Source organism: Pyrgilauda ruficollis, unplaced genomic scaffold (assembly GCF_017590135.1).
Source record: "Pyrgilauda ruficollis isolate IOZ18807 unplaced genomic scaffold, ASM1759013v1 scaffold128, whole genome shotgun sequence".
Classification (NCBI taxonomy): domain Eukaryota; kingdom Metazoa; phylum Chordata; class Aves; order Passeriformes; family Passeridae; genus Pyrgilauda; species Pyrgilauda ruficollis.
Genome location: NW_024511210.1, coordinates 1,247,155 through 1,319,243, shown reverse-complemented (window position 1 = coordinate 1,319,243; position 72,089 = coordinate 1,247,155). Strand labels below are relative to the sequence as shown.

Here is a 72,089-nt window from a genome sequence, read left to right as displayed (position 1 = left end):
AAGTTGTGTCCTTGCACATGGGGTCCTGTGTCTTGCTGAAATCAAAGGAAGTTGAGAATGAATTCCTATGTTTCACAGACTTATTTTGTGGACTAATAAAATAACCAACCAAACAAACAAAACTGAAAAAACCCCAAAGATTTTATTTTGCTGAAACAGTGCACTCTGCTGGGCACACTGCTTGGCCATTGTCTTTGTCAGTTGCTATGACAAAGCCAGTAGTTACTGTTTTGAGCAATATTGTGAACCTAACATCTATTAGGGTTTTTTTTTTCTGAAGTTTCTGTTGCCACAATTTTCAGCATCTCAGGTAACAAGTAATGCTACTAGTCTTACAGGTAAAATATGTTTTAGGAAAAACAACTAGAGTCTATCTCAAGACAATGTTATGGAAAATTTAATGAGAATTTTGTAGGTAAGCAGGTCAACTTTGGAGACATTTTTTTAACACTACAAAAAGTGAATTTTATTCCTGCATCTCATATGGCTATGAGTGGGATCCTGAAAATAGACTGAATTCAAACTGAATTCAAACATATAAGCCATGTAATAATAACTATCACAAAACTTAAAACAGTTTATGGAAGTTTTTTTTAATTTTCAGAGTTAAAGGAAAAGAAAATAAAAACCTACTTATAGACAAAACAAAGATATTGGTCTATGACCATTATGCAAGTTATCCCTATCTGCTTACGGCAAAATTTGTAACACCTTCTGAAGTTCTGAGATGCTGTATTTAAAATGCAGTTCTTCCTGATAGCTTTTTTTTAGCACTGCTTACATCTTTGAATATTATTTTGACTCCACAGCACAGTGTTGTAGCTCATATGCTTCTCTGCACATTTAAACAGACAATCCAACAAAGGCAGCAGTCAGGACTGTTGAAAGAAGATTTGGCATTTAGACCAGATCTTTGGAAATAGTCAAGATATGGGGAATGCCACTCTGCTTCTCAGACTCAATTTCTACAAAGAGATGAGTATACTAGGGAATAAGCCCCTATGGTGACATCATCAGTACACCTCCAGATTTCACTCCTCTATTGCTTTACATTCTCTTTTGTAACTCTAGAGAGACTAAGAACTTCAACAAATCACAAATCACATGAGTATCCTATTTATCTTAAACAGCACTTTTAAATAATCTACTTTTTATATTTTTTATCAGTACTGTTTGATGCCCAAAAATATTTACCTAAAGTTAAAACATTATCAGATACCTACTGTCCCTCTGTAGTACCTCAGGGGGAATTCAAAACCAGACAGCTTAGATCTCTGCACTTCAAAGAATTTCTCTTGAAACCGTGTTTACAGCATAAGCTGAAAAACAAGGTCCCTTTCACCTTTTGTACTACCATTAAGCACATTAAAGCACAACACTCCACTGAATAATTCTTTCACAACACACAGACAAACACCACCATAGACTAAAATTCGTCGATTGCTTTCCTTTTGGCATGCTAATTTGCCACTGCAGAAACCTAATGCTGGAGTGACAAGAATGTTTTACAGTAATTTCTGCCCCATCCTCTGCTGCTACATTATTTCACAGCTTCACAGAACTCTAATGTAAGATACAGTGAGATCTATATTGCATTTAAAAAATTACTTCAAAATAGAAATTTTAATAATTTCCTCCCTTGGCCTCATGCCTTTACCATCTCACAGAGTTTTATAGCAGTTAATGAAACCCTTTATTGGTCACGTCTTTCTTTTAAGTTGCTCTTTGTTTTATTGTAGTAAAGGTTATGGCTGAATTAAACAGCACACCCTATTTATGCTCCAATATCTTTAACCAGAAAACGAGAGGTTCATGCATAAATATATACACTGTACCCTCCCATATGTGTGCAAACTCTCCAAAAGCCAGCTACAGCTGCAACTATTTGTAGAGGGCTGACTTCGGGTGGTTTTCAGATCTCCACCCAGGTTCTTTCTCTCTAACTCTCCTCAACACTAAAAGACACTAAGATGGCCAAGCTCATTGGTTGAGATAAAGGCAATTTAATAATGAAAACAAAAGCCACACGTGGAATTAAAGCAAACCCAGGACATTTAGTCTCAACTTCCCATCTCCAGGCAGATTTTCAGCCGCTTCCTGGGCAGCAGGGCCTCATCATGCACAGGAACTGCTTGGGGTGACCAACATTATAAACTTCCAATGCCTCCTCTCCTTCCTTTCTTCCTTCCAGCTTTTATTGTTGAGCATGGTGTTGTACGGCATGGGATTACCCTTGGTTATTTGAGTTTCCTCCCAGACTCTTGCCCAGCCCCAAGCCTTCTAGTGGGGCAATGAGGGGTGTTTGGTGCTCCAGCCTTGATGCTCTGTGAGCACTGTGCCACCACAGCTGAAACACCAACACTGCTCAGGCACCCACACAAAACACAGCACTACACGGGCCCCTACGAGGAAGATTAGCCATCTTCCAGCCAGACAGGCACGCTACTGAGCAGTGTCATAAGGTGTGATATATTTTAGCAGCAGCTTGAAACCTGATGCTTTTTGTCTAACAAAAATTTTGCAGCAATCCAAAATCACTCTGCTGGATAAATGAGATTTTTTACCAGTGTGTACAACTAAGGTAATTTATAGAGTAATGCAGCTTACATAGCTAGTTTATGAAAGCCTACTACAACCTTCTACAAGTTTCTAAAGACACGGGAAACAATTTTAAAAATATTGGCTTTTTTAAAAATTTGATTCACAAGGCTAAAAAGTGGAAACTCACATCCAAAAGATCTCAAATGCATTCAGAAATTTCCTTTCCTGCTTCCACTTTTTCAGCTATTTTCTTAGTTGTAAATACAAAGGTAATGTTAATGAACCACTTTGTTTTAGTAGTGCATGAAGTCTTCATATACTTCACTTCACTTAACTTTAAATGACACAAAACATTTTAAAACCCCATTACATTAAATATTTCTGATTTTCTTTTAAATTTTATAATTGATCCATTCCTACAGACAATTTTTCTTCTACCATGATGAGCATCTGTTGAATTTATTTGGTTTTTTTTTTGCAAGAATAATATTTTCACACCCACCAAACCAAATGGCCCTCTCAAGAATGAAAAACTTTATTGGAAGTTAGGATACATCTGTACTATTTCTCATTATCCAAAACATTTAAAAGCTAGTTTATACTCTTGTGTAAGAGTATGAAGAGAACTGTAAAGTGGAAATTAATGTATTCTATTAAGCAAAATAAAATGCACCATCAATGAAACACATTGTTCATTTATGGCATATACTTTAATCCTTTTCTTAATGTTTACAAATTCTTATGCAGGTCATTGCCAAGTAAATAATTTCATAAATAATCCCTCATAACTCTTCTAACAGAAAAAAAATTAAGAATCTGTCTCAATGTCAATGTTTTTGGCTTATACTTTTGTATCTATCTAATCTAATGTAATCAAGCGCTTTTGGTCAGTTATTTGTTTAGTAGTTCAGTTTTCCTAGAGGATTCTCATTTTAGAATGAGATAATCTAGCTCTCAAGTATATTATATAACATGATCTTCAAATTATATCTGAATCCAAACATATTTAAAAGTAACTTCTGTAGATGTCTGCTTTGAATACTCAGATTTTTTTCCTTTAACTATTCCATGAAAGATTCACTTTTAGACTTCCTTGAACAAATTTAATTCTCTGCCTCTGTTCTCTTGTTTTGTTGTAGTTCGTTTGAGATTTTGTTTTGGGCTTTCAGGGTTTTTTAGTGTTGTTTTGTTATTTGTTTGTGGAGTTTGTTTCCAGCCAAGAGGGTTGTCTTTATACCTTCATTTATATACTAGGGGAACTATCAATAGGAATAATGGTTTCTTTGTCTAATTTAAATCACAAAGGAGGAAAGAAAGAAAGAAAATAAAAAAAGATCTTTTCATTCTCAATTAATTCATGAGAAGACAGCAGGCTGTTCTTGTCAGTTAGGAAGATCATCCTCTCTAAAGAACAATATTAGTATTTAGTTTTGGTGAGGTGGAGGACACACCATGTGCTTCACTCTTGGTAAAATTAATTGAATGTCACATGCCACAGTTCAGGGTCTGTTGTCCCACAGCTTCTGAATTAATGACAATGGAAGATGTTTTGCACTTGGGAGAGCTGACACAAACTTGTAACTGAAGTTCTCACAAATGAGAAACAAACAGGGGTTAATGTCTTGACCTCATGCATTCAACTGTGCTCTCAAACCAGAGAGGGTTTTTCACCCACTTTGCAGCTATGAATTGCTGCTAATCTTTGATGAAACAGTGACATTTTACCAATCTCAATAACAACTGATAAGTGCCTCCTGTTGACAGTAGTACTGTGTTTTAATGAACAAATAAACAGCTTATGTACCATTCTTGGCAAGAAACCCCATTCACTGAGGCAGAGCACCAGCTCTCCCAGTGTTACTTGGGCTAATTGACTCATTGGATGAAGTTAAATCACACTATCCCCAGTGGGATGTATGTTTCCCAGTAATCAATAGCTCAACAAGATCCACTGGCAGGTAATTAAGTGGAAATTAATTAATACCAATCAAATGTTTCATTAAGTTTGCCATTCCTTCACTCAGAAGTCCCAGTGTACCGTAAATAAGGCTCTGAAGAAAAGAATAAATACACTGTGTTTCCTAACAAGCTAAATATTATTGCTAAATTCTTCACTGCTCTGTGCACCATTTTAAAGCAGCATCACATACACACAAATGTCCTGGTATTACATCCTAGAAGAGATTCTCAATTCACACTCTCTTAAAGATTTGCCTGCTGCCTGAAAGAAAAGGTGGTGTTTTCAAACCAAAATAATTACATTGATTGTGGAGAGCATTTGCAGTACTCCTTTTTGCAGTAGTATTTTACCTGTCATACAAGTGAGGCAAAAGGTGTAAGAAAATGTAAAATATTTCATGTTCACAAAGAGAGCTGGAATGAAACAGTCAAAACAATTACTCCCAGCTATATGAACAGGTGACCACCTCCCATTCCATGCACCTGGCATTTCTTTAGTGTTCCTTGAACACATTGGAAAAGGACTTTAAAAGGATTGATTATAATTTTCTATATAGAGTAAGAAAGGGATAGATTTCTGCTCCAGAAAATTTCCTGAGTGAATTCTCATCGTGTCCAATGGTCTGCAAACGTGGAAGCCACCACAGGAAAGGAATCTTTCCCTCATCACGATAAGCCTCATTTCTTTCTCTTTTACCAGCTTTTTTTTAGCTGCAGAGGTTAGGCTGTTATTAAAATAACAATTCAAGGACTATTCTGTCTCAGTGCTATATACAAATGAGTGGAAACAATAAATTAGGGGAAAACACTGAATAAAAACCCAGGTCAGCAATATGTGAAAAGAATGGTAAGTCTAACCTTTTGCCTCAGTGAATGGCTTTCTTGCCAAGAATAGGCTGTTTATTTGCTCATTAAAACACAGTACTTCAGTCAACAGGAGGCATTTATCAGTTGTTATTGAGATTACTGCAGACTCCTCTCTGGAACAATCAACTATTTATTGTGGGAGACAACTTCCAGTTTGGATAGATCTTAGCATCTGGAGAGATATCTCCTCTGCATAATAGCAATTTATGAGTAGCCTGCCCAACAGTGCCCTCAATTATGGAGCAAAATAGATGAAAATATAAAAAGAAGGCAAAAAAGCAGTTTCTTACTTTTGAAGTAAATAGATTTAGGAATATATATTCAGACAGCATTTATAAGTGCAAAAAAAAAAAAAAATCCATAAAGGAAGACACAAATATTCCAAGATTGCCTAGTGTTTTATTCCAATTTAAATTTTCTGCTTGTTCAAAATCCACACTTTTGGCACCATTTCAATCTGTTACAAGTGTTTTCTCTCTTGCAGGGAGAAAATTGGAAATACCAAAGCCCAGGTAGAATTTAATCTGGCTACTGCTGTAAAAGACCCAAATTTACGAATACATCAGCAGCAAAAGGAGACCTAAGTAGAATCTCCACCCTTCATTGCTTGTAGAGAGAAACAAAGTGACTAAGGATGAGGAGATGACTGAGATAGTTAGTGCCTTTGCCTCAGTCTTGAACAGCAAGACCAGTTGTCCTCAGGGTGCTTAGCCCCTAAGCTGGAAAACAAAGATAGGGAGAAAATGAAGCCCCCTTAATCCAGAGTCAACCATTTTTTCAGCGACATGGTATATCGTTTAGACATACACACGTCTACAGGGTCAGATGGCATCCACTCAATGGTGCTGATGGAGCTGATGGAACAATTCACCAAACCACTTTCCATTTTTTGCCAGCAGTCTTGGCTAACTGGAGAGGTTCGTGCTGCTGAAAATTATCATATGTGATGCCTATCTACAAGAGGGGCTGAAAGGAGGATCTGGGGAACTAGAGGCCGGTCAACCTGACCTCAGTGCCAGGGAAAGCCATGGAGCAGATGACATGGAATGCCATTACATGGCATCTGCAGGACAAACAGAGGAAGTCAGGCCCACACAGCACGGATTTAGGAAGGGCAGGTCTTGCTTGACCAAACTGATCTTCCACTATGGCAGGATGACCCATTTAGTAGATGAGAGAAGGATTGTAGATGTTGTTTCCTTAGATTTTGGTAAAGCCTTTGACACCATTTCCTACAGGATTCTCCTGGAGAAACTGGCTTCCCGTGTCTGTGACATGTGCACAGTCCACTGACAGAAATCCTGGCTGGTTGGCCAGGCCCAGAGAATGGAGCTGCATCCAACTGGCAGCCAGGCTCCAGTGGTGCTCCCCAGGGCTCAGTCCTGGGGCCAGTCCTGCCTAACAGCTGTGTTACAGATAAGGGGATAATTCACACTGGAAGTATAAGTTTAGTAATGTGATATAAAGTAAAACTGTAAGATCATGCCAGCGGAGGGGAGGGGGTGATTGCCGCACAGGACAGCTCGCAGCCAGGAAGGAGGTGCATCATTAACATACGAAGAAAACCTAGCCCGCACAGGAGATGGGCACTCCCTGATGGCACGACCACGAGGATGCCAGGTGATGATGGCCCGTGTAGATGTCCACCTCAGATAGACAGGACCATCAAGGACATACATCTGAATGAAGGATTCTGGGAACTGGGGTCTGATACACATCGATTCCCGGATGTGGCTTTGTCCAGTACAGGACAGTGAATAGCCACTACATGAATATGAAGAACACCAGGAGGGGACAAAGGGACTCTGCTGTGGGCAAGAAAAAGAGTATAAAAACCAAACTCTGCCGGGTCTTGATGGTGAACAGGGGGGTTCAGTGCAATAGAGGCTGGATCATCGTCCACCCACTCTGATCCTGGGGTCGGTGCTACTTTTTGATTGTTGGTGGTTGGGACTGTATATCGGTTGCGAATAAATTCTATTTATTTTTAATTTAAGTGTCTGGATCAATTTTTATCTATAACAGCTGTGTCGATGGCATGGACGAGGGCATGGAGTGCCCCTCAGTGAGTCTGCAGTGACACCAAGCAGGGCAGGAGTGCTGATCTGCTGGACTGCAGGAAGGATCTACAGAGGGCCCTGGACAAGCTGGATTGATGGGAGGAGGTTGGTGGTGGGAGATTCAACGGGGCCACGTGCCAGGTCCTGCCCTTGGGTCACAACTGTCCCTGCGGCATTGCAGACTGGGGGAAGCATGGCTGGAAATGTGCCGGTGGAAAAAGAGCTGGGGATTCTGGTCCACAAAACTCGGCTATGAGCCAGCGTGTGCCCAGGTGGCCAAGAAGGCCAAGGGCATCTTGACTTAGATCAGAAAGAATGTGGCAAACAGGACCCGAGCAGTGACTGAACCCCTGTACTGCTAAGGCCACACCTCTAATCCTGCGGTCAGTTTTAGGACCCTCACTTCAGTAAAGACATTGAGGTTCTGGAGAGAGTCCAGCACTCTCAAGGGGAATGGAGCTGAGAAAGGATCTGAAGACTAAGCCATATGAGGAGTGGCTGAGGTGCTGAGGGGGTTTAGCCTGGAGAAAAGGAATCTCAGGGAGGACCTTAACCCTCTCCACCTTAGAGAAAGTAGGCTAAAAACAGGTGGGGATCAGTCTCTTCTCCTGAGTAACAAGTAATAGGACAAGAGGAAATGGCCTCAAGTTCCACCAGGGGAATATCAGAAAATATTTCTTCTTCAAAAGGATGGTCGGACATTGTAGCAGGCTGTCCAAGAATGAGGTGCAATTACCATTCCTGGAAGTTGGATCTGGCACTTGGGGATACTGTTTAGCTATGAACAAGGCAGCAATGGGTTAATGGTTCGACTTAATGACCTTAAAGGTTTTTTCCAATCTTAAAGATTCTATGATCCTGTGAACTCACTCTTTGCCAAAATGATAAATTCTCTGTGTTCAGAAGATTGAACTGGAGAAAGCAGACACAAATATAAGGCTGAATCTCACAACTGAAATAAATGGTAAAAACACACCCTCTATTTTCTGCTAAAAAAATATAATTTATAATGTAGGTTAAGTATGTTGTGTATGCCTATTTTAAATCTATTTTCATGTGTATTGTATACATTTGTTAAGAATGCCCTAGTGCAATCAAATATACAGAGTAATATTAGCTGAATTTATGGGTGATATTACTATTCTGAACATTTCAGATTTTTTATAATTTCCAGATCTTCCTATACTAAGTACAAAGCATTTGGTTGAACAAAAAAATCTGCTCTGATACATACACACAGAGTTCCCATTGATTTCTGCAAGGCTGACTTCAATGGAACATGAATGTGTGTACTGGAGGGCAAAAGACAGCTATTTATAACCTATCATTCCCAGGAAAAAATGAGCAGACTGGCTGTCCATTATACTCTCATCTGCGGTATCTCTAACACTTTTTGTATCACCTTCTCTCACTTAATCCAATTCATTGCAAATGAGCTGTAGTAAAAGATACCTTCTAATGAAGCAATTTAGCAACAGAAAAATAGAAAATTATGTACTTATCAGCCAGGTTTGAAACATAAAATTACAAGTTTTTTCCCTTATTTCTAAATAATGTTGTCTAGTTTCACAGATCTTCTGTAATTTCTCTTTTTAGTACAGAAGAATGAGTAGACTTTAACAAAAAGCAAGGTTTCCTCAACTTTGTAAAAATAGCAAAAACGAAAAAAATCAAATCAAGAATTTTCATCTATGTGTCTTCATTTTTCTTTTTTTAGAAAGCAATGCAGCCACACAAATGGTCTGCTGCTTCATAATGCTTTTCAGTTATCTCTTTTAATTCAAAAAATACCAAAAAACCAATCATATTTTGGCTTTTAAAAATTTAAGAAGAAAGGGAAGATTCATTCTGGGTTCCAAAGTTCAAAATTAGAAGCCTTCTTTTCCCTGTGCGTAAAATTGTCCAACTTCATTTTCCAGCCAAGAGGACCTGATGCTTTCCAATTTGAAATCAGAAAGGATTTGTGGGGAAACACCTCTTTATTTTCTGTCTCAGTTTTGTGAACAGATTATGAGTCTGAACTAGGTTTGAGTCATATCAGGCATGTAGACCTCAAGGAAATGGGAAGAAGAAAATTTATCTTGGGCATAGGCATAAGAACATAGAGGTTCAGAAAAACATTGATATAAACAGTCTTGAAACAAAGCCAAAGTCCAGTTTGACCTCGTTGAATTTATCCTTTTCAACCTGATTCAGCTGCTTGTTCTCTTAACCAAAGAACACCTTCCCCTCTTCCCCATAATTGCTCTTGTAATAGTTGTGATTGTAATTGTAACACCTTACTGAAACAGAAAAGATCTCCATTAGGAACTAGGCCATAGTCTTTGAAAAATGCTATTTGTAAAATTCTGATTATCTGTGGGGAGTGGTACTACCAGAAACTTCATATTAAACATTCCTCAGATTTCAAAGCCATTTATTTTACTAGGCTGGATAGCATGATGAATAAAATTCTGGAGTTTGATGCTAGGACATGCCTTCTAAGAGCAGCAGGGCTGTGTTTGAAAACCCGCCTCCAGCAACTACAGCTGTGTGTGCCTTCTATAACCACACAGTAAGGGTTGCTAAGAAAATCATGATCACACCTTTAATGTGACAAATGGTCACTGGATAGCAGTAAAAGCAGGCGCAAGGGAAACAGAGGAAATGTAAAACACCCTAGGAAAAAAAGTGACCAAAACAAAAACCAAAATAACAAGTAAAGAAGTAACACTACTAAAAAATATGAATGAAAATTGCAGAAGAGGATTCTCCTTAAAATACTGCAATTTTATAGAAAGTGCTCATTTCAACCCTGATTCCTCCATGAATCCCTTGGCACAGGTAAAATAACAGGTATTTAAGGACTGACCCTTCTGCCAAATTCTCACCAAGGTGAAAAAAATCACTTATTTGCAGGCAGCTCAAGAACGAAATGCTTTTTTCGAGAACTAAATTTGTTTTCTCGTAAATAAATTGTCAATATCAGGTATTCCAGCTGTCACTGATGCTACACTGAAGGTTTAAATGACCTTTACAATGGCTAACCTCCACCAGAAGTGTCTTCATTTAATCAGTTTTAGGATTCCTAACAAGTGTATTTACATGGCAAATGTTTTCTAGCACCTCATTAAACACAACACTCTGTAAAAGTAATTTTAAATCCAGAAACTTTTTAATGAAGATTCAACTAATTTAATAAATACATATATCTACATATTACTGAAAATGTTATGTTCCAAGATCATATCCTGATTGAAAAAAAAAGAAAGATATACAAAACATTTCTGTCCAGTGACAGAACTAACATTTTAGGGTCACTAATGTTTACACCAGCAGAGCAAATCTTTGATAGCAGTCTGGAAAAATAAAACTTCCTATAAATTAAATGAAAAGTACAAACTGAAAAATGTGTGCTTTCACATTTTCACACAGGTCCCTTTCATCTTCTGTTTTAAATGTAAAGGAAGTGCTCTATATAAATTACCTATATGCACACCACAAGTGTACTTTGTTTTGATTGACTGTGTTTCCAAGGCAGTACTTCCAAATGAAGAAAATCCAACTTGCAAAAAATGAGGAAAACAAGCCACACACATGATTCTTTCTACCACACTGTTCAGGACGATGGAGCACAGGACATGCAAAGAGTGTCAAAAGCTAGATTTGTTTGGCCTCCAAAAAAAAAAAAAAAAAAAAGAAAAGGCAGGGAAAAGAATTGATGGCTGTCCACAGACAAAGCCGGGAACTTCATTAGAAAATGCTGGGTAAATCCTAAAAAAACCTTTTTCATCATGAGTGGGTTCAAGCAGTGGAAGGGATTGTTCAGAGAGGGTGTGAAATCACCTTCCTCACAGACTGTAAAAATCTAGCTGGGCATAGACATGAGCAAGGGTATATTAACTCAAGGTATATTGAGTAGGGTTTGGACTGAATATTCCCCTTGATCTCCCTTGGAAACTAAAATATTCTTTGCTTCCAAATATTTACATTCACTGTTCTCAGGCCTGAATAAAAGCTCCATTCCTAGTCCTCCCTAGGGAATCCCAGTATTGACTATCAGCATAAAACAGGAATTAACTTAGTCTCACATACATAGGATCTTGTTACAGCTTCTCAAGTCTTTTCTCTTTAAGAATGACACCTCCCAAGACAATACTATATCTTCCTCAAATTATTATAAGCCTACAATATTTTATAATTAAATTAGCAAAAAAATTAATTAAAATAGGAAAAATCTGTGCTTAATTTTAGTGGAATTTCCAAGCTGTAAAACAGAGAAATATTAAGAACGGTGATTGTGCAATATTCAGTGAAATGGAAGAATCTGAGGAAAAAAACCTCCCTTGTCTTCATAATGTGGGAGTATGAAAAGAATATCTCCTTGAGGACAATGCACCAAAGTCAAACTAAGAGATAGATTCTTTGCCCAGTTTCTTCATAGCTGTTTGAAGTAGCTCTTTTCAAGCCTCTTAAGTGAATCCTGGCGGGACGGGAGTGGGGGGTGGAAATCAACCATAAGATTTGCTGTGTTCTGTTATCATTTTGCAGAATGAACAGTGTTACCAGGTCACAATATCAACCCCAAAAGCAGGAAGGAGCAATAAATGTTCCATTAAATTTTGTCACAAAATGGAGAAGTGGACAGGCATTATGCTCTATGGTTTTGGCTGGAATTATTTACTGAGCTCTCATATTCTTCATTGTTATCCTCTGATTCCTTTAGCAGAGAAAACTAAACCCCACCAAAATCCACTCTCATGTATAGGCATGAATGTATGTAGCATTGTGGTACCTAAAGCTTGTCCTAAGTTTTGTATGGTTACAAATCTAGATCAATGGTCTTTGGTTTTCTGGGTTCATTGCTGAAACATGTATTTTCCTCTCCTTAGAATATAAAATATTAATATCCATCTGAATAAAGATAAAATAATGTGCTCATGTACACAGGCAAAAGTGTCTTCATGGTGAAAAAAAAATCCGTTTTTCTGTAGGTGTCAATGAAGTTCAGAAGACATTACAAAGAATATGTCAAAGTAAAAAAAAAAAAATTATTCTACTCTCTACTTTGAGTAGCATACAAGATGTTGTAAAGTTTTCCCCAAAATTACAAAGTTAGAATTTTTAATCAATTTGTGTTGAAACATAAGCAAGTCACTGATGTACATTTCGTGGACCAGAGGAAAACAGCATCTCTTTTAAGAGAAGGTCCTCTTGTAGCCAAGCTTAAGCCATTGTAAGCTGTTAGGAGATTTACAGAGATGTTTCTTAAAAGTAAGGAGACCTGAAGAAAAGCCTTTAAGAGATTCTTCCATGTTTCTCCACTGTCTCCTATACAGAAAGCAAAAATGATTTGCTAATGTTTCCCAGTGGGAAACTCTTATACAGTTGGAGACCTAAAGTCACATATCTTTTTTCTCCCCTTCCTTTTTCTTTTTCTTTTTCTTTTTCTTTTTCTTTTTCTTTTTCTTTTTCTTTTTCTTTTTCTTTTTTTTTCTTTTTCTTTTTCTTTTCCTTTTTCTTTGAGGGGTAAGGACAGCATTGCAATTTGGGTTTTCTCAGTAGCACGGAGTTCAACAGTAAGAGCAGCAGGAGGAAGCACAGTGGAATCAAATTCTATTTCAGCTTTTTTTCATGTTTTAGAAATCTGTGTGGGGTTTTACATGTTGGTTGTGGCCAATTTTCTCTTTCTCTGATTTTCTCTTAGGCTCCTTAGTTGTCTTCCTGCCTAGTCACTGAGCTTTGGTGTAGATCTAAAATCAAAAGTTCGTTTTCCTTCTGTTCTTGCCCTTGACTACTTTCAAATCAGATCAAAATATATACTGTCACACAGTAAAAAAATAGGAAAAGGTACAAAAGGACACAGAGAGAGAAAGAAAAAAAAAAAAAAAAGAAAGTACTTTCTCTTTCTTTTAGATAGTTTCAGAAAGAAAAAAGCTCCGGAAAATGTTATTTGGGGTTCCTCCCTTTATGAGAGTCTCTTACAGTAAGTGCTTTTTAATACTAAGAAAGCATAACATAGTGTTTCGCTAGGATATGTGGTCTGTGTTAGCTGCATGGTTTTGGCTATATTTTTCCGATTTTTTCTATTCATGAACAGAAAATAATTTTGCTTGGGGGTTCACCTGTCAGATTTGATTACATGCTGCAGTGGTACAATATAAGCCACAGCATGCAGAGTACAGGTAGTTATCAGTTCTCACTGATAGGGGGGAGAGAAAGAAGATGAGGATGAGAAAAAGTTCATTTGAGTTTTGGGATTTTTTTCAGGTGATTGGATTTTTTTGGGAGGGAATGTGTTGATTGCTTCTTACTATTTAAACAAAAAGTAGCTGGACTATTAAAATTGCATTGTAATGTAAAATTACACTGCAGAAAGATAAATATAAGACAAAGAACACTGCTAGAAAGATCTCTGACTCTTAATCACAATGTGAATATTTAAAGATGAACAAATGTAGAAAAACTGAGAGAGACCTCACAGGATCTCCACAGAGGAGTCTGGCTTGTGAAAAACTTACGGTGAGAGAAAGAGAGTAAATAAGGCTGATGCAATGAATTGCTTCAAACAATAAAATTAAAAAGACCAAGCCATAGTCTACAATTAAAATATCTAGCTCTCACAATGGTCAGCTCCCTCCATCATCAATACCTCTTTTCTGCATTCACAGCCCTCCATTTTTAACACAATAGACTCAAACTTTCAATGTCAAGAAAAATATCCTCCTGCTGAGATATTCTTACTCTTAACATTCTGTGTTATGTCACTAGTTTAGTTAATTGATTTTACTGTTAATGCACGTCTGGAATTATTATTTTAATTACTGCTATTACTATTATATTTTTAGCAAGCTTTCTGCATATACACTTTTTGTTGTGGAAAAGAATCCAATAGGCAAAAACTAATGGCTACACTTTAGGATCAAGTGAAAATTACCTTTTCTGTTATTGCATGATTTCTGTCTCCTCTTTAGTACCAACAGTAGTTGGAAATATCTCTGTTAACATCCATATTAAGGGTTCATAAAAAACCTTTTCTTTTTTTTTAAACCCTCATTTTCACACAGGATACTATAAAGTTTCTTTGGAAAAAACAAGGGGTTTTTATTATGAATTTTGCATTTTTTGTAATTTCTACTCTTTTCCTTTGCTTCCCAATAAAAACCAGTAGAAACGCACAACACTTTATTATTTTCCTTTAACCAACTGTAACTTCAGAAAAGAAAACCTAAGTTAAACATAATAAAAAATAAAACTGAAAATGTTGGGGTTTGGTTACATTTCTGCTTCCCCTACAGATATAATTTTTCTGTGAAGAAAAAGAGAATGAAGGACACAGGAGGAGAACAGGAAAAAAGAATTTGTGGGGAATTATGAAAAGAATTTTAAAATATGAAAATATTAAAATATGAAAGCCACTTCCTTTTGAAGAGACCCCTAATAAATGTAGACCTAGTCTTGAAGAGTTATAATGAAAACATGTTTTCTAATTTTGCAGACAGTTTTTTTTTTCTATTATAAGAAAGCTGCACATTTTTTTGTTGATTCTAGAAATGCTGTGGCCATCCCAACCCTCCACAACTGCAGACTGTTTAAATGAAAGCAGAAGCAACTAGAACAGAAATAGTCAGAAAATATATTTATGAGTTCTAGCAAGACCCGTTAAAATATATTACTAATTTTGTACATATTTGATACCAATTTTTTTTCATTATTTGCTTTTTTTCCCTCACATATCTAACAGATGAACCCATTATGGCTGAACCGTCTTCAGTTTCTCTTTATTTCTCTTCATCATGGTATATATTTTAATTTTTAAAAGACTAGTAGGTTTGAATAAAGTGATGGCCAAAAGTCAAAAACACACTTGGAAGCCACAACTGTAGATATTCAATAGGTTAAAAAGGTGTATTTGGGGCAGACTGGCAAATCATATTCTTCAAAAATTAGATTATTTTCAAACTTTATCTATTAAAAAAAAAAAAAAAGAAGAAGTGAAAAATCTTCTGTAGTAAATAGTGGTTTAATGACATTATAAACTTTAAGACTGGTTGCACCATCATACTCAGGAAAACATGCTGGTACCATTAAAACCAAATATTGTGTGCTAGGGACATTTGAAGGTAAAGGATTGTTTTACATGTTGTTCTAGCAGGGAAAGAAAAAGAAGAAAACATTGATAGAAGCAGGATATGAGGAAAGTCAAGAACAATATTTTTTTTAGATTGCTCTTTATTATTTTGTCTCAGCTGTCAAATAATGTAAAATTTCCACTGAAAAACCAGCATCCTGGAAGTGACCATACAAGTAGCAGCAATTTCTAAATGCTCCTTTTGTAATGATATGTTGTCTGGAGGTGAAAAGTGTCATTCTAGCACAGGCTTTGTTAAAAGTTATTTACATAACAGCAGGATACTCTTCTCCTAGGTTATGATAGGCTCCTACCATGAACAAACCAGCAACCCATGAAATGGTCCTCAGAATGAAACAGTACAAATCAAATAATTACTATAATAGCACAGCAAAAAACCTGATAAATGCAGAAATTTGGGGAAAAGTATGGTAAGAGAGGGCTTCCATCTAGTATTTAGGAAGGCCATGTGTTGCATTAGCTGCAACTCTTAATGATTATTTTTGTAAACCTAAGAGTCATACAGACTGTATCATACATATTTTGACAATTCCCATAATATAAAATGGCTCAAACTACCATTACAATCAATAGCTATTACAATCAACTGCAGGACATGGTAGGAAGTTGTTGAAATGTCTTTTCTGCCAAGCTGTCATTCACTGAGGCTGACCTCAGACAATTTTATTCCCTTGCTGATTAGACCATCTCTTACTGCAGCCAGAACTCCAATTTAATACGCAAGAATAAAACAGTAATTCTTTTTTTACAGGGATTTTTTTATTGTCTTGTCACTTTATGCCCAATTTTTAAAATTTTACCTATGTCAAGAATGCAGACAAAAGATGTTCAGGGTGTTACAATAGATTTTTGGGTGTTGACTGACTACCACTATCTTTGTTTATTTTATGTCACTGTAGTTACAAGCTGGAAAAAGAAAGGACAGCCTTGGCCCCAAAGAGATGGGAATAGAGTCTTTCTTTCATAAGCACCTGAAAGAAACTGCAACTTGCCCCCAGCCCCCACTGTCCCTCGTTGTCAGATTGCAACCTGATGCTCGCCTGGTTTGCAAATATTTCTGGTTTGCAAATAATTTTGCACAATATAGTTGAGGCAGGCTTACCTGTTATAGCCTGTTGCATTTTGGTACTAACAGCTTCTGCCCACTCTGGTATTTTGTTTGCTTACAAGTACTGGTGTCACCTTTATCCCTGTGAAAGCAGCAGTCCAGACACAACTCAGGACAACACAATACAGCATTTCCATAAGCACCCTTCAGAAGAGTAATAACCAGGTGATCTAAAACCCACAACAGACTAGAATGTGGAGTCCGGTGCTTTTTTAGTAGCAGCAGAGTTACACAAATGCAATTCTGTTGATGCAGTGAGCTCGGAAGAAGTGGGAACAGAACTGTGAATTTCAGCTTTAAAAACAGAGTTGGCTGTTTCACCTCTACAGACATTACATTGGAGAGTGGAGACTTCTTTTGTACTTATTCATTGCAAATTAATTGCCACTATGACTTTGCATTGGATTAGAAAAGCAGTTGGCTCGAAAAAGAGAATAATAATTTGAGATGATGAGAAAAGTCTGAGATCAGTATTTACTTTTTTAAATTTTCTTTCCAATCAATTGTCTGTCATTAAATATTCTACAGTTTGCAGGAGCATGTGCTTGTTTACCAATATGTTGTACACAGTGTCTGAATATGTATCTGATATATCTAACATCATCTGAAGTATGCTGGCTTTCTTACTTCTATACAAAATTAGAAAAAAAAAAAAAAGACAGATTAACCCAGAAAATACTTGAACATCTCTTTTGCGAGTAGGGAGACAGGGGAGTATTTCATATCCAGAACACAGCCAGACATACATTTCTCACAATGCCAGTAGGAATGTTAGATATGTGTTTTCTATGGATTTTATTGGCATCCATTTGTCTTAAGCTTTCCTTCAAGAATGCAGGAAAATTGAAAACTTAGGGATCCCTTCCAGCAGATTTTATCTCCATTAGGTAATTTTTAAATTATTGTTCATCTGAAAAGAAAAATAAAATTTCATGAGATACATTTCATAAGCAATATTCACTATCACAGTTTTGTTCATTTGCTGTTTCTGTTTCTAAAAGACCATAGAAACTAAGATTCTTGGCTAGAGGGACAAAATTAAATTAAAATTAATTTGAACCTTTGTCCCTATTCACTGGATCTGCTGAATGAGTTATGGAAGTAGTCACATTTCTTCAGTGCCAAAATATACAGTTTCATTAAAAAAAATTGACAGCTTTTGTCTTTGAAATGTACGTGTGCAACACAAATTAAGCTTTTAACTTTTCTGCAATTTCTAGAGGATGACATCCTGGAAGCATTGGGAATTCCAGAATAAAGGTGGAGCACTCTATGAGTACAAAGGGGATTTAAGGAAAATTTCCTATGAGTCTAGAACAAGTGTGAAAACACAGCCCCTGCTTTGAAAATTGCTTCAAATTACTTAAAAATATGCTCCAGAACTTAACAACGTGCTCCAAAACTTTCAGTGGAATTAGAAACCAACTTGAAAAGGTAAGTGAAATCAGAAAGCAAAAGACATATCAACAGCCACTCTGGTCTCTTCTCAGCTCCTGCACCTCCTGTGCCATTGGCCTCAGCATCAGTCCTTAGCAGCGTTATAGTGTGTTGTGTTGCTTTTCTATATTTTCTGGATTTGAGTGTATTTTCATGCTTTCCAGTAAAATGAAAGCAACTATGCTTTCTACAGCCCACAGCAAATAATGTGCTAAATGGTTTCATTATTAAAACTGTGAGATGTTTTAAAGCATAGACTTTGGAGACTAATGGGAGCCAAAGAGCTGGCAAGGCATCTGCGGGGGAATTCTAAGGATGTTCTCGTGTTTAATGATTGACAGTGATTTTGGGAATGTAATCTGTAATGTAACATCAGCGGATAACTACTGTGTGTATGTGCTTAGATGTATTTTTTAAGACAACTTGACACTGTGTAGCTGTGCTGACCTTTTGCTTGTTTTTTGTATCTGCCTATTTCAATGTATGAATACAATAAAGCATACTGTAAAAAATATTCTTGTAAAGTACTCACTAACAGAATATGGTCATTTTACTTCTGGTGAAGAATGCTAATACTTGTAAAAATACATATTAAAGAAAAATATAATTTTAATTTTAATTTTAATTAAAACAACATAGTGTCCATATATACCAGCAGATCAGTCCATGCTAAACACCAACTGTTATAACTGTAACTTTCTGCTCATGCTAATTTTTTTTTTTTTTTTTTGGCTTATAAGGCATTCTTTTGTGGTCTATAATGTTATTGTATTCCATATCTATCTGTGTCCAAAAATTTTTACTGTGTCTGTAAGACCCTACAGTCAGATACCTTGTGTGTGTGTCTGGGGGTGCTGCCCTGGGCAGAGACATTATACAATTTTAAAATTTTCTCTCATGGGGAGCTTCTTTGCCACATGGTATTTGCTGCGTGTGCTGTTTGGTTTCAGCTCTGGCAAAGGGATTTTTCTTCCCTTTTCAGTTTTAGGGGTTTTTTCCTCATCTCGGAGGGGCTGCAGCAGGAGTTTTGGGCTGCCCTGGGGTGGGATTCCGCAGGTGCCTGTCCACAGCCGAGGCACTGGCCCGCAATGGAGCAGTGGCCCCGCTCCGGCCGAGCCACTGCTGGACAGAGAGCACCGAGTGTCCTGGGACAGAGGGGACAGAGAGCACTGATTGCCCCGGGATGGAGGGGACAGGGAACACCGAGTGTCCCGGGACAGAGGGGACAGGGAGCACCGAGTGCCCTGGGACAGAGGGGACAGGGAACACTGAGGGTCCTGGGACAGAGGGGACAGGGAACACCACCGAATGCCCCAGGACAGAGGGGACAGGGAACACCGAATGCCGCCCAACCTGCTGGGCCTCTGGGGGATGGTACTGGCCCTGGGGAGCCATCGGAGTCTCCGTCTGCTGCTGCACCTGCCCCGTGAGCTCTGCATTCTGGCAGGGATCTGTTGCCATCTCGTCCCTCGGACCTCCAAGCCCGAGGCTGTCCCTGCTGGTCATGGTATCAGGAAGGGCATTTCCAGCATTTCGGGCCTCTTGGGTCATGTGGCAGATCGTGAATTTGTGTTATTTTCCTTTTTTCCCTTGCCTGTTGGCATTGTTACTAAACTGTTATTTTTTCACTTGTATCTACTCATATCTCATTCATCATCAGTGAGAAGAGATTGCTTGGAATCAAGGAGGAATTTACTCATTTCAGACTGCCTACCTCTTTAAACTGTTTCAGTCCAAGACAGGCATTAAAAAATTTCCAGGGTCAAATAGGCTTTTCACCTACTTGAAGATTAATTAGGTCTAACCAAAAGGGGAGTATATGACAACAGGCTATTTGAGAGTATAACAGTAGTCTAGGTTTGTAATTTAGGGCTGCCTTTTGAACCTGGACTATTCCCATATTGCTGTTTGGTTCTCCAGATTGAAAGCATTTATTCTGACCTGTATCTCACAAGCTTTTTATCAAAGGTCAGGCTCATCAGTGGGTCAGGCACATGTAACTTTTAGGCCAAATCACTTCAGTACTCCCTACAACATCCTCAAAAGGCTATTGAAACTCTAATGCTGGGTGTAGCTGCCCTTCTGTTAAGCTGTGACAGCTGTAAATAGATCACACTACCTGCATCCTACTTTTCTCCACCAGCAGTCCTAAACATTGACTGTGAGTGCCATGTATATACAACTGGGATTCCTATTGTAGGTTGCCGGTGCCATGAAGGAAAGAGTCACCTATTCCACCACTCCAAGGACCAGAAAATTAACAAGGGACAGACCAGACCTTCAGCCATATTCAAACTTGCTTTGTTTCTTGGTACATGAAACACAGTCCACCATCACTTTTGAACTGGTACAACCAATTAATTATAATCATAGAGCCTAAAAAATTAGTCAGTAGTCAAAGTGAGAGTAAATGAATCAAGAATAATATTTGTAATGTATTGCATTTTCAATTCTTTTCCAAGTCAACACCTTTGTGTGGCAGCAAACAACTCAATTTCAGAATAAATTTTTAATTTTCTTAATTAATTACTCTAAATTCAATGGGGAAAAATACAAAAGAAAAAAAAAAAGCAAAAATGAAACAAACAAACAAAAAAACCCACAAAATCCCAAAAAGCCAAACAACACCCATCTCTGCCCCAACATTTGGATGGGGTTCGTTAAAATAAAGGTTACTGTAAAACAGATTACATTGGTTTCAACATTTGGGTTTTTGCTTTTTTGTTTTTTTTTAATAAAATGACTGACTAATTGCTGGAACTTTTAAACTGCAGTGGTTTGTTTTGTTTGCATTTCCAGATATCTAAAGAAAATATGAAAATTGGGCACTCTAGACTTTAATCATTCTGTAGACTATACAAAAATGGTGCAAACATAGAGAGCTTTCTTTCCTGATCTTTTGTACCATAAATATACAAATTAAAATTGTTTTGTTGTACCATTATCAGGAGCAGCACAGAGTTCATAACTCTAGGAAAGCAGTTTCCTATTATGAAGCACAGATTGAGTGCAATGGGGAAACTGGAGTAAAAAATTACTTTTCATACCATGGTTCAGATATTTTTCTTAGTAGACATTTCTGTGGTAGTTTCTGCATAATTTCTTTGGCCTGTGTACATGTTTTGTAATGCAGCTCTTAACTTTTAAGACCTAGACCCCCCAGTGGCAACAGCTATCCTAATCATGAGGGGAGAGGAGCAAAACTGTATTTAGGTCAGCAGCAGCAGGGACTAGATTACTAGAAGGGGTAAAACTGCTGCTGGTTTTCTCCTGGCTCAGAGACTGCAGTGAGTTTGCCTTGGCTCAACAGGGAATGATGTTTAAGAAACCAGTGCACTTCATTATTAACATAATTCTTCAGGGATTAATTTTAGTTTCAGTTCTAGAGTATCTCATCACAGAATTCCTGTAGCTTTGCTTCTGGATTTCCTCTAAATACCTATAATCCTCTCACTTGCATTGATGATCCACTTGCACTGCTGCCTGGACCAGGCATTTGCCATGTGATGTCTGGACAAGTTATCAGGGCTTCTGCACAAATCAGCTGTGAACCCTGGAGTCAAAGGAGCACATACAAATATACAAATGATGATGTAAGTGTATTTATACCACAGCAGTCACCTTAGGATCTGTAGAAAGCCACAGAAGCACAACTGAGAACAGGACATGGGCTCAAAGGACAGGTGCACATGGAAGTGCATGACACCCTATGTTGTAGGTCTTTTGTATCTGCAGGGTATTGACTTCATTCAAGCAGGAGTGTAGGTGCCAGTCTTCTACCACTCATTTGTATGTATAAGAATTTCTGTATAAAAAATTATTAATAACAAACAAAACACTTTCACTAACAGTAAACTAAACCCAAAAATTAATGCATCTTTCCTAGTTCTTCAACATTCATAAATGTACAGCTACGGGTGCTTGTCAACAGCCAGCCATTAATATTCTTCTACAACTGACACCTTGTTATACTAAATATTTGTTTGTATTTATTATCTACAAATGACTAGTAACATCATATCCCTAGCTGAAGTACTTCTTCATTCATAGGTTATGAATGAAGCATGGAAACAAGCAAAATGCATGACTCTCTCCACTCTCATATCCATCTTTTCTGTCTCTTTCTCCCTAAATGTACATTTTGCAATTACGCTCTAGAGAAGCATCTAAATGCAAATACATGTACCTGCAAATGTACTTGTCTTAATCATTGCAGAAGAAAATGATACAAAAAAGTTTTGTATGTGCTTACATTCATACCTTATTTTTATTGATAAGCAATTTGGGATGGTTTTTTAATTTCATATTTTATTTCGGGGGTTTTTTTGTTTCATAATTTTGCTAAGTAAACTGGCAATTCTAGCAAAATTTTACAGACTGGTAATGTTAATACAATTCTAAATATTACTGTGGCACAGGTAGCTGGAAAACAAAACAACTTTAAAAAGCAATATAAATAAAAGCAATGGGTAACTTTTTAGAGGCATTTCCCACAAAAATGGTAAAACAGGATACAGAACATTTAGAGATGTAACTGAAAATAAAACCGCATAATCTATTTTGATTCAGTTCTACAGGCATTCCCTGACATATTGCCAAGTGGCCACTGAATTCAATAATCTAGACAGATTACTACAAGACTCCTGTTTTCAGGGATCCCTCTGGTATTGTGGCAGTTGCAGCTCATCAGATTAGTGTTATGTCCCAGCTATGAAAAATGCAACAGTGCTGCAAGAGAAACCCACTCTGTACCACTTCAGTCACAATGTCAGGCCATTTGCTGGAAGCATATGTGTTAACTTATTTTCAATAATCATTATTTGTAATTAATTCATGGACAGTCATATAATGTTTAAATTTTACATTACCTTCTTGTATCATGTCTAATGAAGAGGGACTGACAAATTCAGAGACTGCAAAAAGACCCACATAATATTGTAAGGAAAGCCATAATATGAAGATTTGATTTTTAAAAAAGTAAAAATCCAAAACATCACTAACATAAACCAACAAATACCCGACTGGGGAAAGGAAGGACGAGGGGGCAGGCATGTGTGGGTGTGCGCGTTCTTCCGGCTGCAAGCGTCAACAGCTACATCTAGTGGTTTTAGGCAGTATGGACAATTTACCTACAGCCAAACCATGTCTTAGGGAAGCATTTTGTATTCTCAATGAAAGGGAAAAGTTAAATTCTTCTCCAGTGTAGAGCTTTGTAGCAGCACTGATGCTTCACTGAAAGTACTTTTCCCTCCAGTTCGTTTTGTGCTAATAAATCTATGGAGACTGGAAGTTCTTTGGAAGTTTTCAGTTGTATATTTGTAAGAGTTTCACATACTATATTTGTGTATTTTCCTTAATAGTAGGTGAAATATGCATGTAGATAATATAAACTCCAAATCTTAAGATTTAAATGTTGTGGAGTGGAATTAAACAAGTTCAGGTAACTTGCTACAGGTTCATATCAGAGCATGATAAAAATATTTAATTATCACATTGTTTCTTGACAACGTGGTAGATGAACCATAGACTAACAAAATCTTCAAGTTTCCATAATATCAAGTATCCTGTTTTTCAGATACTCCAAAAGCATTTGCCTCAATCAATTAGAGGCAAACTTCCTATATTTCAAAAAATTCCACATAATGGTAATTTCACATTATGAAAAAAAATTAAAGTCCACACACAAACCTTCAGCTCTTTTTGAAAAACCAGTGTTAGCAGAAATAATTAGAAAGGTATGGTATTTATTCATATCCAGTTATTACTTGAAATAAGCAAGTATTTGGAAGTAATATTACCAATTCAGAAATCCAAAGCATTCAATTTGCCAATAAACTCACACTAACTGAAATGTTCAGTGAAAAGAAATATGTTTAAAAACTCCTAATCATCCCCATAATTAATGACTCCACAAAGAGTGAAGAGCTTCGCTGTAAAATGGTAGAAATAGCAGAAGAACCTTTACAATTCAACTGGACTTCTTGAAGCCTGCCATAACCTCTCAAGAAACTTCTAAGACCTTTGTTAGTTGTTTAGCAGCCAAGTTCTAGTATTTATTGGTTAGAATATGGCAAGAGGTGGTTGTGGAAAAGGAGAAAGTGTTGAAATTTAAAATGGATAAAATGGAGCAATAAGAAATTAAAAATTTTTCTTCATACATTAAATTACATTCATCAACAATCTTGCAAAATCATCTGGTAATTTTTTTATAATGACCTACAACCACTTAATGCAGGTAAGAGGGAAGGACTAAGCAGAGTTTGAAAGAGGTAGAATAAGTTTAATTGCCAAGTTAAGTTATTATTGCCAGTCACAAATGTATGTTATGCAATACTTACCACCTGCAACTGCTCAGAAAACCTCTGCTGGTATCACAGTGAACAATTTAATGTAAAATTCAGAATAGCATAATCAAGGAACATACAAGAACTAAGTTCTCCCTTTCTTTATTCAGACAATGCTAGAAATATTATGATTCATTGGTTTGTGAAGAATAGTATAGAAAATAAATATAGTAATGGGCACCTTGCCCACCACTTTTGTAAATCTGAACTCCTTAGAAGCAGTGTGTTTAGCTTTTTCTATATTTGGTTCCACTGAATGAAGAAGGCACTTGAACAGGTTGGAAAGCAAGACATTAAAACTGAAGCCCAGATTTGAAAGTATCGTTTTGTCTACATTATTCCAACGATTTGAAGCAAATGTTCATACAATAAAAGCACATAGCAATTGATAGAATTGGGCACAGGCCACCTCTAGAATGAAGATGGAAAACCAGCTTAATTTCCTGAAACAAATTGATGTAATTTTATCTTTACGCTAGATAAACACACAGGGCTGCTTAGCTGTACCATCTTGCCATAGCACCTTCTCTAGTGGTGTCTACTAGAAGCTCCCCTTTCTTTGCCCAAGGCTGCTGAGTAAGATGGATGAGTCTTTCAAGTTCAAGGTTTGTTGTAAACACCCATATACATTTGCTACGGTTTTAGAGAGGTCTGGTGATGTGTTAGGTTTGGTGGTTTTTTTCATATTCTACAACTGTCTGTGTCAGTGATTTGAGAAACTTCTCTTTGCCCCTCACCTTGAGAATACACTTGCTAGTTTTTTTTTTTTCTACTTGTTCTTCTTGAAACCAGTACGAAAAAACGGACACTGGAGCAGGGGAGAAATAGAAAACCCCCTGTTTTCCATGATATGCTGAACTACTTTATCTCTCTTTATTATGACAGTTCAGAAACAGTGTCAGTATATGACCTTCCGCAGTTTGAGACTGAATTTCTCTTGAAATACTATCCTTTGTCCTTATTCTCGACAGTCACAAGGTGGCACCAGAGGTCAAATTTTTTGGAAATGCCATTTGGAAACTCGTAATATTTTTCTAGACTCCCGTAAATTCATTATTTGTTTTTTTTTTTTTTGAGGGCAAAGCCAAAAATGGTCAGTTAAGCATTCACAATGAAAGAGAACCTGAATAATCTGTCCAATGCATACAGCACATGGCTAATCATAAAGTAATAAATTAAATATGACAAATGTAGCATTTCCAGAGTTTTTTATTAAACAGTTGTGAAATAATTAGTACTATTTGAAGGAATGGTTTTCCAATATACTTCTAAATTATTTCAATGTCACCGGCCCTTAAGAAAACTTCTCCTGGTGAATGTGCAGGGTGACTCTTTAATTTACACGTTTGTGTTGAAGCTGTACCCTCACAGTAGTTTTCTGCTGATAGACTACAAGTGTACAATGATTTAAAAAATCATATTTCAGTCTTCTTGTTGCCTTTCTTGTGACCCTTTTGTCTCCACCCCTCCTACCAATTTACAACAAAGCAAGGAAACCCTTCTCATGAATTTCACTATGGCCTTTACTGTAATTACTGACATTCCCCCGACACTTCCTCTTGATTTCATCACTCACTTCGCCTCCATCACCCAGTCGGCCATTCCCCATCCAGTGGATCACCATTCCTCACGCATCTGAATGCAACTCAAATTCTAATACATGACTTTCCAATAAAATCATATCTTACTGTTTTTGAAACATAACAGTCTACATTGCTTCTATTCCATGTTCACACCTGGTCAATGGCTTATTTTTGTAGCTTGTTATGAAATACCTGCCCTGTCTCAGAAGAGGGATTATAAAATTCACAAATCACGTTTCACTAAAATAGGGGCAAAATTCCAGCACTGTGCCCCAGCAATCCTTCCTCTGGACATTCTGAATAAGCACTAAGAAGCTCTTTACAATACAACATTGCCACGGTTGACTTTTTGATTCTGAGGTAAGTTTAGAAAAATGTCCTTTTTATTTTGCCTTTCTTATTTTTCCTTATACTGGTTCTTAGTATCTAATATTGGTTGGGAAAACAGCAGGAGAAAAACTTCAAATATACTTCCTTGGTACAATGGTATACATTCCCATGCTTGAAGCCCAGCACAGAGAGAAGCATGCTACTGAATGAAGTCCTTATGGACTTATTAAAACTCATTTGCAGTGATTTTATGTGACATTTTCTCCTTTGATGCAAAAAGATAGGAACAAAAAAATCAAACCCACCTTTGATTACTAGTCTTCTGTGGTAACCCATTTTATTTTAATAACAATCTGACTAGAGCTACCATATGTAGACTTTTACTTACATTTCACTGCTGATGCTGTTATTAATTTGCATTGAAAATGAAGATTATTTTTGCTGGTCCATTTAATTCTCTGTCTCTACCCTTTACAGTGCAGCATAGCTCTTTAAGACATGGACTGTCCTTCTTAAAGCAAGGAAATTACCTTTCCATTTATGTCAGCATACCTAAAAAATCTTTTTTTTTTTTTTTTTTTTTTTTTTTTTTTTTTTTTGTTTAGAAACATCTCTCACTTCTACTCAGACTATCATGGGGCCTTCTGGCAGTGAAATAGATGGTGCTCTGTTTCACAAGCATTAACCTCAGTCCCGTTTTTTGCAGTATGAAAGTTTCCAGACTATAATAAAGGGCTGCAAATTTCCATGGCAATAAATAGACCACAACATACAAAACAATTGTGAAATAGCCATATGAACAGAATTTTCTAAAAAACTTCTGGTTTTTGAAACGTTTAAGGAAGTAGTTCCCTAACTGTACATAAACTTGTGCCTCTCAGACAAAAGTGAACGCATAGGGGGATTTACCTGGCTTGCAGTAAAGCTGTGACTTCTCCTTGATGCACCACTACACAAGCCAACCCGTCCTCTTCAAAACAATCAGCATTTGCATTTTAGAAGTAGACAAAAATACAATACAATCAAAATGCGACTACCTCTGACTAAGATGCATACATACACTACTTTAAAAAATAGTGAAAAGCCTTAAAATTAGAAGTGCTTCGAATGCAGCTAAGCAGAGTAAACACTTCCTCTGTTGCATGATCTGGCAATGCCCCTGTAATCAGGTAACACCTGTTCTCATACTACTAACATGTTTAACTTTATCTTCTCCTTTATTCTAAATGAAAAGTCAATGCGCTCCCTCATTCCCATTTTGAAGTTGAACAGTGAGGCTGGACTTTCACAAAGGACATGTTTCTGTTGAAACCCTGTTGCACTCTGCAAAAAAGAAATCTTATGTAGATCAGAGCTATACTTGAAATTACTACATTCTTTTTGATTAAGGTGTTTACTGATTTGCCCCCTCACATACAATGCACTTACACAACTTGAAATTAAATGCAAAATAGCAACAAAGGATATACAAAGCGGCTGAATTTTATTTTTAAAAGTTTATTTGCTTAGCATAGATGAAAACTTTACCATTTTCATAATTAATCACATGAATAGAAACTCGGGGGCATTCTTTCATTTAGGATAAATAATGGCAACCAGAAATAATGAAGCTGTTCAGAGCAAGGATATTGAAAAAAACATTCTGCGTTACAGGTTTTTAACATAATATGTATGCACTAAGTGCCATTCCACAGAAATCTCTGTGTGTAAAGCCTGTGTTTTTTACATAGACATGCAAATATAAAGATTTTCAGCAACTGGGCTTGAGTGCATTTCAGGAACATGAAACTTAGTTATCACTTCCACATAAAGCCACCATGATGGTTTCATAATCCCCTTTGAGTTCATCCTGTAAATTTAAGCATAAAAACCCGAAAATTGTTAGAATAATGTTCTCAAGTAAAATAAATTTTAATTAACATTCAATATACATTGATCAAATATCAGTGCTCCATCTATACAAATTAATCCCTTGATAAATCACAAGTTAGCCACAGACTGAGCTGGAACCAAGCACCATCACTGAAGTTATCCGTATGATCTAGAAATAAATGCATGCATTTCCAGAGTGCAGCACAGGTAGACAAGGCTAGTAAAAATGTTGTGAGGTCTAGTGGCTTAAGTGAAGAAGAGAAGCACAGAAGAGCTTTATCTACCCAGGAGCTTAAGATTTTACTCTAAATAAAGTGAAACTGTCTTTCTTGATCAGTGGTGTCTAACGCTCATTAACATTAAAACACTGTGTATACACATTGTGTCTAGGAACACCTCAAATAAAGGCTAACAGCACAGTGATACTCTGCTTACCATGGGATTGCTTATTCAGCTTGGTAAAAATGGATAATATGCATTAAGTACGCAGTGTAATTATTACATGCACTTCTTGTTTTCTCTAATTTTAATCTAGTTTTCAGAGGTATATTAATTGTTTAGTGTAGCCAAGCTATGCGTCAAGACATTTGGATGCAATCACCATTTGGAGCATGATGAGGTGGTGTAATTACACACCAAATTACAGGTAACACACACGCTTAAGGGAAGATTAAAAGTGACCTGACTGGAAAAGTAGAAAACATCAATAAAAACCTAAAAGGCATTTTCATACATGTAGGGAGTATGTTTCTATTCCAATCAAGACTTTTTTTTTTTTTTTTTTTGTTATGCCTATTACTCTCCACAAAGATGCTTTGCCAGTTTAGCTTTCTTCGATCTCCTCACCACTTGAATTTTCTGGAAAGAACATTGGGTGGTCAGTCCCTTTTAACAAAATATTTTTAACTCATTTACTTAGGTCATAGGGAAAACAGGCCAAATACATGTTAATAAAATTAAAAACTCACTTGCTGGAGTACCCCAAATGTTAAAAGCCAATATCCAGTTGCGTCAAATACCTCCTTTACAGTTGTCATGGCAATCCTCTCCACTCTCCTGCCAAAGTACTGCTTAAGTACAAGAATCTGGGGATATTGTACTCTCCTTTCAGCTCTTGGATTTGACTGTAAGGTGATATCCTGAGACACGTATAACTACTATTTCTATAGCTCTTTCAACAACAACTTTGACCTGGAAAGGAATTAGTTCTCCCAGCCTGTAGGCCATTGGAAATGTAAGGTACCCAGCTACAATGAGCTGTGCAAGATGAACTGGTGAATGAGGAGCAGGAAATTTAACTGATCTTTACTGTATGTCAAAAATCATCTGGTTGATTTGTGTTTCATGTGTCATGTGGGAGAAAACCTACCATAATGGCTTGGCGGAGGGAGATGCCGTACAGACTCTTGTAATAGCCTTTGATCTCATTCATGTCCACTTCATGGCGCGAAACCATGATTCTCATGAGGTCTTTGTGCCGGGTCCCAGCACCCTGTTAAAAGAAAAAAAGAAGAAAGGGGGAGAAAAAGGAGGGGGAAAAGAATTATGCTACTTTTGTCACTGAAATATCTTTGATCAAGTTCTGTATGTTAATCCATCAGACTTCTTCATAGATGAACATACCCCTTTCCTTTTCCTTTAGTCTGTCTTGTAACAGGGAGGTCACATATCTGCCCTATGAGCACAAAACACTTCTGATAGGCTACCTCCACCCTGTTGTTTTTAGGGTTTTTTAAATATTTTTAAACATTTATTTTAGCTGTTTCCTAAAAGCAGACATCTCCTTCACTGTGCTTTCTTGACATTAGGGACAGCCGAGACTTTACTGCCTTTTGAAATTACTCTTTTAATAGTGCAGTGATCTGCATTTTCATAATGTTTCACTCAATTTTTCCCATACTGCTCCTAACTAAGTCACAGGAGTTATGACAATCTCTGCATACTATACTGTTTCATGATCACCAGCTGCATCACTAACATGGGTTCCAAACCTGCCAGAAGGATCATGGATATCTCATTATAAATTAGCCTTCCACAAGGTTCCTGCTAAGATCTATAATTGCTCTCCTTTTGACTTTTTACTACAATTGTTGTTTCATAAGAAGGGTTCCAGTCTGCTTCCTGTCCCTGTAACAGTCAAAGATATGTGCAGATGGACAGATGCCCTCCTGAGAATATTACAGCAAACAGAAAGTCTCAGGTTTCAAAGGAAGGAGTAAAAGAAGTGAAATACTCTGAATTTCCCTCTGCAGTCTTCTTCTAGCACACAAAGGGCCTAGAGACCTCTAGCTAACTTTATTTTTCGGCTTATAAAGCACCTCATGTTTACAAAGAGGAGATCTTTATTTAGATTACCTTCATCGCCAAATGGAGTTTTTCTGCAAAGAAAGCTGGCTTGCTTGTGGCACACTTTACTGTAATGAAGCAATGAGACAAGGTCACTTCTGCTATACATGTAATAAAAGTATAATAAAGCACTTTCAAAACCCTTTCAATTTTCCTACCCACATACCCTATTTATGTACTTCTTTGTTACCTTTCTTCATAATGTAGGAGGACAAGAAGAAACTTTCCTCTATTAGTTCAGAAAGCAATTCAGTCAGGGGAGAATAATTACCATAAAAACAACATATTTCTCCCTAGTTTACTGCCCTAAAATTAATGAAGGTATTGTAATTCCCAAGAAGAAAAATGTAAAAACATGTATGCCTTCTATAGCAGAGCTGGAGGTTATAATCTGATATTCTGTAAACCAAGTTATAGTTCAATTTTGATATTAAGAGTAATCTGATGAAAATGATTCTTTTATCCAAAATGTGTTTGACTGTGATATAAAAGCTAAGAACAAGATGAGTGCCTGGTTTCCAATTACACCTCTGATCCACTGGTAAGAGTGAGTCCCTTCCTTACCTTACTGTTCATGAACAACAGTCACTAACTTAATATGAAGATTTTCTTGAACAAAATCACTGAAGGATTTTTTATGTTTTTAATAACCGATATTGTAAGTATTCTTGCAACATGAAACTTAGAGAAGAGTGGCTTTGTTTGAAGATGGGTTTAAAACAATTAGATTTTTGATACAAACTATACCTGTTTTGACAGCTTTTTTTTGCATATTGGCTTCTTATAAAGGTCTTCCTATGTTGACAACTCATCTGTTCCCCTTAAAAGACTTTTCCAAATATTAGGAGAGGTATTTCTACTCATTCATCAACTTCAACTGATTTTAGGCATGTCAGTTAAATCACCACAACTAGATTAGACTTCCCAAGGTTTTATTTAGCAAGCTTCTCAGTGAAGCAGGGTAAGTACAGAACAGTTTCTGATCAGAGCAATTATGAAAGAAATAAAGCAAGAAATAAAAGGTTAAGTTAGTCAGAACATACAGTAGGTTTCAATGTGCAGAAGCACTTACCAAGGGCAGTGAGGCAATTCTCAATATCACCTTTCAGCTCCAAATCCAGTACCTTGTTCATGTCATGCTTGCTGTATTTGGTGTACTTCTGAAAGACTAAACAATGGGAGAGAACAGTATTCTCCCTGCACTCTCTCTGCCCTATTCTGTCCTCACTGCTGCAGCAGAGAACTATTTGTGGGTCATCTTTCTCACTTTCTTCAGATAGCATAAAGAGCAGTGTTACTGCACGTCAGTTACTGCAGACGGAGTCAGCATACGGAATGGGCCTTTGGTAGGATGGAAGAGTTCACTTCCCAGTGGTTGGAGTAGAGGTGGCCAAGTGATGACCACAGAGCCTGCGACATTGTGATAGCCCCCTGTCTAGGGCAAACTGGCTAAGTAGCAAGACCACTTTGGGGAGCTCTCATTGCTTGGCATTGTGATCACAACCCAGCTGAGACTTCCGTTTTGTTAGTAGCCTAAATGATATTGCTCATCTCTACTACTGAAAGAACAGCTAGGCTGCCACCCACACCCTTAGTCAGCAGGCATGCTTCCAATTAGAGCAGTGTCTTGATGATCTGTATCTTCTCTGAATTCATGACCAGATGTTCAAAAATCATCCCAGAGAAGCATGAAGCTTTGTTCAACTTACCCCTTCGAAGATGGGGGTAGCTTCTTGTAGTAAGAATAGTTACAAACACACCAGTATCTGTTCCTTTCTTTTTCTCTCCTGCTTCATACAAGGCCTGTAAAGAAAAGAAGGACACACAAAACTCTACCTCAGACTAACTCCAGCTCTGTTAAATCATACTTCACTTATGTCTTAATAGTACCTAGAGAACACTATGCAGCTAGAAAACATATTTTCAGACATTTTACCATCATCATCTAGCTTTCCTGGGTACACTACATTCTTGAATGAATTTATTTTTTATTTGTCATGATAGCGGTCTGCATGAAAGCCTCAGGACTGGTAGGATTTCGTAAGACTGACTAAATTATTTCTGCAACTAACTGGTGCAATACGCAGGAGAAACCTATGTACTAAGTACTTCCTCATCTTTCCAGGAGTGACTTTTATTTCCAGGAAAGTAAAAACCAAATCAGTCTCCTCCATTTTCCACACCTCCTTAAACCTCTCTAAGAGTAATAATAAAAGATCTTCATACAGCATGAAGATTTAACACTCTGCATAAAAATAAATAGTACTGAACTTTTGAACTTTGTCATCCAGATCTGATGACAGAACTAAACTCCTTATGTAACAGAAATTAAAGCAGTATTTCTCAATGGCCTTTTCTTTGCTGAGTTTTTTAAAATAATCAATTTGAAGTCATCTAAACTTAAGTTGTAACTGTAATGTAACATTTTGTTGGTGAAAACTCAGCAAGGACGGCTAAGTTTTGTCAAGATTTAGCAAAGATAATCCCACTAATGCTGGAAGAAATAAAAAGATCAGATGCTTACTTTAGAATTATTGAGAAAATGATGGCAAGGTTTATCAATAATCTTGAAAGGTTTGTCACTAAAAAGCAATACCAATATCTAACATACTGCAGAGTTCACAATGGTCAGCTGATTCTGAATATAGATGAGCACATCCTTGTTCCTTAATTCAAGAACTCTTTTATAAACAGAAGCAAGACTGGGTCTGATTCCTCCCCTTGTTGACTTGTACTTCAAATGGTCTTCATGATTTTCATGAACTAGACGAGGCTCTGCAGAAATGTTTCTGAAGCTAGGTATTGGGGTGAAGATCTAATTTCCTTCATATAATTAATTTTCATGAACTTTGTAAAATACTATCTCCTCAGAAATGATTGCTGAATGACATTGAAATCTCTGTTAGTTAGGCAATGCACAGGATTCAGACAAACAGAGGAAGCTCAAGTCAGAAGAAGTAGTTCTGCAAAATGGCAATTGTGATCTTACCCTGGCATCGTTGTCAGCAAGTTCATCATTCACATGAGGGTTTTCGCATCGGTCAGCCTACACAAAGAAATAAATAAAATTTCACTTGTACTCACAATCATTCAGTTCACTAAAGCTCAACATTTGGGAGCTCTGCAGCACCACTCCCACACATAACCCAATACATAACTGGAAATAGGAGCAGTTATGTGAATCACCTTGTGAATAAAACTGTTCTATTTGTAATCAGAGAACATACTTCTACAGCCATCAGTGACTTATTTCTTAATTCCTACCTAAAAATCCACAGGAAGTATTTGTTTCTTGACATGAAACTACAGGCTTCAAACCTGTGACCTGCTCCCTCATGATCACTCAAAAGGCTCCTTTCAAGTTCATTTGAAATTTATAACTGGAAGTCTAAACCATGCACATGGATGTATCAAAAAATCTTCCACTGTATGGAAGTACAATATATGTACACATATATATATACACTCAAATACACATATATATACACATATACACATATATATATATGTACACTCAAAAATCAAGTATTTATTAATTTTTAAAGGGTATTTTAATTGGGAAGGTCCACTGTTTGAACTTATCCATTTTTCAATGCAAATTTATGAAACACTTTGTCCACTTGTTAACTCCCTGCCCTTGTCCCATTATCTAACTACTAGAAACATTCATTAGCAGAAAAGAAAAAGAGTTTATTTCTCTAATTTTAAACATTTATTCTTTTTCTAGTCAATTGACATGACATTATGCCTGTTACTTTTTCTAGTGCTTAAAGACAGCACAAAAAAATCTTAAAAGCATAGCTGATTAAAAAGAAATATTGTTTTACAATAAAGTTTTTAAAAGGTGTTTTAGATAAAATCTCATTATATTTTGTTTAAGAACAGTTTCTAATGGTCTATGATTTGACAGTTTTAAAAGGCAATGCAAAGAAATAAATATTGCATAAATTTTTATTTATTGCATTTCTCTCTAAAGTAGTCTTGAGAACATTGATTTTTGATTACATATATTGTCACTCAAAATGCTTAAGCATAGCATACCTTGGCTAGAGCAACCAAAGCCTTTTGAAAGTCTCCAGATGTGTCAGAGATGATGTCTTGTGTCAGATCTCTCTTCAGCACTGCAATCAAATAGCTTGTTTTGAAGTTATCAACTAAGTTGACTACATAATCTTTAAAGGACCCATCAAACCACTCTATGATCTTTTCCAGTATTTTCTTAATTTCCCACTTAAAAATGCCCACTAGAAATATGGTTTTCTTTTCATTTGGATTCAAGTAAAGGAGTTTATTTGCAACATATCCTTTAAATTCTGAGACGTGCTTGAAATTGGAGATTAAACCTAAAATGTGCTGAAAAATGTCCTTCTCTAAGGTCTTGTGGGTAGCATTGTCTTGGGTTTCTGCTTGTAAAATACACAAACCTTGTTTTGAGCCTTTTTCTTTTTCATTCTTATTTCTGGCTGTTCTTATCAGTATTGAACTCAAACACAAAACTCTCCCAAAAAAAATCAAGCTTTTAATATAGGCATCTAAGAAGAAATGTCTTGGTAAAGTTACCTCATCATCTCAGAAAACAGGATTGAATTAGACAATACAGTAAACTTGACATATAAGGGAGACACCACATTACACTGTAGTAATTTCTTCAAGCAACTTCCCCTTGCAGTTCACTGGTTGCTCCTACTGCTAACACATCTGTGTTGCTAACTCAGTAAGACTGGGGTTTTTTCAAGCCCATGCTTTTTCTTAAAATGTCAGCCAAGTTTTAGTTACAGGGGAAGGAAAGTAGCTTGTCTTTGCATGCATCCAAGAAAACTTCTCAATGTGTGACTCACTCCATGAGACATCCACAATCCCAGCAGTGGTGATGTATCTTTTCCTTCACTATTGGAATCAACATAGATCAGCAAAGGTGACCATGATCTCCCTCACAGCAGCCCTGTCAAATTTTTGTGAAGCTTCATTCGCCTCCTATTTTGTTCTCAGCTCCTCATACTAAGAGAGGTTGTGAATCTAATGTGTCTCTACAGGGTTATACAATGGTATAACTTCTTTTTTGCTTCTCAGTACTTCTTTCTTGCTCTGAATTACCTTCCTTGTAGTATCTGCTGGCTTCTCTGATCTCTTGGTTGGTTCTTGAAGCCAGAATCTCAATTAAGGTATCTTCATCAGTTCCAAGCCCCTGATAGAAGCGATTGAAATTTTAGAGATGTAATTCAATAGAACAAACTTAAAATTCATAACAGAAATCAGATGAAAATCATTGGCTTGGCTTTGAAGACACCACGTGGAATGAGAAATAAAAATTTTAAATGTTGTGCTTCCCTATTATGTAATTTCAGCTCCTTTGGAATTCAGTCTTTATCACATTCAATACACTGGTGCCAAAAAGAAGTGCTAAAAGGATCAAACAGTGCACATAAAAGATAAGAATGTAAAATCTATGAAGAAAAAACACCTCCTTCCCTTTTTTCTTTCTCCTATGTAAATATTAATGTATGTGCTATGGCTTTCATTAACAACCAGTTTTCAGTGGGCAAGAAAGAGTTCATTCTCTCAAAAGAATCTCCTCCAACTCTGAAATTCAGCAGGAATTAGTGGGTCTTGTTCTCATAAACTGAGTTGCCAATAAAAATTTATTTAACAAAACAAAGTTAAAATAAAGATGATAGTACACAAGCATTGAAATCTATGTCCAGTGTTATTTACAGGCCTTGGTAAGTACAGATGTTCTTTAGGAAATTTTTTCTCTGAAGATTCTGCCTTACCTTCATAGAGGCTCTTAATTCTTCAGCATCAAATTGAGCTGGAGTTTTCAGCAAAGCCACAACAATATCTTCTAGATGGCTTTTCAGAGCTTTTTTCAAAGCCTCTTCTAGACTCTGTTTCAGGAAGAATAAGAAACACATCAAGTTAATAAATGGTGGAAGTGTAGTTGCTGTTCAGCTGCAGTCCAAAAATTAGTCTGACCTCTGATCAATCTAAGTGTACATCACTCCTATATCTAATAGAAAGAATTATGAAGCCCTACTTCAAGTTTCAGATTTGTCACATTTGACACTTTACATTAATTAAAGTGTCAGGCAGGGTTTTTCAGTAAGTATTCTGGAGTGTTTTCACACATTGCAGTTCAGCTACATTGAAACATTTACAGCATCAGAAGAAGACTTAAAATAGGCTGCTCGTTCTTCAAGAGAAGGTAATGTCATATTACTCTTACAATTATGACTGAGTTGCTTATTTGTGTAACATTTGAATTTATCGTTTATTGCATGAAGTTTGAAGTGAACATATGTAATATCACCCTAAACAAAACCACAGTTCAGAAGATAAAGGCTATATTCTAATTTGACCAAAATTTGAGTGGCGTGAATTAAAAAAAATTAAAATCTGGTTTATTCTGCTGCCTATCCAAAAATGTTCTAAAATCACTAGAAGCCCCTCCCTATAGCAGCATTGGTAGACTTGGGGAAGAGTGTTATGGTCCTACAACTCTCCTATTGTACCCAGTATTCTATCTTTTCTCATCTATACTATTTGAGCCAGGAGAAACTTTGATATTCTGAGTGAAAATTAAGCTTGGTTTGAATATACTTTACCTTTCCTTTAGCCTGTTGATAGGCAGCTTTGATCTGCTGTCGCTGAGCATTTGTTCTCTTAGTCAAGATGTCAATGATTGTGGCTTCATCCACACCTATGAATAAACAAACCAAATTCCAATATATTCAAAAGATATACGTCATTAAGCCAGTTAATTTTCTTTAATTATGCTGCTTTATTCCATATTTTGATTTCTTGATAAACTCAAATTTAACCAAAGGAAAAGCTATTATTGTCTACAAACTCACAAGACTAGTTATGTAGCTAAGAAACCAAATAAATAGACCCATCTAGGACACACAAATTTCATACAAAAAGTCTGACAGTGTTCTGAGTGTAGATCTTCCACTAAACTGAAAAACTGAAAAAATCTTGAAAAACCCCAAACAAGCAGAAACCCACAAAAAAAAAAAAAAAAAAAATAGAAATAACTAAATGTAATGTGGAGAGGTTTATTCTCCTTTAATCTTGGTAAGTCAAACTGGAAAACCTTTGGAAGTGCAAAGTGCCAAATGTGATTTTCATTAAAAGAGAGATATGTAACAGAAGCATACAATATATATTATCAGCATAATCACTGCCTCTTGCAGGAATGATATGGAAATCAAGTCAAAAAGTATTAGTATGGTATGTTGCAATATTATTTCCTTCCCTAGAAATTACATTTTTTCAACCATTCCTTCAACATATTCAAGAACTTTAATATAGCATTAAGGTCTGAAACTGTAATACATCAGGCTATCAAGAGTTGAGCTTCTTCACCAAGTGGCATAATTGAATGTATTGCCAAGCTTTTAAAAGTAGAGGCACCTCTCCCACTTGCCACTGCCTCTCTCCCATATATTATTCAGGGCTATTCTCAAACTTTTCTAAGGAAGAGTCCTAATGCAGTAAGTTACATATTTACTCCTTTTACCTTTTACAGTAATAGCTCTGTCCAAAGCAGCAACATCAGCTGATGGATCAAAATTTGGGTATGACTGTACTCCACGGATACCTTTTGAGCTCTTCTGCAGAGGGAAAATAAAAAATAAAATTTAAAACAGAAACAAGAAAAAAATTGCTCTCACCAAAGAATACTTTTGTACAGGAGCAGTTTTGAATGCCCAAATAAACTGTGCATTTGGGATTGCCTTTTATCATCACTGAACATACAGTTTTGTAGCTACAGGTAATTGAACAGATTCAATAATGGATATGCATTGTATCTATTCCTTTCACAGCTCTCATATTAAACAAAAAAGTACTTCATAAATTGGTTTAGGTACCTGAACACCTATTTCTTAGTGTAAGCAGGATTGCATAGGAAAATAATTAACTGTCATAATTAGGAAATTATGCTCAAATTTTAAAGGCTTTAAACCCACAATTAAATTCTTCAGGCACTTCCAGTAAAGTGCTGGTTTCATCATCTTATGCAAACTGACCCTGTTATCACATTATGGGTGCCCTCAGTTGATTAATATGTAAGCTTTCAAATATTTCTTACAAGCAAGATCTTGGGGAAGTGTTCAAGCCTAACCCTACAAGGAAGCAGAGACCTCTCACCCAGCTTCTTTGAAACTTTGGACATAAGCCACGGTCTTTGCAAAGCATTATCCACTAGCTGATTTTGGTGAATCTACTCCTAGATGGGCACTTCCTAGTCAATGTCTGAAGATCTCTGGGAACTGTACAACAGATCATTTGGCTTGTCCTATGTCAGCAACATGACACATCAAGGTACAGATAGGACTAACAGCACTAAACAACTCATACAGCACTCAACTCAACAGCACTGAATAATTGATTCTAGTCTATTACAGAATTATAAAATGCTCCAAGATTCTTGGATGAAAGATTTGTAGAACATTCCCATTGTTGTGATATGTGGTGACATTTCTTATTACAAGACACCATTAGTTTAGCTAGATGATTCAGAATCCCCAATAGTCTCTCTTGTTTCAAAAATTAGCATTTCAATTTTTTTAATCCTTTGCCATTAAAATAAAATATCCCAAAAGAAAGTTCAAGGTTTTATGAATACATATTTTACATACAACAGTTTGTATTGAATTTTGTACACTTCTAGCATCTGATAATTAAATGTTTATCTCCCTACACAATTGTCTCACGAGGAGTTGTAAGAGAGCTGACAGACTGCATACTTAAACCTCTAGCACAGAGATACTTAAATCTCTGCATCTTAAGTTGCTAGCATACTTTTCAAGTCAACAAAGGAGTGGGACTGTCTCACTGCCTGTTTCTCAATCTTGCAGGCTGACCTTTGTATGCTGGTTTCCATGCCAAACTTATCTGCCAGCAATGTAAAAGTCTCTGTAACCACCATAGCCAAGAATGTCTCAGGACCCTGGGAATGGAAGGGGAATAGGATAGTGGAGCCAAAGGTTTGTGCACAAAACGTTGTGGAGTCAAAATTATAAGATCTACAAGGGCCTAGAGCAGAAAACTTTTGCTTACTGAAATTTCCCCTATATAATTTTGTTTTCAAATTGTAAGTTTTTTGGGGAACTTCTGTCATTTCACAGGGTACTGCTTTACCTTTGCTTTCATTTCAGTATCTTCACCTCATTATCACAAAGATTCTCCATATCATCCTAGCACAGTAACTCCTGACTCCTCACAACCGTATCTCTCCCTTCTAATGTATAACTGTACTCATCGTCTGAGGTTTATTACATGCTGTGGCTTGTTCCACCACGAGCATGACATATGATATGAAAGCTAGGATAAATACTAGTGACTTTACTTCCTCCTTTACATTCCTGGGTTCCAACTCATGGCTTCTTCTACCTCAGCCAAAGAATCCCTGTTTTTTTCACATACTTTATCTGGACATGTTCATACACATTCACACAACTCAGCTTCAGATTACTACATTAAAGAAGCCGACCTAAGGGAAATCAGTGACTAGCCACTGGGAGTTACAGTTTAATCACACTAACTAGCTCTGCCAAGGAATTGATAACTAGACTGATAGGTGCGAGTGAGAGCAATTTTTCTTCTTGTAGCTAACTTCCTAGGTTATATGTTTACATTAGATTATACATCGCAATAAAATTAGGTTCCAGTTCTAATCTGCTAGAGTTTTGCCACTGTTTTCCTTCCATTTGCATATATGAAAGATGTTTAGAAGTCCTTAAACTACTTGTTTACAAGACTACAAGAAAATAAGCATGGTGCCCTCAAACGCTGATAATACTTACAATACATTCCTGCTCCTGGTTGTCAATGAACCATGCCTGCTTCAGAAATTCTGATACCATAGCCATGTTGACAGAGCTTCTGGGAAGAAATGCATCAAATTACAAAAAAATTTTTATCATTTTCAGCACCAGTGCAACTCAAGATTTTCCACCCTCAAAACCACTTCTCTAGCACGACGACATGTTGTGGTTAATTACCACATGGTAACTGGCCTGTGCTATTAGAGGCAGGTAACTTTGATGTTTCATGAGTGATGTAATGCTCCACAGCTGCTTGCTCACCCTTACGCTCTTAGCTACTTTTCAAAAGTTTTAGATAAGAGCAGCAGAAGAACTATCCATCTGCTTACATTAGCATTAGCACTTACTGACAAAGGGAAGTTACTAGAAACCAATTAGTTAATTCATCACCTATGCCCATTTAGTTTGATCATTCTGAAATTCACTGGTAAACAAGGGGTCTTGTCTCATCATTTACTGATGTTGGAGTTCTTGTGCATTATGTTAGGAAAAAAGAAATTCCCTTGATAATATACCTTCATCTTATTTCTTTGACTAGACATTTTCTAAGGAAGATGAGTAAATCTGGACAGTTCTATATTGTTTTAAATTGCTTTTTCTTACACATTTTCTACGATTTCTACATAATAATAAAAAATCATTACCAATTTAAGAAGAGGAAATAAAATAAGTTTTGCTTTTTACCACTCAGAAAGAAAGTTTTCCCAAAAGTCACTATGCAGAAAAGGAAAAAATAAGAGGTGATGTAACATTAAGTACTCAAAAATAATGAATAGGTTGCTTCATAACAACTTCTTTTGTTGGTATGGGGAATATTCTGTTTGTTAACTGAAATAGTGAGGAAATAGAAAGAAGAAATAAATGGTTTATCAAATAAAGTTATTCAAACTAGATTTTTTTTAAAAGCACTCTTCCTCATCAAGTTCCAGGGAAGATCTGGTTTTAAAGCATACATGTAAGCAATAACTACAGATAGTGTTGCTGAGTAAACAAGACTGATTTTCTAACTGGTGTTAAGAGACAAAATTCTGTTTGCAGTCTTAGAGTTCAGATCATATATGCAGTTATAAAAAAATATGTTAATTATGGTGCTAACAAATCCCCTCTATCCTGTAGGAAGGGCAGAAACCAGCCTTGACTCAACACAAGTTGAGGACCAAGGAGTGTAGCTGCAGCCCAGCTCTTTCTTTCCCTCACAACAACACTGTAAAGCTTGCTTCTGCACTCAGAAGCCAAAAAAGTGACAAATACCTCACAGAGCCTGCCTGTAGCTCTCTCCAAGGTAAGAGCCAGCCATATTCCCTCTTCCCTGAAAAGCTCTTGCTTCATTTCCTTCCCTCTGGAAGGAATTTAGCTCTGACAGTGCTGCCAGAAAAGCTGAAACTGATTTAAAATCTGTATTTGTATGTTATTTAGAGTAGGTCTTCACTGCGTAAACAATGAGCAGAATATTCAGTCAGAATTGAAGGATCAACTTTTATGACCTGCTATTTATTCCGGATCAGAAATGCATGCTCACATCACAACTGCAACCTGCACTTTTCTCAAGTTGTCAGAGTGATTCCTGTGCCCTTCTACTGACAGAAGTTAGCAGGGCCAGATGAAGCAGTATGGTGCCCAAAATTCTGCTGCATTTTGTACCAGCACACATGAAGGCCTTATGCAGTGGGATGGAAACACTTAAAAGTCTCCATACTGGGTACACTGAGTCATCAACGCTGGCATGTCCTGCTGTGTCCGCTGACTGATTCACACAGCAGAGAGCCACTCCAAGCTATGAAACAAGATTCAGTCTCCCAGCAGCAGATCCGAGAAGAGGTGTGTTTTGCCTGATAAAGTAACTCCTTTCAGGGAGAGCACATCCCTTCCTTCTACATATTCCCACACCCACCCATGACACCAAGCTCTAAAGGTTTCCATGCCTTTGGGGCTGGCTGGAGCAGAAGGCTACTAGACTACACTAAATTTAGTTTATTAATTCTCTAAAACCTCATGTTTTTTCTGGCTTAAATGGTACTGTAAGAAAAAAGAAAAAAGTCTGTGCCTTAAAACCTTTAATTTTTTTTTCTTTTGAAATAAAGACACTGGCATGCAGTTCTGTCTATTTCCATCTAGGAAAGAAATAATGCAATTTTAATATAAGTCAAAGTAGTCAACAGCTCTTGAGGGAAGTTGAAAATCTTAGTCTGCTTGAATTAGCTTTGCAAGGTAAAAAACCAACTTAATATAAAACTCTTCTTCTGCTTTGGAAGAAACTACAGCTGATAAGAAAAAAAAAAAAAGGCTGGAATCTAGGAAGACAGCCAGCCCCCGATGGAGGTAAGGTCTTGCCCAATACTTTGTCCTGACACTCTAAAATGCAAAGAGATCATATAAACAGTACCTAGATCCAAGAAGGATGCATTCAGTCCAAATACTACTTTAATATAATATGAAAAGGACGGAAGTAACTGATTCCCAGTTGGAATGATCAACATCGCAATGGGATTGAAAAATCACAACACATCCAGACTGAAAACCCTGTTGTTTCACAAAAATCACCACATTATTGCTCTCTGTCTGGCTCTTAATCCCCTGAAGATGCACCCTTCAACAGGACCAATCAAAAATTTTTAAGATTTTGAGAAAACACTTTATTAAAAATATTTAAAGATACAACTAGATTTTTACACTACAGTCTGTGTCAAATGACAGCATTTATCTATACTTATTTAATTATATCATTAAGCATGTCAGATGCCTGGTTACTTTCAAAGGCTCAATACCAGGATCTTCATGTAAACTACAGTCATGTCAACCAGTCAGAAAAATAGGCAGAAGATCTAATACAGTAATTTACCTTGCAGTGGTAAGTCTGCTGAATATGGAAACACCAGAGAGAAAAACAGCCTCATCCTTGTAAAATTCTATGGAAAGATTTAGCAGGAAGAACCCTGGATGATACAGATTTTATGTGGCTTTGCCAAGTTCTTAGTCAGAAAAGCAGGATTTTGCTTTTATGTTTCTAAAACATTGGTTTGATTTCTAAAATTTTATTTCTAATTTGATTTCTAAGAAATTTGATTTTCATCACTTTCATGAACAATGACTCCTCTACAGTCATAGTGCAGCAAACTGATGTTGAAGTATCAACAGCTGTTTCTATTTTTTAAGTTTACATACACAGCATAGTAGTTTCCTAGGAGCTCTAGAAATCTACAGATTTCTACAGAAGCCTATTAAAAGGGCAAAGAGAAAGCATAGGAAATGGTTTACTCCAAATAAGTTTGCTTTTGAAGTTTTAACCATTTTTTATTCCCCTTATTTAATTGCATTAAATAAAAGCAATAATTGTGTAAAATGTTACAGAATGGAAAGAATTTCTCCTGCCAGCACCCATCTTTTTCCCTGACAGCAAGTCCAACCCACAGAAAGTTTACACCAGGTCACTTGACAAATTCAGCACGCAATTCCTAAAGTGCTGGGTCTACAGAGAGCAATAATGAATAACAAAATCCTACCTTGCTCCTCACAAACACTGCCTTGCAGGGCTGCACAGTTAGGAGCAAAGAAGCAGAGGGCTCTCAAAGCTTTTGTAGTCTGTGCAGGAAACTCCACCCAGCAACCAGTGTTTCCACAGCCCTAGTAATCATCTGCAGCAGCTGTATCTGGGTGCCACCCAAAGTCGAGAAACATTAGGAAAAAAAAAAAAGTCATTGCGAAACTATGTGCTGGCGAAAGCATGAGCAGATTGCAGAAGGGAAAAGACATGAGCAAGCCATGGTAGCTCTTCTCTCCTGCCCTGACCACATCCCCAGTTTTAATAAATTGCCATAAATATTTTTGGATTGCATGATTAAATATTAAGAAAAGAAAATTTGAGTAATTCTCTTCACATTTTAACGTCTGATATAATTTCAAAAGTGAATATATTAAGATATATTTTTGCTCAGTGAAACTTTGAGAGATGACAGGGTGAGGATTCAAGGCAGAATCCTCACTTCACTGAGATCCTGTGGCTATCAGCTCTGCAGCTTTTGCATGTGAGTCCATGGTAGAAATAACCCAGGAATAAAACATGCCTAGTATTTAATGTAAATAACTTTTTTTTTTTTTTTTTTTTGGAAAGAAACTCATGGAAAAAGGCAGACTTAATATAAGGGCAATAATTAGCCCTACATAACAGGGCTACATAATTAGGTAACCTACATAATTAGAAAGAGATTGAAACAATCAGATTAAACTCTGAAGTACAAAGTGAGAGTGCTAGAATTGGTTTTCTGCAAGCACTTCCTTGCCAAGCCAGCACAGCACAACACCATCACCAACATCTCAGATTGGCCTGGAGCATGATGCCCAGTGAAGAAATACCTGCTGCTGAACGAGAAGTGTTTGCAATGGGCAGATAGGGCTCCGAGCAGACTTTCATCCTCCTTCTGCTGACTGGCTGCAATGCACAGGAGCCCCAGTATGGCTGATCTGCCCCACATGGACATACGTGAAATGCAGTCTGCCCTTGAAACCCATGTCTTAACAACTAATTATAAGAGTAGGAAGAGGAACAGACTGATGGTAATTATTAGAGGAAATCCTCACAAATTTCTCAAATGTAAAATAGCACACATGCACATTCTGGCATAACTTACATCTTTCACTGTACACGCAAATGTGTGCTGCTCAGGGTAATCTGCTCATCACATTCAAGGAGGTCCCCATTCCAGCAGCCTAAGAGAGAGCCTCCAGGAGTGCTAAGGACACCCCAGCCCCAGGATCTGCCCTCAGCAATGGCCTCAGCCCTCATTCCCCACTTGAGTCACTGCCCTGCTGCCTTACAGAGGGCTGGGAGTGAAAGTGGGACCCAGCCTATGGGCTGATGGTCTGTCCCATTCCCAACCCCAGAGAGCTGCCAAATGCCTGCAGCTGGGGCTGCTTACAGTGCCACCCCAGGTCTTTGCTCCTGGCTGGGGTGATGGGATAGGAGGGGCTGACAAGCCCTGCCTGCTGACCCCCATGGGAACACTGCTGGCCCCCAGGGAGTCCCCAGCCCCCTTGACTCTCTGAGAGCAATTTTCTCCTATGCTTAGTTATTTCCTTTCCCTCTGTACATTTAATGTGTCATTTGACAAAAGTATTTTAGATGTTTTCAGTAAACTGAATAATTGAAGGGGCTTACCAGCTGACAATGATAAAGTGGGTAAGCTGTCAGGTGTATGTTGATTTGTTTATTTAATTATGATGTGTGATGTACAGATTACACTAGTCCACCCAAATTCCATATCAGAATGACACTAGCAGTCTTATTTCACTTGGTTCAGGTGTTGGTCAGAATCTCTGTTTTTACTCTTTTTCTGGGACTGTTTCCCCTGTCTATTGATGAGCACAACTAAGGGTAGGAATCAGCGTGCTAGAAGTGAGTAGTAAGACACTCCTACATGTTGACTCTTTTTTCGAATATGTTTTTTCCATAATCAGATTACTACCCCATTTTTTTCATAGTATTTTTTAACTTCTGATTTAGTTATTTTGGGTTTTGGGCTTTTAAAAAAATCTAATTCTATTGTCTTTCCATGTTTCCACCTTCAGAGTGATATCACAAGAAGGTACAATGACTTCTGCTGCTAGTCATTGAAGAAGCTGTTTGCATTTGCTTTTCCTTCTTAATGGGTGGACAGATGCTTGTTGACTCACTGTCTTCCTGGAGCTCAGCTGAGTCATCATCTGCACTAGAGTGCTTTATTGTACAAAATGCTGCCACTTTAAGAAATGCAGTTTTGCATTTGGATGGAGCTCTTAACAATTGTTAATTGTTAAGTTTTTAACTGTAACTCTGTAATTTGATTCATAAAGCTATCACAGTTGGCATATTGTTTGTTGTTGAGTTGCCATTATTTGTTCAGAAGTGGCAAAGCATGCCACCACTGTTGTAGAGGATCAAATGTCTCAAAAGTGACAAAAATAAGTATATTTGTTTACAGCGTTCAATGCATATAATGCAATTGAGAGAAACAGAAATGTTCCATGAAAATATGAAAAGAAAAATGGTCACTTGATAAACTGCCAGATTTGGCCATGCCAAATATTTCTCTTAAGGCTAGTGATGACTCAGTTCAATTGGGAAGATGGGGTTTCCCCAAGAAATCCATCCTACACAAAATTATAGGAAAATGAGTCAGGAATTTTCATGGAGTTTGAGAGCGAGAGCAGCAGCCCTAGCATCTATTTCAGAGGTTGCTACCAACCTGCTGTAACTCTGTGTTTATTCCACCCAAGGTGCCTTAAAGAAGAGTTATGGTTGGAGAAATTTAGGAAATGATGATTCTACCTACATGAAACCAAAGACCACATTTTACAGATGATCTTCAGACTGCCTATGAGATAAACTTTAAGAGAAGATTGATGCTCACATATTGCATTGGTATGAAATAGCATTATCCTGAGGGAGCTACTAACAGTATGATCAGGCAATAAATCATAAAATCATAAAATCTGCCTGTTTCATGCCATGACAGCCATCCATTTTGAACCATCTGATAGTAATCCAGAGCCAACTGGAATCTGCCTCTCTGATCTTTTGCCCCTTGTGTTTTCATTTATCTTCAGTAGCTTTTATCCATTTCCTAAAAAACTGAGGAGGAACACATTACTTGATTTCCTTAGGCACCCAGAATCTGCAGCGTAGCACCTGTACTCAGGTTACAGGAAACACAAACATTAATATCGAAGATAGAGATCTAAGAGGCCTACAGCAGGCCTATTGAAGGCAATAATACTCCCAAGAAGACACTCCAAAGATAATGCAGTGTTTTTACTACATATTTACCAATTCCTGTGCAAATTCTATTTCAGGATGTGTGTCTCAGTTACATTATTCAGAAAAATATCTTTCCTGCATATTGAGGTAAAGGGCCTCCTCAGACCTTCATCTCTTCCTTTGACATACACCAGAGATAAAATATCAAATTCAGTGAGAACAGCTACACTACCTATTCATTTCCACCTGATCTGTATGGTTCTAGAGTCCAGCTACGTTGTGATTATATGTAACCCTGTGATCCTATATTGTGGGCTAGATGAATTCAAATCTAGACATACAATTGCTTTTTAGTTTCATGCTTAAACAAAAAAAAATCATTAGACACAATAAGACATCCAAAACTGTATAATATCTCTTATGGATTCTCTGTTAAAGGTTTTATTTTTATTGTATTTGCCATTCAGATCATGTTTCGGTTCTGAACCTCTTTGCAAGTCTGTAAATAGGGAAAAGATAGGGCAACATGCATTTGTTGATACTGATGCAAAACAAATCATAAATATTTTTGAGGAATCTTCTAATAAGGATTCATTTTATTTACACTGCATAAAATATTTTAACACCTCTGTCTTTTAACATGGATTTGCATTTTGTTATTGCCTCATGAAATACTGAATTAGCAATAATTCTCAGGCAGCAGGAATTCCATTGTTTAATCAAACATACATCTGCTTCTATAATCAGCTTTAATACTTACTGATCTCTTAGTTGCAGTAAATACTTTTCTGCTGTTCCATAAATTTTTGGAAGTGTAATGGGATATTCTGAGTCTCATGGTTAAGCATGGCTTGGCTACCCAGAAGACAGAAAATGTTAATGAGCAGCCCCCTGCACAGAGAAATAAAGATAGCCCATCCTTTCATAGAAAGAAGAAGAGTAGCCACATGAGAAATCATGTCAAGGTAACATCATTTTGGAGATTAGAAATCCCATTCAGTTTAAATGAACTCAGGTTCAGAGAAACACCTCCAGAAGCTTTTCAATGTCACAGATAGCCTTTTGGACAAAAACCCCTATAACTGTGTGCTAAAGTAATTTAGATGAGGAAAATATAGGCCTTCTAGGAAGCCTCCTTGGAAAAAAAACATTGGAAGTCTGTTACACATATCTTCATCCAAATCCCAGTAGAGCAAAACAGACCTGTTTGATGATGAAGTTGTGACAAAAATAGTAAATTACAGTGGAAGATAAAACTCAGTGCACATTCAGGGGAAAGTGCTAAGGGAACAAGAAAAAGTGAGAATGCATATTTTACAGTCCTAGGCAGTGTACAATGCTAATCAGAGGGTGTAAATAATAACAGAAGAGTCATTTGGGTAAAGGGAACACAATTGTACTGTGCATAAAAGCTGTGGAAAGCTGTTTTCTCCTTAATGGAGAAAATGTCCAAACATCCTCCCAGACAAAAAGCCAAACCAAAACAAGAGAATTAGTGGTATGTCACAACTGATCTTAGGAGGAAGGGAACTGGGCCATCTCTTCTAGGGAAACCAAGCAGCAGGATGAGCAGTCCTCTGATCTACAAGAGACTGAACCCTGCTGCACAATTAAATTGTTGTAACTTCAAAGAAAGAAGAGACAACACTAATTAACAAAAATTTAATCAGCAGATGAACCACCTGTGGTATTGCAATATGCGGGTTAAATTTAGCCATCTGGGATTTCCCAGTTTATTTGGCATTCTGAAATTGATTCCTTGAAGTAGCTTTACATCTACTGCCATTTCTTGTGCCACTTTTTCTTGCAAAGAAAATTAATATTATAAATATTTATAAATATGCCCTTAGCAAACTGTGCCCCTTTGAAATACACTGAAATATACAAATACATTGTGCTGTTGAAATACATACCAGTGAGTGGATCTATTGATAAAAAAATGCCCAGGTTAAAATAGTGAAACAATAAAACATATCTTATTCGCTATCTACAATGAGGAGCAAGTGTCATGCTCTGAATCTTCAGAATCATTTCAGTCAAGGTCATATTTTTTCTGAGCGCCATAGCCCTAACTTGGGTCCCACTATTATGAAGAAACAAGAATTACATAATAAGTGCATAATAGTAAATCATGTTTTGCTCATTGTGTACATTGAAGGTGGGGTAAGAACAGTCATAAAAAACCTGAGGAAACTATACATTCCATTCACTCTTGTAACGTCTTGTTCCCAGAATTTTGAGGGTGGTTTGTGGTTAGAAGTTTTTGGAGACTGCTTGGCTGTTACTGTTTCACTCAGCAGCTTACCTGCCAAAATCAGGAGACAGAAGTAATTCACAATTAGTCAGTCATTGCAAAACCGGTTTGCTTCCATGGAACATCAGAATAGTTTAACCTCAGACAAAATAAAACTTTTCATGTACCTTTCCCTCAAATCTACACATAATCAAAGTGTTAATCTAAACTGCAGTATTCCACTTGAAAAAGTAGTTTCTCCTCCATTTTATGCATTTTTTTTTCCTCAATTTAAATATAAGTTTATTGTTGACTCTCAGCAAAATATGATTTGTATCCAGGAGATTTCCTGCAAACTCCTGCATTGTGATGTTGAACAGGAATTCCTTATTGTGTTTCCAGATAAAACCCCAGAAAACTCCTGTTCTTTTTTTTCAATTTTATTCTGGACTGGATTGCCTCAAACTGCTGGGGAAGAAATACCACTAGGGCACAATGGTGCGAGTCACAGCTATTAAAGGGAAATTTCAAAGAGTTTAAGCTTGCTTCTGTTTCAGAGAGAACAAGGTTCAAGGCATGTTTGTATTTGTTATAATTTGTCCCATTATAGAACTGCCTAAAGGTACATAACTCAGAGTTTGATTTGCATCTGATTTTCCTCAAAGGAGAAAGATGCAGATGCAACATTTCAGATGTAGCCCAATTCTATACTAGTGCAAATTATTTGTCCCTGGATCTGCTATAAGTTTCTTAAGGTAATCAAAGCCTTTGCGAAGATACAAAGAGGAACATGAAACTTCTAGACACAGAAACTTAACTTCACATAATTATGCATGAACTATGATGGGTAACAAAATACAAGACAAGAGAGTAGTGAGTCCCAATTATGCTAATTTAAGAAAAAGACATACAATGTAACTTTAAAAAATACAGGATCTTTTGAAGGGTGTTTTAAGTAAGAAGGTAAGGGCTTGTGAGGCAAAGATTTTTCTTAAAGTAAAATTAGCAAGAATACCAGCCAAAACAAACATATTGAAAGGAGTGATCTTGAGATATCTGTGGCACTACCAGTCTGTTTTATTGTGTTTATTTAATAGCTAGCACAGTCACATTCTAGTTCTAGAATGGGATTATTACACAGCCCTCACAGTTTAAACAAAGCAAGAAATATCACAGTGAAAATTAAAAATTTAAGTAGAAAGCTAAAATACCCTATTTAAATACAAGTGGGAGTCTGCTATTTCCTGTTTGCTTTGCCAGTTTTTTTCATTTAGCAATAGCTGTAGTGCTAATTTGTCTTACATAATTTATTACTCTAAAAATAATTTGGAAACAAAATCTGTCAAATATGCTTTTATTTTTTATAATATTGTGAATATTTAAAATAAAAAACCCTAATTTGTTCAGATGGTTGATTTTTCTATTGTTTCTTTTTCTCCTTTTCCATTCTTTATTTCTTTTTTCCCTTCTGTGATAAGAGGAAAGAGAAAGGAAAGCAAAACCCCCCTTTGTTATCATGAAAAGAAAAATCACAAAATAGTTCATTAAAAAAAAATACTCTCTCAAAAAAGTCTTTTGTATAGGTCAATCATTATAGGTGTTCTTCACGTCCCAGTGAAGCTATAAAATATTCAAATTAGCACAGTAGAGCAAATAGTCATAGAAATTAAATCGGCTGTGGATTATTTGTACAAAGGTTCACAATGAAGCTGCTTCCTGGAAACTCACAGCGAAACTGCTTGTTGAGTTAGTGATACCAAAAGCCTTCCTTTTGTACTATAATGTGAAGGCAAGTTCCTGGGTTTAGTCCTTTTTGTCATAAGGGTGCGGTACACAACAATAGCAGTGAGGTAGAAATCCTGAGCCGTTGGTCTCACCTGCCTAGGCTGGATCACGTCAGCCTGCAGATTTCATTCTGCGGGGTTTCTTTGCAATTGCTAAATAGTACTTGCTTCTCCCTGTTTCTGCTACTGTTTTGTTCATATTTATCCAGGAATATATCAGAAGTTTTGTGCCTGGACTTATTCCAAGAAAACAGCATATTTGACTTATAGTTCAAAATAACCTGCCTGTCTCAGCTGAGGCCAGTCACAGCATAATGGCATAGGAGGTGATGGAAGTGTGGGCTTGCTTTACCTTTAATTAGCACAGAAGGGAAATGCAAATACACTTCCTTGAAAAAATTGTACAAAGCAGGGAAAGCTTTGTTCTAATGTAGTAACAGCTTCATCTGGACTGATTTAATCACTCAGTTCATATGGAATTAGAGCTGAAATTGTATAAAATACCCCTTGGAACTCTATCAATTTAACTACTCCTGGAAGTGTAGCAAGAGAATCATGCTTCACATTCTTGCAGCCAAAGCAAGTGTGGAGATTTATAAATTATTCTAATCAAAACCTTCTCATTTTGTGGCTGTTTGTGCTTTCCAATATATATAACGAACCTGTATTTTTTCATTTATAGTAAGTTTTAATTTGCTGGCAAAACAGACATTGCCCGACACAGGAGTCAGTGAGAAGAAACCTGACCCACGTCTATTTTACTTTCTGCAGGTATCTTGTTGCCTGCGAGTGAGGCTCTTGCATTTTTTGCAGATTAAATATTCATGTACATAGTGTGGGAGGTTTTCAGAAAATACCAGAAGTTAACTCTCATCTCTCTGGAAACACTGAGAAGCAGATGCATAACCATGGATGAAGGTAATTATTTAGGACTTAGTGTGTATTTAGTAAAAATGAGAAATGTTTGTGCATGTTACATTATGACACACAGCTATTGAGAGTGAAAGGGTGGAGCCAGGCCACTATTTCATCAAATAAATTGAGCGCAAAGTGTGAAGAAGACAACCACCTCTTTTTCAGAGAAAGAAAAGAACTCACACATATGAAATATGTACTAAAAGAGCCAAGTCCTTTACATAGCAGAAAGATAAGCACAAAGGAATGACAATAGTTTTAAACACAGGTAAGTATTTTTCAAAAGCTGTCTTACTAACCTAGGAAATATGTTTTTGAATGATAGGGATAATTTGGAAAGTTTTGTATGCGTCTTCATAAGCATTTGATAAATTAAGGTCTTAAACATGTGATAAATTAAGGTCTTCTAAGTAAAGTCACTGCAGGTTTTGCAAATAGTTTGTGATTTTTTTTAGAAAAACAGGCCTGACTTTTCACAGTTCAACAAGTTATTGAGTATTTCAGGAATGAAACTCATGTCATTTCAGAAAATGCAATCTTAGAAGATGAGCAAGAGAGATTGTACAGGGGAATCATCAAAGGGCTGATGAATGTGGCTTCTGGTGAAAGTCTGAAAAGTGGAATGAAGGTCTAATAATGAGAGAATCTTCAGTTAATTCTCAGAAGACTGAGTTCAGAAATCTTAAAAAATTATCTATTTGATTGTAGGACAGGAAGTTATGAAATTAAGGAAAGGGAGTTTCATTTGGATTTTAAACATAAACCATTTTCACCATAAGTGATTAAAAATGGGTTTAATGGGTCCTAATTTCTTTTTTACCATTATTTTATTTAGGACTATTTTTTTTTTTTTTGCAAACTTACACCTTTCCTCAAAGCCTTACATCCCTGCTGCTTATTTCTTCCCTGAAATTTTAACTCTTGTTTGCTGAAAAAAAATTAACCTGCAAGGCAAATAAATTTTCTCAGAAGATTCTGCCTCAGAGAAGAGACCATGAGATCACAAAAAAAAAAAAAAAAAAAAAACCAAAAGTTGTGGGTCTCCTCCTAGATTTTCCACAGAGATAACATATATCCTAACCATGACATCTTAAAATTGTCTTTAAATTGCACTTGTCCTCTTAAACTAATTTTTGTTATGTAGATTACCTGCTACAAAAACTATTGTGACTCCTCTTTTTTTTTTTTTTTTATGATACAAACCCTGATGTGGCCATCTTTGAGGCATTGAAAAATGCAAAGTGGTTTGTCTTGCCCCACCTTACGAAGCAGGGTGTTGAAATGCAGTATAGGAAAACATGAGGAAGTTTTACAGCTTCTTCTATGCAACCTGCAGATTCTGTCCATAAATCACGAGGAACAGTCTTCTCTTACCTGATATTAGGCCTTCCCACACATATTTGTAGAAGTAGTTTTTCCTCAGATGTCAAACATAGTCGTTAAGCATTGTGTTTAAAATTTAAATGCAATAGTAAAGGTTAACATTGTAGTGTCATGTCTGATTTAGAGATGAATAGTAACGTTAGTGGGGCATGGTGGTCTGTGTGTAATCTCAGGCAGCTGACTAATCAGTGAGCAGACTGGAAATACCATGGAATGTCAGGTCTAACCAACATGAAGGAGCAACTCTGTCTATCAATAGACACACAAACAGACATCTTTTTCCAAGGAAAGTTAAATCTACATTCTTACATTTTTTCCAGCAGCTCTGTGACTTATAGTACAAAATGCATGCCTTTATTTTTATTTTCAAGATGAAAGCTCAACAAAATACAGCAAGAAAATTGTTGCTGTCAGTGCTAGCAAGATGGAATTTTAACTCTTGATATGGATGTTTTGCTCCATATTGGCAACCTAATAGGTGATAGCTGCCATATATTCTCTTCTTCTTGCTAATATACTATATATACATATATGTCCTGACTGTTTAACCTTCACAGCAGAGTTGAAGAATAACAAGTTAAACACGTTTGATTGTCAGCTCTGTTGGACAATACAACTGGGCAAGGTTGTTACTTAAGGCAGTGTAACCTGAGAATGTTAGAGATAAAAATGTGGTTTGACCAGAGAGAGTAAAAAGAAAATGTTTGCATAATATATTTCCATCTGGAAAAGAACTGAGTCGTAGCTTGTAACAATGTACACAAGCCTTTACTTGTAATACGCTGTCCAAATTCATTGCTAAATTACTTTCAGGGGATGAGATGGAGTTATAAATGATGTCCTGGCACAAATCTTCATACCAGTCTATACCAATGTAATGTAGTACTAATGAGGAAGGAGTGGACTTCAGTGGCAACTGCTGTTGCTACATTCCTGCTTGTCTGAGTGATTGCAGCAGGGATAAAAATTACAATTTCCCCTTTTTTGTAAGCCACTTAGGGAAACAATATGGTCTTGCTTGTCAGGGAGACACTGTTTGGGAGAACAGTTAGGTCTCCTTTTTCCACACAATGGAGTAGGAAACATTCTTTATACCTCTCTGCCCAAGTCCAGAAGCAATGGTCTTTTTCACTCAGGCTGTTCTAATGAACCACACTTTAAGGACACTCCCACCAGTCCTCTCTCACACTGCTGTTCTTTGTTTTGCATCAGAGCACAGAGGGTGGGACAGGCTCTGTGCAGTATGCTGATGTTATTACAAGAAAACCTACTGCATGCATTTGCACCATGGGTAATGTTGAACAGCAAAGAGTCTGTGCATCAATAGAAAGTGCTGTAACAAGAAGCAAAAAAAGAAACTTGCTCTCAGACAGCTTCTGTACAAAAAGATATTAAAAGAGCCTTTGTTTTACATTATGAGAGAGTGGTATGTGGTTTAGGAGAGTCTTGGTGCAGGCACTGAATTGGGGATTACAATTCCTAAACCACAACACCATCCAAAGGGATATCCCATACCATACAATACCGTGTGCTGCAATAAAAGTTTAGCATTAAGAGAAAAAAGAGAGGAGTTATGAAATATATCTTTTAAGTAACAATTTTATGTGATGGAGCCCTGCTTTGTTGTAGATGACTAAACATTGACTTGCCAATGGAAACTAGTGAATTATTTCCTTATTATGTTTTGCTTGCACGTAGATCTTTGCTTTACCTGTTAAACTCTGTTTAACTCAACCCACTATTTTTATCACTTTTATACTTCTGATTCACTCACCCATCACTGTAGAGGAGTGAGGAAGTGTGGACCTGAGGTGCTAGACAGGCTTAAACCACAGCAGAAGCTGGTGTCATTCTAGCAACATATTCTTGCGCTGCTTATTTGGGTAGTACTACTTACTAAATTGACCAAGAAAACTATTTAAAAAAATTCAAACTGTGGTGATAGTGGGAGGGAAGGATTAGTTAAACCAGATTGAGCTTTGTTATACTGCATTTCTGAGCTGCATTTCTAATCTCTCATATGAATACTTTCTGTCAGCTTCATTAGCTGTGTAGAACTTCAACTTGTCCATGGTCATATCAATAATAACATTGCTATCATTATAATTCTTTTTGACCACTTTTAAGTGTAATTTTCAGATCTTTTCTTGGGCACAAGCCCAAGTTTTAAAGGTTTTTAAAGGCTTTAGCACTTTTTGTGCAATGTTGACAGGCAGTGGCAAGTCCCCTAGCTAGATAGTTGAAATTACTGCAATGATATGTCTTCAGTTGCTGAACTTAAAGTCACCTACAGTTTCATTCCTGTGCATGTGCTCTAAATGCTTCCCAAAAAGCCTCTCATTTGTATTTCATGTTCAGGATCCAGTATTCATTTTATTCCAGGGTGTTGTATATACCTTGAAGAGCTAAAAGCAACATGTTTCTCTATGGAACTTATGAGGTTGGCAAGGTATTAAAAAAAAAAAAAAAAAAAAAAGTCTTTTTGGTCATAAATATCTTTGATTTATTTCAAATTTATCAAGAAAACCTTTTTCTGGGAGTTAATAGAAATTTATCATAAAAAGAGATCAAATATCCTAGAGATATCCAGAGACAAAAGTTGGCCAGGAGCTATGCATTGAGGAGTGTGTTTGAGATGTGCTTTTGGATGGAAGCTGCATGAGGCATGACAGGTTTGTTCATGATAGATGGTGAATTCTGATCTACTTCATGGATCTCTATGTACTTTACTAATTCAGCTAAATCTGACAGTCAAATCAAGATTAAATCACCAAATCATGTTAGATTTCAAAAAAGACAGAAAGACCCAAAACGAAAGATTTGCTCTGATTAGTTTCTAAGAAAGTCACCCAGGTTTAATTAAACTGCTGACAGTTTGGAGTACTTTAATCTAAAACACATTTTGGTGAATGATATTACAGACCTGGTCTTGTTTCACAAATTTGATTTTAAGACTCTTTTTAAGACTCTTTTTTGAGACTCTTTAATGCCTTGTCCTGGCATTTTACTAAAAACAATTATGTTGCTTGTTTTTCAGAAGCATGGGTGCAAAGTGATGACCTTTCAGGCTGGCAAGTCCCCAAAGATTCAGCACGAACTGATCCTGAAATTAAACCACAGACCACCATGCACTCCACTGTTCTTCTACCAGGCAGTGTTATTGATTATTCCCAGGAGGTGCAGGAGCATCCTTCATGTGTGATTGAAAGCGTGGTGGAAGACACACCTGAGGAGAGTAAGTAGTAGTAGTGCCTCAGATGTTTGGAATGAGATTGAACTTCACTGTTTTCCACAAAAGGTAGTGGAAGTATCTGTATTGTAGGGTTACAGAAGCAGAACTGCATAATAGTCCACATTGTCGTCAGTGCTGATATATCTTGAATATGGATAAAAGTCAGTATGGACTAAGTGGAAGGGTTCCTGTCATGATTCAGTTTATAACTTTTGGACATGATCTTCAAGCTCATGTACAACAGATGCATAGTGGCTTTGTGCCTGTTAAAACTAAAGCTGTCAGAACAGGACTAGATTTTTTTATATGGTCTACACCTGTAACTTCTAAAACAAAATGTGCATTCTCTCTGAAAACTGTCAAAAAGTATAGTTGTAGTATTATTCAGAAATAGTAATGTGGCTGCCTAGACTCTGCTGAATGCTTTCATTGTAGCTGCAATCTGAGAAAGGAGACACCTCTGGTTTGAGGAGCCTTACATTCTAAAGGAATTAAACTGCAAAGAGCTGTGACCAGAGTGCCCTTTGAGAGCAGTCTGACTGGAGGCATTGGAAAGAAGTGCAAAGAACTGTTACAGATGTCTCATCCCTGCCACAACACAGAGTTCTGTGTGAGTTAACGCAGAAGTGGTGTGAAAAGGGATGTTCAGTAGCTTTGAGAGTCACATGCTCTGTGAAATGCTAAGTTAAGCAAAAGACATATAGACTGATTTTAGCATTCATCAATTAACCAGTGGGAATTCAAAATATTTTTCCTCCCAATGGTCATCTAGATTGAAGACAAACTTTGCAGTTGCACTAGTACATGATATAGTAATGTATTTTTTAACTCAGAAATGAAATCTGGATGTCTGATTAATCTATATACTAAGGAAAATATAGACCCTATGCTCTTGGCCTGAAAGCATTGATGCATAAGTGACTAATTTTGCCTAAAGTAGGATTATGTGAAGTGAAGGGTGGCTAAGAGTCTTCAAGATGGTAGAAAGAAAACAAAATGTGAACCAAAAGGATGTAGATGCAAGGCGTACAGTCTTTTTAAAAGTAACTGTTCTATACAGATTTTGTGTCCATCAATGACATTACTCACAGAACAAAAGCTGATATTTTTATATCTGTAATGTATAGCTATGAAAAGACTGAATTCAGAAAAAAATAATAGATTGAGCCAACATGTATTTTATGTATTTTATAAATCACCAAAACTGGATCTTGAAAAACAAGACTTTTATGGCTGTACCTGAACAGGATCCGATGATCCACCTAGTAGCTGACAGACTGTATTTTAGAATGGTACATGCACTTACAATTCAGCTAGTAAAAACAACATGCAGAGACAGGTATTTGTTAGTATAAAATCATTGCAGTATGTAACTAAATTAGAAATTTGTTAGGAACTCAGGAAAGGTATATATTTATATTTCTCCAATGCAAAAATTTCTCCATTTATGAGAATTGTATTGACCAATTCAAAGAGTCAGAGGACTTCTTTCAGACACTGTTTTCTCTTTCACATCAGAGCACTTGAAAATGTTGTGGCTTGGTTTTGTCTCAGCAGGAGTGTTGAATGCATCCAGAGCTCTCATAAATATACCTGAATTAGACACACGTTATGTAACAATGTGATACAGCCCCACCTCTTAACACACACACACACACATACAGTCACATTTTCCAAGATACTGGGCAAAATCCAGTTTATTTTGTAATTTTTCAAAATAACATTTTGAAAACATTCCTAGAGAAGATGAGAAAGCAGTCCAGAATGTAGCCTTTGCATTCAATATCTCTATTTTCAGGAGCAAGGGGAACCATTCAAGTCTCACACAAGTCCTCACGTAACCTTCTTATGCTTCTGGTTTTCTCAATTGCTTCCCAGTCTCTCACATTTTTGTGTCCCTTTTAATTACTTAGAACACTTTTTAGACAAGAGAATCAGAGCAAGAATGTCAATGATTTTCACAATATTTTAGCACTTGAATTTTGTTAACAGACGGAGAGGGGAACTCATGGTTGCACAAGCTTGGAATGAATATAAACAAATGGTCATTTCTGAATTACCTGATTGGATGGAGTGAAGACAAAACTCAAGAAAAAGGTATATTTACATAACAAGTATTATTCTTGCTTTCTGGAACAGATAATACCTTAAAGAAAATGAAGAGGTTTATTTTTTTCTTTTTCCCCTTGTATGTGAGCTCTGATTGAATTTAGCTGGGTTACTTGGATTTCCAAATAAAATTCTTTACCTTAGATATATACAAGTCACTACTCTAGGTAATTACATCAATATTTTTAACTTATACTCCTGTTAGTTAATAATGATACTTAAATTAATTTTCTAATAGGAAGTCAGCTCTGTATTAAGCCAGAGCAATCTGACTGGGGGGAAAAAAGTAATTTTATGTCTTTATTTAACATAAAGTAAGATTAGAAAAAAATTAAATTTGTATCCTACTCTGATAAAAAAATGTGTCATCAAATAACTTGTAAAAGATAATTTCCCAGGATGTAAAATTTACCACAACTAAGAGGCATCCTGGGATGCCTCTTAGTTGTGGTAAAAGCTAGTTTTCTTAAAAGGTAACATGTTTCTGCATGGTTTTTTAAACCTGATTTTTAATTTTTAGTTTTAATTACATAAGTATATGTAAGTAATGAATATCCGAGTATTCAAGAACAAGTAATTGTCAAATGTAAGTTTGTATGATGGTGTCCAGAGATAAAAGCTGACAAGTCTGAGTTGCTGTCCTTTCCCAGGGGTCTATTTTGTTATTAGAAAAAAAAAAAAAAAAAAAAAAAAAAAAAAAAAAAAAAAAAAAAAAAAAAAAAAACAAAAAAAAAAAAAAAAAAAAGAAAAAAAAGGTAGTCAACGTCTCTAATAAAAAATTTTAAATGTAACATGTACATGTGTACAATATTTTAGTTTATAAGGAAAATTTTGTTTTACACTAGATCAGTTTACCACATCTGGAGTTTGTTCTGCTGCTCATCACAAAGCAACTGAGTTGGAGGAATGTACAACCAAAGAAGTGCCGTACATTCCATACAGCTTAGCTACACTGCATATCGTCAAGGTAAAAAAAAACTAAAACAAACATCCCCTTCCCTTAAAGAAAGTCCCCAGTGATTGAATAGATTATAATATTTTAAAAATTAACAGTATAAGCAAGCACCTCTTTCCTTAGGATAAATTGGATGAATTGTCATAATCACTGTCATTGTATAAACTCAATTCACACAATCCTTTTGCCCAGTAGGTTGGTTTTTTGATTCTCATTTGGACGCCTGCAGTTAAATTTTGAATATTGGTGTAAAAATGTGAACATTAATATCAAAGTGCCATCTTAACTTAGATCAGATTGTAAGTTGCTTAAATGCCTTTCCCAGGTCAGTGTCTAAAGATGAAAAGTTCCTTTTAACTGTGTTTGGAGGAAATCCTTGCTTTCTTATATATATTTCTCATCATTATCTCATACATCTCATCCTGTACCATTCTTCATTGCTGGAAGTGGTATGTGACTGGAAGTGTGAGGGTTTTATCCTCTTACAATATTTTTGATGTACACAGTCGTCTGTATATAAAATAATAACAAATATACATATATCCTGGTTTACTGGTTTCCTTGCTTTATTTATTCCACTAGATATGGTCTTGTATTCTTGGTCTTTTAGTATGAATCAAAAATGCTCAGTAGTGATTTCTTTTGTACATACTACATACAGACTGCTGAGCCAGCTGTAAGACACAAGTTAAATACCTGAAGCAAATTACTAAAATGACTCAGACCTTTGTGGATGATGAGATCTGGAGCCCATCTGGAGCTTTTCAGTCTTCTCAAAGAGGCTTTTCCTGTGTCTTAAACTTTTGATTGTGCCTGTTTAAAATTTCTCTACTTCCACATTAGTTTTTGTGGATGAGGGGTAAATAGGAGAGTATATTTCAAGACTGCATTGCTGCTTGGTTACTTTTATGTCATTTGAACTGTGACAGTGTCAGGTGGTAGAGATTCTTCACTCCCAATATTAATAAAGATTTCATCTGTCAGACTAGATCCATGATAACAACCACAACTATTTTCAAATAATGCATCAGCCACAATAAATAATCTGAGATTTCATTCTTTTTGTTTTGATTTGGCTGAGCTGCTCACTGTCAGCAGAATATGCATCATGTGAAGCTTAAATGAAGAAGTGAAACCAGAGAAATCTCTAGAAAAGTTCTAGATTTTTATAATTTACATATGATCCTGTTCATTACTGCCGTAATTGACTGAGCAGTATCTGTTAATCTCATTCATGTGTCAGTGCAATTTGACATTGCAACTACCAGACAGCTATGTCAAAAAAAAAAAGATGGACAGCAGAAACTAGGACAGGAGCTGGTGGAATTTTCCTTTAGTGACTATTATGAATTTAATTAAAACCAAAATTAATTAACGAGATTAATTGACGAACCTGATGCAATTTAAAGCTTAAATGATTCACTTTCAAACGGGAAAATGCTCAAATTGTCCATCCTTGATGTACACATCTCTATTTATTAGTCATTAAAACTGACAGTGTACCTTAAAGTTATATCAATTTTTTAGGATTTCAGATTATTTTACTGAAATACAATATAAAATAGAGTGTATTCTTTAGCCACTTTGTTTTTATAACTCTTAAATGAAGAAATGCAGTCTTCCACACTGATTGCCTTTTTTCCCAGTTATAGGCCTCGTAATGCTATTATTCTTTTTCAAGAACTTTAGAATTGTTATAATGAATATGTCTTCCATTTTCTATTTAGATCACAACATTAAAAAGGAAGAGGTGGGGGTGCAATGTTAGGACCAAAAGAGAAATTCCATTTCAAGTAATTCACAGGCTTTTATTCAATAGCATAACATACTTTCTATTATTGAAGCCTGAAAGTTTTGGTCTGTAGCTCTACTGAGTACTTATCTCTGGTTCATTACAACTGGAGTTGGTAGTGCTCTGAGTTTATAACTTCCTTCTTCCTTCTGCTCTGAGTTTACAATTTCCTTCTTCCTCTACAGATTGTAAAAGACATGCAGCAAATGAAAAACAGACACATGAAGATAATCAGAAAACTAGATGATATAAGGAAAGAAAAGCAGGTAATTATACTGGAGCATTAGAACTCTTGACCACTAATCAACGTGATACAGAGAGATAAAATCTACTTCATTCACAAATAAATATCCATTCCTCTACCATTCTTTGTGTCTGTAAATAATGCCAGTGTATCTTACAACTTTGTGAAGTCTGGTTTTACTTTTTGTCTGGCACAATTGCAGAGATTTTTCTAAAATTTACCTGTTACTAAAATTTTATCTTATTAACACCTTCGTGTCATGACTGGCACCATGGTTTCAACATTTGCATTTCTGTAGGCTGTGCCTCTCAAAAATGTCTGCATTGTTAAGAGCTGTGCCAGGCTGTACTGCCTTTATGTTTTTTTTATTTTTCTGTGTGTATTTTTGTCTACTTTTTACTTAGTTTGGCTTTAGCCTTGCAATATTTTGTCAGTGTAGTTTATAGCATAACAGAATATCTTAACCTGTAAACTCCTTCAAGGTGACAGTGAGGATCCAGAATGGCTCTGCCCGGAGGATGAAGATTTGGAGGGGGGCGGGGAAACAGCATCTTGAGACTGCAGCCTGGAGCTGAGAGTCAGTCTCAGCTGTGACCTAAATTCCACACTACCTCTCTTTCCCTAGTGGAAGAATTTCTGCATTCCATTAGTCAATAAATCTCCCAGAAAGATGGAATTACCTACATCATCTTTTGCTACTCTTTTGGAATCTTTTCTTGCAGTTACAGCTTCTTGTTTCTGTTTATTTGTCACATCATTCTCCTTTTCTGATCCACAGTAAGACAAGCATTCAGTTCCTATGGAGAACAATGCTTTCCAGATAATTAAAGTTTACTGTGGGCGCTCAGAAAGAGGAGATTCAGAAGTTCCTCTAAAGCCATCAAGGGGAAGTGAACAAACTCTTCTGACTGTCAAGTACAATCTAGAGAATTTCCTGTATGTCATGTACAAAGGCTAGATATCCTTTGGAGCGGAACAAGATTTCATCATTCTCAGGCTGTCACATCTACACAAGCATTGTGTACCAGTGTAAAGCCATTTCTGAATTTGATAGGGATGTACCCCTGGCACAGTCACATCTTCCACTTTCAACTGACTACAGATCACTAAGGGAAGAGAAGGAGAACAGGGAAGAACGCAGATGCATAGCAAGACACAACAGCCTCCTGGGGAGTGATGCAAACACTTATCTTACTCCACAGAATTGCTCTCATTTTAGTTGCTCTGTGGATTTTTTTTTTTTTTTTTAATGGTACTTCCAAACTTTCCCTGTCTGAGCTAAGTTTAATTTCTTTAAAATTGCTTAACTGCACTTGGGTGAATTCATTCTGATCTGCTCTGAGAAAGGCTATGGTTTTTATTTCTGCAGAAAAAAAACATTAAATATATGTTATTTTAGCAGTGAGTTTTGCTTGAAGTCTGCATTGAATGACAGTACAAACCTCCTGTGATCAGTAGTAAATGTTTGCAGAAAATAAAAAACATTGAATAAAGAGAATAAAGAGAACCTGATATGAAAACTGTTTCCTTTATGATGCCTTTCTGTTCTCATTCACTATTAATTTTCTCAATATTTTGTTATAAAGGAGGAGACTATAACTACTCTAAAGAAACATTACAGTGAGAAAATGAGGTGTCTGAAATCCCATTTAGAAGCTTACCAAGAGCTGATGAACAAGAGCAGCATACATTGGCAAGATACAGTTAAGGTAAACGAGCATTTCTGTTTTACATGGCACATATTTACAGAGGTTGCAGGAACAGGCCTTACAATTAATGCTCTCTTCTTATGGACAGACAGTTTAATGAACACAGGTTGTTTGTAAAATTGTAAAATTTTACTTTAAAACTAGCTGTGGTTTTGTCCTGGAGAATAATAAAGCTTTGCACAGTACACTTCCAAACCAGTTTTCATAGCTTGGCCTATCTGTGCTATGCACTTGGAAACAGCTTTGCTTTCATGTAAATAATGTGTGAAGTATATTCCTAGAATATATAGGATGTGTGCTGCTTATTTGGTGATGAATAGATATTAAGGTTTTCCTCTTCCTCCTTCTGTTCTGCTACTGAGGAAAAGGTTCAGAGTCCTCAAGCATTTAGAAAGGGTCTTTAGAAGCAGACTGCCTCTGGCCACAGGTGGTCATTGTTAAATGAGGAATTTTAATTTTTTAAAGATCCACAGGCCTTAGCAGCCTGGTCCAAATGTCATGACTTTTCAAGGCGTAAAACAAAAAATCTCAAACTGTATGCCTTTCTGAAAAATAGTGTTGCAATTCTCATCCTTTTTGCCTTATTTACTGCCTTCAGAACCTGAGAGAAAGAAACAGACAACTGATCCAAGAGAAGGAAGATCTTCTTTACCAAATGAAACAAAGAACAGAGAACTGGAGAGAAGAAAAGGTAAAGAAACAGATTTTGTGTTTTCTTTTTGGAGTCAGATGGTGTTCTTGCTATTGTTTCCAGTGTATGCTGTTTGCCTGCCTGTATACTTTTAGATATATACATCTAAATCGGTGAAGATTGAGCTACTATGCACTTGCCTTCCTTTATTTCAGAGAAAAATGTATGTTTTCACCCTTAAACAGCAATGAAGATGATATGTGCTGTTTTGTCTTACTATATTTTTCTTTCCACTAAAAATTATTAGATGGTCATTTCTCTTGCATTCCACATTTTATGTCTTTTTTTGAAGAATTTTAGAATTACAGTACAGCGCATTGCTTCTTCCCTGTTTAGCAATTAAAATTAAAAATCAACAAAAGCATCTCATTGTCTCCATTATTGCAATATTGCATTTCAGCTGGCTGGCACAGCAGCAAAACTACCTTATTGGGTGGTTCCCAGGGAAAACTCCTTAAAGTTCCTGAGGTTTTCCAAATTTATCTGTAGTAATGGCACTTTAATTTATTAACAGCATATGTGTAAAAGAAAAAAAAATTGTTTGGTTTTAATTGATAGTATTGGTAAACATAGCCTGGTATTTGTTATTTTCTGCACAGACTTCTGCTCTGTTCAATATGTGCAACTCTTCTTTTAATTTTGCAACACTGCTTTGTTACAGCCAATTTTCATTGTGGTTCTCCAAGACTCGAATACAGGAAGATCTTACCCAACTTGGTGCGGGGGAGCCATGGGGGAGGGAGGGGGTCTGGGGGTGGGGTCTGTGAGACAAATTCTTTTTTAATTCGTGAAACTGAATGCAAATTTCTGTATGATTTCTGAGCAAAGATCTCAGGCAGTTTTCTAAGTTTCTCTTTTGAAGTGTCCTAGCACCACCTTCTGTTTAAGTTCTGCATGGCACCAGTATTTAGAATCAGGGTTTCCACTTTTCAAACACATTGAGCTGTGCCCACCGTTGTAATATCCTATGCCTTATTGATAAACTGCAAAAAAAAACCCGTGGGGTTTACAAATCTTTTGACCTAATTATTATATATCGAGGAAATGTAGCAAAAGTGTTATAATGAAGAGTTAAAATGATGAGGATACTATGTTTTAAGGCTTGTGGGAAGAAGGAATATTTTCTGTTAGGCAGATAACGCTGTTAACATTTGGCATGTGTAACCTTTTCTGCAGGGTTGCCGTAGGAATCCTTCCAAAAGCTTTTGTTATTTAACTGTTTCAGGAGAATCAATCATTTTGTTGCTATTATAATTTCAGTAGTGTGGACAAATGCTTGAGAAAGTATAAACTTAGGACCCCTTGACTGAGGCTCTTGTGAAAACACTAGTGCTTGAGCAGTCTCTGGTTTATTTCTGTATTTTCTTGTCCAGTGGCGTCTAATTTTACTGCTCAGTACCCATTTGTGTTGGCTGTATACATAAGTAGCAACAACATTATTTCCTTATTTTTGATTATTCTCCCCAAGGAAAGATAATGAAAATTGGCATTGATTTCCTGCTATTGTTCTTTTCTTGTCTTTCAGGTCTGGATTCTAGAAAATTTGTGTAAAAAGCTAGATTACCTTTATACACAGCACACACTGAGTGAGTGTTTCAGATGCAGAGTTTCTTGATCTGTTTCTGTTTCTTCCCTGTTTGCTCTTTTGTTTACAGTAAGCTGCATACCTGCTGAAGTCAATATAAGTATTTCCTTTTCAATACTGTGTGCGCAGGTGGAGTAATAAAAGAATGTTGAAGCTACAAATACTGCCTGTAATGATTCCAAATTCCTTAGTACACCTTGCTTTTTACAGTCAGCATAATTTCTCAGTATGTTTATTTCAACACTTATAGCCTTTCCTTTGGAAATGTAAAGCAAAACAAAGCATGAATGCTTGAAAATTCTTTGAGTTTAAATTAATAAAAAATGAGTTATTGGTGAAAATGAAATATTTATTATTAAAAAAATATTGTTTTGTGACAAATTCTTGATTTCTAAAGGGAAATTATTGTCCCTCTAGTGTCTTGATTTATAAAGAGACAATATTGTTGGAACTGCAGATTAAAAATGCTGAAGTTATTCTTACCTGGTTTTCTATTGTTTTCAATTCAGCTTTACAGGAACTACACAACATCAGTTTACATGTGGAAAGATTGCAAGACCTCATGAATTTCCAGATAAAAATTCTTCAACAAAAATCTGAAACGGCAGGAGGACACAAATCAGATGTGTCAAAGGTTTTAGTATTCAAAACAGACAAAGTGAGCACAAAAATATAAATTTAACTGTCGGTTTATGGGATTACAGCAGGTATTTCAAAGTCAATCAGGCTGAATCTTTCAAAAGCTGAAATCAACCATGGGCCTAACTAATAGTAATTAAGGTGTGCAAATATATACATGGCTTGAGAATGATACATTTATGATTAATGATTAAAATATCACAATAATGAAACCAACTCATTGGTTCTGGAATCACCAATAGTATGCTATGGTTGTCATTATATATTTGATGGTAGACACTTTGCTACAAAGTTCTTTTAAGTATCCACCTCTTTGATGTAAAGACTATATTCTGAACACTGGAACCAAAGAAATAATCTTATTCAATATTTCATTTGCTTTTCTTAATTTCTGCTCCACCTTGCTCATAAAATTCTTAGTAGTTTTCCATGAAAGCAATCAAAATTTAGATCTTGGCTTAGTGTATAAGAGTTACCTTTTTGCCTGTAGGCAGTTAATGAAGAAGAGAAGACTGACTGGTCAGTGGAAAAGCAATATCTTTGGCAAGCACTGACCATCCTACAAGAGATAGAAGAAACTTTACAGAAACGAGAGAGGGAAGTCACTGAGCTCTTACAAAATGAAAGAAGATTTTACAAGGCAATGAAACCTCAAGTGACAGTGCTAATATTCTTGAAATCTCTTATCAAGATGGTAAGAATACAGTTTTGGCAAAGATGAAAGTTTATTTAATGAGCTTTCTAAAAAGTTCATGAAAGAAAAAGAGTGCAGTTTAGTTTATTAATGTTATAGTCTTAAAAATGGTGAAATATTATTTTGTAGACGTTAGTTTACTGGTAAGATTTTCTGAATAACACACGTTATTAAAGACCAACTTGAATACTCATGACATTTTTTATAAACATAAATTAATGAAGCATGAGAATGGTACCATGGAAAAAACATGTTTTTCTAGCCTTTCAGTTACATGAACTGCATGAACTGCAGCTTTTCATCCATGTTAGGTTCACACCATATATTGTGATGTTCCTGAGGCACAGCAATGCATCTATCAGCTTATCAGGAAGAACAAGGATGAAAGACCTGTTCGGGAAGAAGTTTTTAATAATGCTCGGGCTGACATTCTGTCCTATGAAATGTTTTGTGGAAATGAACTTATGGATGAAACAAGGTATATTGAATAGTTAATAAAACAAAGATAGATATAACATAGAAAAATAACTAGCTCTTTTCACAGAGAGAAAAATATATTTTGAAGAATGCTGCTCTAGTATTTATGCCTATTTATAGGGGGAAAGTATTAAAGTAGGTTCTACATCTACATTGTGAAAGAAATCACTGACTTAGAAATACCTTGTATAAAAAGCAGAAAAACATTTCAACTTAACTGGCTTGTGCAAGTTTTTTCCACTGTATTATAAAATATGCTGAAATAAGCTTATTTAACAGCCCTGTGCTAAAACATCGTCTTCTCTTTCTACTTTTTCTACAGGAAGTTCCTTAAAAATTAGCCTATTTATAAATTAATTTCCTTACAAATAACTTCTAAGGTGTTTTTTTTAATTATTATTTTTCTTTCTTTTTTTCTTTTTTTTTCTTCATTTTTTTTTTTCTTTTCAATCGTAGGACACAGCTCCCAACAAAGCTTTTCAGAAACATTGGGAAAGCAAAGTCTGATTTAGAGTACGTTGAAACAGAAAAACTGGTGTTTGACTGTATCCAGACAGGAGAAATCCCCAACTGGATTAAAAGGGATTGTCTTTATGTAGCCTGGTCAGGTGAGAAATCCTCTTGTCAAATCACAGAAGCTTGACTATCCTCACCCTACTAACTTTTGAATACATAAAACAACAGTGAAGCAGTAAAAAGCATGTTGTTGCCATGCCTTAAGGGTTTCCATACTACATCTTCCATTTTGTGCATTTCAGTGAGCTACTATATGAATTGTAATAATGGGTCATGGCTTGTAAACACAGGGCTTCTGAATTTATACTCCACCTTGCAGCTTTTCTTTGGTATCTTTATAATTTTGAAAATAGATGTCTTTTTATATTGTGTCTAAATATCTCAATGCATGTTCTAGGTAGATGCACCCAGAATCTCCCCAGATTTGGCAGACATGCACTGAATGAAATAACAAATGTGGAATTCACAGTAACCCCCTTTCACAAAAACTTAAAATATCTATTGCACGAATTTAACACACTGTGCTCCTCTAGTGGGACTAGCAGAAAATGTTTTTCAAATATTTGATTTGCTTTTTCTGTGATTCTGCAACACAAAATCTGGTCTTGGTGACTTAGGGAGACGAAGGCAGATGTGTTCTTCTATTTGAAAAAATGATTATTTCTAATTTAGAAGATTTACTGGGTTATATATTGATCCTGTGTAACTATATAATTATGGGAACTCTCCAGAAGACCCTGCAATGTGCTCTGAAGAGATAGAGTCACCATTCCAAGGAACTCATGCAGAAGTTTAAAACAGAAATCAAGGTAATACTTCACAATGTATCACACCACATGGTTTTAAATAAGTTATTAATAATGTGTTAGTTTTCCTAGCTATTCTTAAGGGGTTTGAGATTTGCTCTTTTTCTGTGATGTCTAAGCACATTTACATCCAAGAATGACATAGTTTTGCCAACTAGTGAATTACAGGGTTACAGTTTTCTGTATATGAAAGGATTCCCATGTTGCATTTTGCATCTGTATATCTATCGATGTGTTCATGTACTAGTCTTTATGCATCTTGGTGGCCCTTGATATCTATTACAAGTAAAATATATTAGAATATATTAGACTCTTTAGGCTGGAAAAGACCCTTATGATCATTCAGTCCAACCACTAACACAGTACTGTCAAGTTGACTACCAAACTATGTCCCTAAGTGCCACATCTACACAGATTTTTAAATACCTGCATCTATGGTGATTCAACCATTTCCCTGTACAAACTGTTCCAATGCTTGGCAACCCTCTACATGAAGAAATTTTTCCCAATATCCAATCTAAACCACCCCTGGCTCAATGGAACTTTTGGCCATTTCCTATGGTCCTGCCATTTGTTTCCTGGGTGAAGAGGTACGTATTTCTCCATCACACTCCCACCTCCTTTCATATAGTTGCAGAGAGCAATAAGGTCCCCCCGAGCCTCCTTTTCTCCAGGCTAAAAACCCACAGTTGCCTCAGTCAATCCTCATAAAATTTGTGATCCAGGCCCTTCACCAGCTTTGTTGATTCTTTCTGGATGTGTTCCAACAGCTCTGGTTTCATATCTCTAATGATTTGGGATACATGGATTCCTTGCTTATTAGTAGACTACAAAAAAAGCATTGCCTCATGTGAATTTGCATTCGAGTAAATAACTGAAAAAAGTAACTGTTTGTGTTGAGCTTTCTCACACTGGGCAAATGACATCCATGAATCCATGGGCCCTGACAGGACGTACCCCTGAGTGCTGAGAGACCTGGCATAAACCATAGCAAGGCTGCTCACTATCATCTTTGAAAGGTCATGGAGCAGGGAAAGGGTGCCTGAAGACTGGAAGAAAGCAGAGGTCACCCCAGTTTTAAAAAACAGCAAGAACGGGTGCACAGAGGACTATCACCTCAATTCCTGGAAAGGCAATTGTCTTGGTTTAGGGTAAATCTGGGAGAAAAGCTCCAAAGGGCTTCCTCTAGAAAGCAGATTCAAGTGCTCTCTCCCCGCAGCTGGTTTGGGAAAATATTTCCTTGGAGCAAAGTGGAAAACAATTCAACAGGCAAAGCATTCACCATCACAAAAAAACCGAACACTATTAAACAATAAAACCTCTTGCCACTCTGAAGAGATGACAAACTCAGAAAATCCCTTTCATGGGCTGTAGCTCAGTTTACTCAGTCTCTTATCAGTCCCTCCAGCACTAGGAATGCCATGGCCCAGGCCTGGCCCAGTGGGCCACAGTTGCGAGCTCTTGGTGCTCTTCTGCATGTTCAGTCCAGAGCAGGCTTAAACAGTTCGAAGAAAAGGAAAAACCACAGTCCAGGTAACTTTGCCTCAGCTAGCTAAAACTAACTAAAAAGCAAGAGAGAACGCTCTCCTGCTCTCTGTCCATCCACAGACAACACAGTCCAGGAGCAGGAATATGGAGGAGTGAGTGCAGTGTCTGAAAACAAACTGCACACTTCTTGTCTTCCCACCTACTCAGAACCAATCTTAAAGGTTAAAAACTTATTTCTGGGCTAAACAGGCAAATGAGTATACAAGCATCATAAAGTCACCCCAGGACAGCAATGGAGCTCCTCATTCTGGAGGTCATCTCTATCCATGTGGAAAAAGAGGTGATCAAAAGCAGTTAGAATGGATTCTCTAAAGGCAAATCATGCTGATATCTTTCTATGATGAAACAACTACCTGGATGGATGAGCAGTGGATGTCGTGAAACTCAACTTCTGCAAGGTTTTCCACACTGTTTCTCACAACATCCTCACAGGCAAACTCAAGGAGTGTGGACTGGCTTAGTAGGCAGTGAGGTGGATAGAGGATTGGCTGAATGGCAGATCCCAGAGGGTCATAATCAGGCACAGGGTCAGGTTGGAGGTCTGCCACTAGAGGTGTCCCTCAAGGTTCTATACTGGAGCCAGTATTGTTTAACTTATTTATCAATGGATTTGATAAAGGGGCAGATGCCTCCTCAGAAAATTTGCTGATGACTCTGAGCTGGGAGCAGAAGCTGGTACCATTGCTGTCCTGCACTTCAGAAGGACCTCCAAACAGACTGAAGAGATGGGCAGAGAAGAGCTGTCTGAAGCTCTCCAAAGGCAGGTGCAGGGTGCTGCACCTGGGAAGGAGCAATCCCAGGCACCAGCACAGACTGGGGTGACCTGCTGGAGAGCTGCTTTGCGGATAAGGACCTGGGAGTCTTGGTGGACAAAAGCTCTCCATGGACCAATGGACCTCTGTGGCCAAGAAGGGCAGTGGTGTCCTGGGGTGCATCAAGAAGAGCACTGCCAGCAGCTCGAGGGAGGTGATTGTGCCCCTCTGCTCAGCCCTGGTGAGGCACATCTGGAGTGCTGTGTCCAGTTCTGGGCTCCTCAGCACAACAGGGACACGGAGCTTCTGGAATGGGTCCAGGGGAGGGGGACAAAGATGGTGAAGGGTCCAAAGCATCTGTCTTATGAGGAAAGGCTGAGGGAGTTGGGCCTGTTCAGCCTCAAGAGGAAAACCAAGAGGGGCCTTATGAATGTCTGTAAGTACCTGAAGGGAGGACACCAAGAGGATGGAGACAGGCTATTCTTGGGGATGATGAGTGGCGGGACAAGGGTCAATGGGCAGAAACTGATGCACAGGAAGTTCCACTTGAACATGAGGAAGAATTTTTTACTGTGCAGGGGACTGGAAGAGTTCGTCCAGAGAGGGTGCGGAGTCTCCATCAGTAGAGATATTCAGAGAACCATCTGGGCACAATCCTGTGCCATGTTCTCTGTTTGAGCAGGGCAGCTGGACCAGATGACCCATTGTGGTCCATTCCAATCTGGCTCATCCTGTGATCCTCTGCTGAAATTGACCCAACTATATATATTAAAATGCATCAAAGGCCAGAGTGCAGTAATGCATTTATGGTATTTTGATTGTTGAATCCCAAAGTGAATAGGCTCAAAATTACATTACCTAATTACTTGTCCTACACAGACACTAAA

The 72,089-nt window shown here is 36.8% G+C and overlaps 1 protein-coding gene across 2 annotated transcripts; it reads right to left on the bottom strand.

Moving 5' to 3' along the window:
- Nucleotides 1–27,826: 27,826 nt before the first annotated feature.
- On the bottom strand, nt 27,827–44,003 carry ANXA1 (annexin A1). Of its 2 annotated transcripts, none has more exons than XM_041458428.1 (13): nt 43,909–44,003; nt 40,388–40,466; nt 38,098–38,191; nt 37,181–37,275; nt 36,350–36,463; nt 35,673–35,763; nt 34,620–34,699; nt 33,568–33,624; nt 32,288–32,381; nt 31,651–31,746; nt 30,588–30,646; nt 29,602–29,724; nt 27,827–28,209 (listed from the first exon to the last, which is right to left on the bottom strand). In XM_041458428.1, exons 2-13 carry the CDS (start codon nt 40,451–40,453, stop codon nt 28,150–28,152), a joined length of 1,029 nt encoding a protein of 342 aa, XP_041314362.1. In that variant the 5' UTR covers nt 40,454–40,466; nt 43,909–44,003; the 3' UTR covers nt 27,827–28,149. The 2 variants fall into 2 exon arrangements, with proteins under 2 accessions (XP_041314362.1, XP_041314363.1); XM_041458429.1 differs by having other exon boundaries at nt 40,388–40,463; nt 43,909–43,961.
- Nucleotides 44,004–72,089: the final 28,086 nt, after the last annotated feature.

Bases quoted from the DNA above. Each gene is read 5' to 3' on its own strand.
- ANXA1 (XM_041458428.1), bottom strand. From the start codon at position 40,453: ATGGCTATGGTATCAGAATTTCTGAAGCAGGCATGGTTCATTGACAAC. The intron at 38,192-40,387 runs GTAAGTATTATC...TTCCCTCTGCAG, and splicing joins ACCAGGAGCAGGAATGTATT to AAGAGCTCAAAAGGTATCCG. The intron at 37,276-38,097 runs GTAAAAGGAGTA...GTTTATTCATAG, and splicing joins CAGAGCTATTACTGTAAAAG to GTGTGGATGAAGCCACAATC.